Source organism: Furipterus horrens, unplaced genomic scaffold, assembly GCF_987537825.1.
Source record: "Furipterus horrens unplaced genomic scaffold, mFurHor1.1.pri manual_scaffold_12, whole genome shotgun sequence".
Taxonomy (NCBI): Eukaryota; Metazoa; Chordata; class Mammalia; order Chiroptera; family Furipteridae; genus Furipterus; species Furipterus horrens.
In genome coordinates this window covers 44,393,934-44,466,022 of record NW_028327182.1, presented here as the reverse complement: position 1 = coordinate 44,466,022, position 72,089 = coordinate 44,393,934, and the positions used below count along the sequence as shown (strand labels likewise).

Genomic DNA, 72,089 nt, shown 5'->3' with positions numbered 1-72,089 from the left:
TTTTTTTTTTCATTCATAAGTCTATCTTTTATTCAATAGATTTTTTTTTCAGATTTAATGTGTTTTATTGATTAAAATATTACATTTGTGCCAATTTCCCTTCCCTCTGCTCCCCTCCACCCGGTGGCCCCCCTCCCTCCAGTTGTCCCCCCCTTTTAGATTATGTCCATTAGTTGTGCATACAGTTCCTCCCAACCTCTCTCCGTCTATTCCATTCCCTCCTACCTTGATCCCCAATTCCTATATCATCTCCCTCCCTTTCCCCACTCCCCCTCCCTGTTGACCTCCCCCCAATATGCTTCCCGTACCCACAGTTCCTCTTCCACTCTCGTTGCCTATTTAGTTTGCCTTTGTTTCATCTCCCTAGCTTCTGTTTTTTTTTTTAAACCAATCCCTTTAACATCTCATATAACAGTGGTTTGGATCTAATGAACTCTTTCAGTTTTATTTTGTCCTGGAAACACTTTCTCTGTCCTTCTATTCTGAATGACAATTTCACTGGGTAGAGTATTCGTGGTTGTAGGTTTTGGATTTTCATTACTTTGAATATTTCTTGCCAGTCTCTTCTTGCCTGTAGGGTTTCCCTTGAGAAGTCAGCTGATAGTCTAATTGGGACCCCTTTGTACATAATTCTTTTCTTCTCTCTTGCTGCTTTTAAGATTCTCTCTTTATCTTTAACTTTTGACATTTTGATTATAATGTGTCTTGGAGTGGTTCTCCCTGGGTCCAGTCTCTTGGGAACTCTCCTTGCTTCCTGGACCTGCAAGTCTATTCCCTTCCCCAAGTCTGGGAAGTTCTCCTTTATTATATTTTCACTCAATTTTTCAAGTTCTAGTTCATCTTCCTCATTCTCTGGCAAACCAATGATTCTTATGTTGGGCCTTTTATAGCTGTCCCAGAGGTTTCTGATCCTTTCATTGTTGCTTCCCATTTCCTCTTGCTGCATTGGTTGACTGCTTGTTCCTTCTCCATATTCCAGTTTGTTGAAATGAACTCTGGATTTTATTTCCTTTCCTTCTGTCTCGTATGCGGTTTTGTTCCTTTCGTTATGAAAGTTTTTCGCTTCTTTCATATCTTTTTCCTGCTCCTTTGTGAATTCTGTAAGCCATCTGTTAACAATGGCCCAGAACTGAGCCTCTGACAGGTTTCTTATCTGTTCATCTGTCAGGTTCTCTATCTGCTGTCTGGTGAGTTGTGTCACCAGGATTTCTATAGTTGTCTGCCTCATTTTGACAGATGCATTTTGTTTTCTTGGGCCGGCTGTATGGGGGGCAGTGCCTGTGTACGCGTCACAAATCAGCGACCGGCCGGCGCCTGCCTGTCCGCGACCTATTTCGCAGCCCTGTGGTGCTTTCTTTGGGGGCGGGGGTCCAAGATGGATTCACACAGTTATTCAGCTAGGAGACCGGGATCCGTCCTCCCGCCCCACTGGGCCTCACTGTTCAAGGCGATGCAGCGGCCGCTCTCCCCAGCGCCGGAGTCGCGCACCGGCAGGGTCTTGGCCGCAGCCGGGATTCCTTGCCGGGGTCGCGCACCGCCAGGGGCTTGACGGATCCGGGATTCCTCGCCGCCCGCCGTTGTCCAGGTGCGACCGCAAACAGCACTGCCCTCTTTAACTCTTACCTGCCCAAATGGCAACGCTGGTTTATAACTTCATATGTTGGACTTCCGTGTAGTTTTATTTTCTGGAATTTCTAGTTATCCTTTGTTTTGAAGTAGTTGTATTCCTCTCTAGTTGTAGAGGGAGACCTAGCGTGTCCGTCTAAGCCTCCATCTTGGCCGGAAGTCTTTAGATGCTAAAATTTTCAACAAAATACTGGCAAACAGGATCCAGCAACACATTAAAAAGATTGTACACCATTATCAACTGGGATTCATCCCAGAGATGCAAGGATGGTTTAATATTCATTCGCAAATCAATAAACGTAATACACCACATAAACAAAATAGAAGACAAAAACCACATGATCATATCAATAGATGCAGAAAAAGCATTTGATAAAGTACAACACCCATTTATGATGAAAACTCTCAGCAAAATGGGAATAGAGGAAGCAAACCTCAACATAATAAAGGCCATACACCAGAAACCTGAAGCCAACATCATACTCAATGGACAAGAACTGAGAGCATTCCCTCTGAGGTCAGGAACAAGACGAGGATGTCTACTCTCTCCACTCCTATTCAACATAGTATTGGTAGTTCGAGCCACAGCAATCAGACAAGAAAGAGAAATAAAACGCATCCAAATTGGAAAAGAGGAAGTAAAACTGTCATTATTTGCAGATGACATGATAGTGTACATAGAAATCCCTATACACTCCACAAAAAAACTACTCGAACTAATAAGTGAATTGGGCAAAATAGCAGGGTACAAAGTCAATATTCAGAAAGCGGAGCCCTTTCTCTACACCAACAATAAAATTTCAGAGATAGAAACTAAAAGAAAAATCTCATTTACCATAGCAACAAGAAAATAAAGTACCTAGGAATAAACTTAACCAAGGAGGTAAAAGACCTGTACTCAGAAAACTACATAACACTGAAGAAAGAAAGTAAGGAAGATACAGATAAATGGAAGCATATACCATTTCATGGATGGGAAGAATCAGCATCATTAAAATGTCCATACTACCCAAAGTAATTTACAGATTAAATGCAATTCCTATTATAATACCAATGACATATTTCATAGACCTAGAACAAATATTTCAAAAATTTATATGGAACCGAAAAAGACTCTGAATAGCCACAGCAATCTGGAGGAAGAAGAACACAGTAGGAGGAATCACAATACCTGATATCAAACTATACTAAAAGGCCATGGTAATCAAAACAGTCTAGTGCTGGCATAAGAACAGACATATAAATCAATGGGACCAAATAGAGAGCCCAGAAATAAACCCAGGTCTATATGGTCAACTAATATTTGACAAAGGGGGAAGGAACATAAAATGGAGTGAAAAAAGCCTCTTCAACAAATGGTATTAGGAGAACTGGACAGGGACATGCAAAACAATGATACTAGACCACCAACTTACACCACACACAAGTATAAACTCAAGATGGATCAAAGACTTAAATGTAAGCTGTGACACCATAAAAGTCCTAGAGGGAAACATAGGCAGAAAAATTTCAGATACCTCACGTAGCAACATTTTCACTGATATATCTCCTAAGGCAAGGAAAATAAAGGAAGAATAAACAAATGGGACTACATCAAAGTAAAGAGTTTCTGCTTAGCAAAAGAAAACATCAGCAAATGAAAAGGGAATGAACCATATGCGAAAATATATTTGCCAATGATACCTCAGACAAGGGATTGATCCCCAAAATATATAAAGAACTTATATGACTCAACACCAAGAAGACCGACAACCCAAATAAAGAAGGGGCAAAGGACCTGAACAAACACTTCTCCAAAGAGGACATACAGAGGGTCCAAAGACATATGAAAGAATTCTCAAGATCGCTAGCCATCAGAGAGATGCAAATAAAAACCACAATGAGATACCACCTCACACCAGACAGAATGGCCATCATCAACAAATCAACAAACAACTTGTGCTGGCGAACATGCGGAGAAATGGGAACCCTGGTGGGAATGTAGACTGGTGCAGCCACTATGGAAAACAGTTTGGAATTTCCTCAAAAAACCAAAAATGGAACTGCCTTTTGAACCAGCAATTTCATTGGTAGGATTATATTAAAAAAATCCTGAAACACCAATTCAAAAGAATCTATGCACCCCTATGTTCATAGCAGCACTATTTGCAATAGCCAAGTGCTGAAAACAATCTAAGTGCCCATCTGTAGATGAGTGGATCAAAAAACTGTGGTACATTTACCCAATGGAGTACTATGTAGCAGAAAGAAAGAAGGAACTTCTACCATTTGCAACAACATGGATAGAACTAGAGACAATTATGGTTAGCAAAATAAGCCAGGCAACGAAAAATAAAAAAAACCTTATGCTATCACCTATTACAGGAAAATAATGAACATCACAAACAAATGAGCAAAATTGAACCAGAGGTATGTAAACAAGAAATAAACTAACAGTAACAAGGGGGGAGGGGGCAGGAAGAGAAAGGGGTAAGAAGGGAAAGGGTCTAGTCAAAGAACATGTATAAATGACCCATCGACATGGACAACTGGGTGGGGACTGAATGTGGAAGAAGGGTGGGCAGGGTGCGGGGAAGCAAGAGGGGGAAAGAAGTGGGACAACTGTAATGGAAAAACAAACAAAAAAATTTTTACTGGGGGAAAAAATGAAAATATAAAGAATGGAAATGCAAGTTCAGTGAATATTAGAAGAACAAGAATTTTTCTTCACACTGTATATTTTTCTCCCTATCTGATCCCTCCAGAATTTGCTATTCTGAAGAAGTAAGTAATGACATTGGGTTCTTTGCATAAAACTAATAAGACCAGTTGTTAATGGAGGGTTTTTTGACCAAGACTTTGACTGGACTGTCATGCCTAAAGGAGACATGCTTGGGTTCTGGTTGTTACCAAAAGCCCTGAGGAACAAGGATTGACTTTCAAAAGTAATGAAAGCCCACGAGATAAAAGGCCTGATACCTTGGTTGGTTGCACAGTCCATGGCAATCTTTCCAGGGAAGGAATGAAGGTTGTTTTCCTGAAAGTTGACTAGAAGGGACCTTAAGGCACAATGGAAAACCTGAAGGACTTGGAAAAGACAGGTGTTTACAGGCAAGGCTGAATGCCAGGTATACGGCTCAGCTTCTGTGCCCTGAAGGGCAGACTGAAGTCATCCTAAATATCCTTGCATAAGTTCCAGCAAAGCAGAACTAAAGATCATAAGTGATCATTTTCTGCTCTTGTTGTGTTTATGCAAATGAACAGGATAAATTAAAAATGGATTTAATGCAGTCCCTTTAATGACAAGGAGGGTAATATCAAGGGAAAAAATTGTGATTCAAGGAAAATCACAATACTCAGTGGTAGACTATAAAGTAGTGCAGCTAACCATCTTGAAGTTTATTTTCATTTCAAATTTGTTTTCATTTGAAAGTTAAACTATGTCTGTGGTATTATCAAAGATGTTTAATTTACAGGCAAGAAGAATGTCAAATGCCTTGCAAGTGGATGTCTTTCCAATAAGACAGGCTTACAGATTTAGGGACTTGTATGTGGATTATGTTACATAAATTAACATGTGTTTTTTGTTTTCAAAGGGCATAAGCCTATGATCTCATTACCTGAGTGATTGTCTGTACATATAGGCCTCACTTAATGCTGTCTGCATCGCTGCCTCCTGAGACTCAACGGTGTGTCTGAACTAAGTTGGCTGTGTTGGTGAAGTATGGAGTGGTCTGTGGGCTTCACTTTAAAACTGGTTTCTCTTTTCTATCCTAATAACAGAAAGGGCCCACAGGTCTGAGAGAGGGGAAACCTAAAATATTTCCCTCAGCCCAAACTAAATATAAGGGGCAAAAGGGTTTCGGACAGGTGAGATATGCCTGGCACACCTTCCTCCAAAGGGGCCCTTTTTTTCCTTAATGTAGAACATTGAAAAATTGATACCTGCCTTTTGTCATCTAGTGGTTATAAATTGAATGATGTGTTTTAACCCTGTTGCCAAATCTGTTGCCTCCAGAATACAACAAGGATGCCAGCCTGTTAAATCAAGCATGTTGTTGTTTGAGGACAGCCAACTGACCTGGAGTCTGCATGATCCTTCCCCATGTGGGAAGGCCACCCCTGCCTCCACACCCCCACTCTTATTAGGGATTTCTGGACCCAAGGGTAGGTAGGGCAACGACCATGTCCAGCTTGAGGCAGCTAGAGGAGCTCGCGACCTGCGCCCATTGTCCTTTATAGATTATAAAGGGTCTTAGATCTGAGAGGAAGGAATTGTTATTTTTTATTGTTAAAATAATTAATTATTTATTTTTTTATAAAAGAAGAAGAATATATGAAAGGGTGAAGCCAGATAACTTGTATGTATGATCCATGGGTATGGACTTGTTGGGGGTGGATTGCTAGGGGAGGGGGGTGCTGGACAGAGGGGAAAAAAGGGGGAAAATTGGAACTATTGTAACAATATAATTAATAAAATATACTTTAAAAAATTGTGTACTGAAAAATGGTTAAGAGTTCCAGCCAAGATAGAGGCCTAGAAAAACATGCTTGTGTCTCCCTCCACAACTAAGAAGGAATACAACTATCTCAAAACTAGAGACAACCAGAAGTTCCAGAAAATCAAACTACATGGAAGTCCAACAAACAAAGGTATAAAGAAGAAATACTCATCCAGACAGGTAGGAGGGGTGGACCCAGGATGGAGAGGATGCGGTGTGGTGGCTGTGGCGGTGGCAGTGGTAGGCCGGCAAAAAGTGCAGTCACACATTTTAAAAAGTGGGGAGGGACACCTGGGGAGCAGTGTCCCCACCACACAGTTCATGGTTCCAGCAGAGGGAAAAATAAAACCTCATTGCTTCTGACTGTGCAAACCAGTGGGGGGTTGCAACAGAGGCAGCAGAAACTGCTGTTCTCTCAGCAGAGTCTGCTTGTTTAAGGGAACCCCATGTTCCTAGGACATTCACAGACCCACCTACTCTGGGAACGACGGCCAGGGCAACAGCTAGATAGGCATCAGTCCCATACGGAAGTGGGAGAAGTGCCTGGAAAATGGGAGAGTGCTGAGCAAGCAGCATTGTTCCCTCTCAGACCCCTCCCCGACATACAGTGCAACAACGTGGTGAAACATACTGACGAATATCTAAGGCCCCTCCCCTTAAAACGTAACAGATACAACACCTCTACCTAAGACAAAGAGGGAAACAAACACAGGAGCCTGTGTAGATGAGGATACAGAGAAGTATGGCCCAAAAGAGGGAGCAGGTCAAGGTTCCAGTGGGAGAACTATGTGACGAGGAGGTAGCCAACCTAACAGATGCAGAGTTGAAAACACTGGTGATAAAGATGCTCACAGGCCTGACAGATATAGGTAAGTATGGCAAACACATAAGGGAAGAAGTGAAGGCTATGCTAAGTGAAACGAAGAAAAATCTACACAAAACCAATGGTGAAGTGAAGGAAACTTGGGTTCAAATCAATGATATGGAACATAAGGAAGAAAAAAAATAGTCAACCAGTACAGAATGAAGAAGCAATAATAGAAATAAATGAGGAGAGGCCTAGGAACCTCTGGGAAAACTTTAAACGTACCAACATCTGGATCACAGGGGTGCCAGAAGGAGAAGGAGAAGAGTAAGAAATTGAAAGTTTATGTGAAAAAATAGTGAAGGAAAACTTTATTATTTGGCAAAAGAAATAGACATACAAGTCCAGGGAGCACAGAAAGTCCCAAACAAGCTAGACCCAAGGAGGACCACACCAAGACACATCATAATTAAAATGCCAAAGGTGATAAAGAGAGCATCTTAAAAGCAGCAAGAGAGAAGTAGATAATTACCTACAAAGGAGTGTCTATAAGACTATCAGCTGATTTCTCAAAAGAAACTTTGCAGGCAAGAAGGGACTGGCAAGAAGTATTCAAATTGAAGAAAATCAAGGACCTACAACCAAGATTACTCTATCCAGCAAAGCTATCATTTAGAATGGAAGGGCAGATGAAGTGCTTCCCAGACAAGGTAAAGCCAAAGCAGTTCATCATCATCAAGCCATTATTATATGAAATGTCAAATGGACTTTCTTAAGAAAAAGATCAAAATTATGAACATTAAAATGACAATAAACTCACAACCATCAACAACTGAATCTAAAAAAACAAAACAAAACAAAACAAAATCCAACTACACAAACCAGAATAGAAACAGAATCATAGGTATGCGGATCATTTGGAGGGTTATTCAGCTGGGAGGGGGAAGGGAGAGAAATGGGAAAATGATGCAGAGATTAAGAAGCATAACTGGTTGATACAAAATAGGGGGAAATTAAGAACAGTATAGGAAAGGGTGTAGCCAAAGAGCTTATATGCATGACCCATGGACATGAACTAAGGGGGCTGGGATTGCTGGAGAGAAAGTGGGTACTGAGCAGAGGGAAGCTACAGGACAAAAATGGGGACAACTCTAACAAAATCATCAATAAAATATACTTTAAAAAATGGTTAAGATGGTAAAGTTTATGATGCATATTTTTTACCACAATGAAAAAAGATACTTACAATTCAGGTTTTCCACCACAACTACATAGCGCCACTAGTTTATCACCCCTGCCGCTAAACACATGGCCATTCATTATCATTTGGTTGGTGAGACCTGTGAAATGTAACAGGGTTAAGGCTATGTCCAACAATGGCCTCCCAAGCAGTAGAACCCAGTAGGGACCAGGGAGTGCCAGGTCACACCTCACACCCTTCACCTCCACTCCCACCAAGTTGAGTTCAGGCCACTATACCAGCTCATTCCATCAATGGGCAAATCCTCTTCTACAAATATCAGACAGAGGTAGATTCTGTTCCTGTCTTCATGGGGCTCAGAACAATTTATCTACAAGGTTCTATGTTGGCTCTGCAACTTTTTTTCCCCTAGTTTTTTAGAGCATCCTGCTGCAAACACCTCAAATTCTCCCAAAAATACATTCTCCACCACTCGGGACTTTTAAGTAATCTTGTATCTCTCTAGAGGATACCAATTCTCCTGGGAATTTTCTACAGAGAAGCTGTAAGTCTCTCAACAGTGGGCCCATAATAAATATTGTTTCTATGAGGAGTGAGTGAGTAAGTGAACAAACGAATGAATGATGACAGCCAGTCTAGCAGCATGGCTTCAAAATACTTTAATGAGCCCTGATAAGCTGTAACTCCTATCCTTCACATAAGCTAATTTAAGTCTTAATTACCCCTCCTACTTCTCTTCAACTTTTCTCTTTATCCTTCCCCTCTCTCTCTCTCTCTCTCTCTCTCTCTCTCTCGCCCCTTCTCTCTCCCACTGTTTCCGTTTGTTCCTCCCCTTTAGTATGTAAACACGTTGAAGTCTCTCACTTTAAAGATACCCTTCCTCTTTATCTTTATCTTTCACTTTCTGTCTTCTTTTTATATTGTTTCTTTAAAAGTGTGTCAGCACTAGATGTCTCTATTTTCACATTTCCCATTGTGTCATTTTGTAAATTTTTATTACAACAAAATTTATACAAAACACCCACATATACATAGTACACAATATTAATTCTAACATTTTATATTTGTTTCAAATTTATTTTTTAATTAAATATTATAACTGTGATTAAAGTTCCCATGTATATCTTTATAATTTATTTTTTCTTTTCTTCCCCCAAATAATCACTATTCTGATTTTCATATTTATATGAAAGTTATTATATTTTACATGTATTACAAATATGAGTTTTCATACATAATTTATAGTATATTTTAGGTTTTTGAACTTTTCATAAATTGCATTATTTCTCTCTGAATACAATTCATTTATTCATTTTTCAAAATATATTTATTGCATCCCTACTATATGAAACATACAACTCTAAGATCTTAAAATACATTAGAAATACACAACTAAAACCACTGTCCTTCTAGAGTTTATTGTTCTTGGGGGAAACAGGCAATAAACAATAATCAATAAAATAAATAAATTATAAAAACAGAAGGTATAAAATACTGTAGAAAAGAAAATGTGGAAATGAGAAGATTGGTAGAGTCAGTGGTGGAAGAGCTTAACTTTTTAGATAGAGTAGTTAGGGCAAGCCTTATTAAGATAATAACATTGGATCAAATACTTAAAGAAAGTGAGGAATGTGAGAGAAAAGTGCTTCAGGCAGAGGGAACAGCCAGTCCAAAGGCCCTGAGGTAGAAGCATGTCTCCTATATTTAAGGATAAGCAAGGCAGCCAGTTCAGCTGGAAAGAAGAAAATCCAAGGAAAAATGACAGGATTATATTGGGGGACAGGTTTCATACAGCATTGTAGGTTGTGATAAGAAATTTGACTTTAATTCTGAAATGAGGAGATACTGCAATTTTGAGCAGAATACTGCAATTTAGGCATACATATTCCTACTGATAAATATGTAAGCTATTTCCAATCTCTTACTATTACAAACAATACCCTAAAAACTTTTTGTACAGATCTTATTAAGTCATGTGCAAGTTTCTCTGGAGAATATACCTAAACAGTGAATAGCTGGATTATAGGTATGAGTATTTTCAACTTTACTAGAGGTTAGCAAATTGCTCCAAAAAGGGGTTTACCAATTTGTTTTCCTACTAAGCACTGTGTGAGAGTTATAGTTTCTTCATTCCCCCTTCCTACGCTCCATCAGTATTTGGTATTTACAGATATTTTGTTAACAGTACATGATATCCCTTTGTTGTTTTAGGCTTTATTTCAGTGTTTATTGGTGAAGTTAAGCATCTTTTTTATGTTTATCAACCATATGTATTTCTTTTTTGTTAATTCCTGTACTTATCCTTTTCTCATTTTGTATTGTTTTAAAAATATTTTTTTATTGATTTAAAGGACTTAGTCATATGAGTACCAATATTTTATCAACTAAATGTATGCAGTAGTTTTCTTTTGCTGCTATAACAATTGCCACAAATTTAGTGACATAAAACAACACAACTTCATTTTCTTACATTCATGTAGGTTAGAAGTCTGACACAGGTCTCAGGGGGCTAAAATGCAAGCATTGGCTGGACTGCTTTTCTTCATGGACACTGAAAGAGAAAAATCATTTTCTTGCTTCTAGAGACTACCGCATTCCTTGTTGTGGCTCCTTCTTCTGTCTTCAAAACCAGCATTATTACACCTCTGACCATTCTTCTGCAGTCATGTCTACCTCTAACCACAGGTAGGAAATGTTCTCTGCTTTTGAGGACTCTTAGGATTAGATTGGGTCCACCTGGATGATCCAGGATTATCTACCCATCTCAAAATCCCTAACCTTAATCATACCTGCATTTGCCTTTTTGCCCTGTAAAGTAACACATTCACAAGTTCTTCAAATTAAGATGAGGACATCTTTGGGGGACATTATTCTACCTACCACAATGCATAAAAGTATTTTCTCACAATTGTTCACTTGTCTTTTTAAAAAATTAATTTTATAATGGCTTTTGTCATTCAGAAGTTTATAACATTGACAGTATCAAATGTATTCATCTTCTCCTTTATAGTTTACACATGTGTCATAGTTAACAAATATTTCCCTATCTCAAGGTAATAAATATTTTGAAGTTTTGCTTTTCATATTTAGGTCTTTATTGTGTAATGGAGGTATCCAACTTTATGTTGTTCTACCATCATTTAGTGAGTAGTTATTCTCTCCCCACTTTGCCACTAATTTGTAATTCCCATCCCCTTCTGCTAAATATCAAATTTCTGTATATTGGGATCTGTTTCTGGATTCTCTGTTCTCTTCCACTGGTCTATTTATATATTTCTACATTAATACTACAATTCCTAATTATTATAGTTTCATAGTAAGTCTGCATATCAAGCTTCACCTTATTTCTCATTCAGCGTGGTCTTTGTTCAAATTTTTCTTCTAATAAATTCTAGTCTAAGCTTTTGAGTTATATGAAAAACCCTGTTGGAACTTTCACTTAAATTTCATATGTTGTTTAGATTACTCTGAGGGAATAATGACATCTCAATATATGGAGTCTTTCCATCTGTAACATGGTATATCCCTCCACTTCTTCAAAATGTTTGTGTCCTCAATAGTATTTATAATTTACTCTATAAGTTCATAAGTTCATAAAGGCTTATGTATCTTTAGTACTATTATTTGAAGTATATTACACATTTAATTTGTATTACAAATGTGACATTTTTACTATGTTTTTTATTTTATTTTAACTGCTTTCAAAGATATAAAAATAAAATTGCATAATAAACCCCTATAAACCAATTCTCCAGGTTCAACAACCACCCAATTTCACCACATCTCTATTGTCTCTCATTTTTATCATTTTTACTTCTTAAAATACTCAATTTTTGCTGAGGTATAACTTACATACAATAAAATGTACAGATTTTAAAAGCAAGATAGAATATTTGTATATTAGTCAGCTCAGGTTGCCATAACAAATACCACAGACTGGGTGGCTTAAACAGCAGAAATGTCTTTTCTCAGAGTTCTGGAGGCTGAAAGTTCATGGTCAGGTTCTGGCACAAGCACTCTTTCTGTCTAGCAGATGAAAGCCATATCCCTGTGTCTTCACATAAGGCCATCAATCTTATTAGATTAGATTCCTACACTTTTGCTCTCATTTAACCTTAATTACCTCCTAAAAGGAGTCTCCTCTGACGGTGGGAGAGGTCATCGCACCTCACTGGACAGCTACCGCCCGCCTCAAGCTGGGCAGCCCCAGCCAATTAGGTGCCGTCTCGCCATGGCTCGCCTGCCCCACTGGGTGCGTGGGGATCAGAGAGGCGCCTCTCGAAAAGTGGGCCACAAAACACCCGCACCAGTTAATTCCAAGCAAACAACAAGAAAGAAGCCTCCAGCTCTTCGCCTCGCTAGCTGGAACATCAGGACCATGTGCCCTGGACTTACTGCAGACCTTCCGTGGATCAATGGTGCCAGGAAAACCGCTGTCATCGATAGGGAACTGGCACGACTAAACATCGACATTGCGGCTCTACAGGAGACCCTGTTGGCCGACAACGGAACTATCAGAGAAACCAACTACACCTTCTACTGGCAAGGGAAGTCTCCGGACCAACCAAGACAGCACGGTGTTGGGTTCGCTGTGAAGAACACGCTTGTTAACTCCATAGAGCCACCCACAGGAGGCACAGAGAGATTACTTACCCTCTGATTGTCAACAACTTTCAGCCCAGTCAGCATTCTTAGCGCGTACGCCCCAACCCTCTGCGCCACCATCGAAGAGAAAGAAGAGTTCTACCATGCACTGGACGAAGCGTTATCCAAGATCCCCAGAAGTAACGCTCTCTATCTCCTTGGAGACTTCAACGCAAGAGTAGGAGCCGACCACATGGCCTGGCCCACCTGCCTTGGAAACTTTGGGAGAGGAAAGATCAATGAGAATGGTCAGCGACTACTTGAGCTTTCGTGTCACCACGGCCTGTGCGTGACAAACACATTCTTCAAGTGCAAAGAGATACACCAGGTGTCATGGAGGCACCCCCGCTCCCGCCATTGGCACCAGCTTGACCTCGTCATCACCAGAAGAACGGATATTGGCAGCACCCTCCTCACCCGCAGCTACCACAGTGCAGACTGCGACACGGACCATGCCCTCGTGGTAAGCAAGGTGCGCATAATGCCGAAGAGGTTGCACCATTCCAAGATGAAGGGTCGCCCACGCATCAACACCAGTTGTGCCAGCAACCCAGTTAAGACCCAGCAATTCATCAACAAGATGGAAGATGCACTCGGCGAGGGAGTGGCGGCAGATGACATTATCGAATCCAATTGGCCACGTCTCCGCGACGCCATATACAACTCCGCCATTATTGCTTACGGGAAGAAAGAGCGGAAGAACGCTGACTGGTACGAGGCTCACTGGGAAGAAATGGAACCCGTGATCGAGGCTAAGAGGAAGGCCCTACTGGCTTACAAGGCCATGCCCACTCCCAGTACACTTCAAGCTCTACGGGCTGCCAGGAACAAAGTCCAGAAGACCGCCCGCCACTGTGCCAACACCTATTGGCTAAACCTGTGCAGAAGCATCCAGGAAGCCGCCGATATAGGCAACGCACGAGGAATGTATGAGGGTATCAAGAAGGCAACAGGCCCAATCCCCTCCAAGATCGCCCCCCTTAAGTCCAAGACAGGTGAGGTCATCACTGACCAGGAACAGCAAATGCTGCGGTGGACCGAGCACTACCTCGAGCTGTACGCAACGAAAAACACCGTAACAGACACTGCTCTTAACGCCATCCCAGACCTACCAGTCATGGAGGAGCTAGACACCCCACCTACTGCGGCAGAGCTCAGCAAAGCCATCGACCGCCTCACTTGCGGGAAAGCACCAGGAAGCGACGGAATCCCTCCAGAAATCCTAAAGAGTGGGAAACCAGTCCTGCTACAGCCGCTCCACCATCTACTCTGTCTCTGCTGGAAGGAGGGTTACATCCCCCAGGATATGAGAGACGCCAACATTATCACCATGTACAAGAACAAAGGAGACCGCAGCGACTGCAACAACTACCGTGGCATCTCTCTCCTCAGCGTCGTCGGCAAAGTATTCGCCCGGGTCGCTCTTGCCCGCCTGCAGACCCTTGCTTCCCGCGTCTACCCAGAGTCCCAGTGTGGCTTCAGAGCTGGCCGATCAACAGTGGACATGATCTTCTCCCTACGCCAGCTGCAGGAGAAGTGTCACGAGCAGCATAAACCACTCTACCTCGCCTTTATCGACCTCACGAAGGCGTTTGATCTGGTCAGTCGAAGCGTACTCTTCAGCTTGCTACAGAAGATTGGCTGTCCACCACATCTGCTTGCTGTGGTCATGTCCTTTCACGACAACATGCACAGCACGGTGTCCTACAACGGCGCAACCTCTGAGGCCTTCCCAGTCAGCAGCGGAGTAAAGCAGGGCTGCGTCCTCGCGCCTACGCTGTTCGGAATCTTCTTCTCCATGCTCCTCCAATACGCCTTTAAGGACTGCAGCGAGGGTGTCTTCATTCACACCAGATCCGATGGCAAGCTCTACAACCTGGCCCGTCTACGAGCCAAGAACAAAGTCAAAGAGGTGCTCATCCGTGAGATGCTCTTCGCCGACGACGCAGCTTTGACATCACACTCTGAAGAGGGACTCCAGCAGCTAGTCACTTGCCTTTCCCACGCATGCAAGGAGTTTGGACTAGCCATCAGCCTGACGAAGACAAATGTTATGGCTCAAGGCACGGGGACTCCCCCATGCATTACCATCGACGGATACACCCTGGAGGTTGTCAACGACTTCACTTACCTCGGGTCCACCATCTCGAGCTCTCTGTCAGTCGACTTGGAGGTCAACCGGAGAATCGCCAGGGCAGCCACAGTTATGGCCAGACTGAACCGGCGAGCGTGGAACAATTCCAGCCTCACTGAGAAAACCAGACTGCGCATCTACCAAGCCTGCGTGCTCAGCACTCTCCTCTATGGCAGCGAGACGTGGACCACCTACGCAAGGCACGAAAGGAAACTCAACAGCTTCCACATGAGGTGCCTGCGACGCGTCCTGCATGTCGCCTGGCAGGATAAGGTCCCCAACACCGAGGTGCTGAAGCAAGCCAATATGAGCAGTTTGCATGCAGTTCTTAGCGAGAGACGCCTCAGGTGGCTCGGCCATGTCAAAAGAATGGATGCAGGCCGTATCCCCAAAGACCTCCTCTACGGCGAGCTAGCAGAAGGCAAGAGGATGAGAGGGCGCCCAAAACTGCGGTTCAAAGACATCTGCAAAAAGGACATGACACAATGCTCCATCAATCTCAACACATGGGAAGTTCAAGCAGACGACCGCCTAGCCTGGAGGCTCGCGGTCAGACAAGGTACGTCACGTGCAGAGGCTGCGCGCAACGAGGAGGCGGTCCAGAAAAGATCGAGGCGGAAGCAGCGTCAACAGCAGCAACAACAGCCATCTGCCTTCACCTGTAACAAGTGTGGCAGGGATTGTCACTCCCGAGTCGGACTGCACAGCCATTCTCGGCGGTGCAGATAGACTCTCAAGAAGCTAGGCCATCGTCTCTTGAGACGGACGGCTGCCGACGACGACGACGACGACGACGACCTCCTAAAACTCCTGTCTCTAAATACTATCTGATTGAGGGTTAGGATTCTGACATACGATTTGATGGGGGTGCGGGGTGGCACAATTTAGTCCATAGCAATTTCTATCCCCAGAAAGTTTTCTCATGTCCCTTTGCCCTCAGTTCTTTCTCTCCTTTCCCTTCATCCTCAACCCCACAGGAAACAACTTCTTATATCTGTCTTAAATGGAATAATAGAGTTTGCACCTTGCTTTTTTCACTCAACATAATAACTTAGGTATTTGTTCATGTTGAGTAATTCATTCCTCTTGATTGCTGAGTAGTATTCTAATGATAAATATGCCACAATTTGCTTATTTATTCTGCTTGTTGTGGGACAATTGGGCAGTTTCAAGTTTATATTCTTATAAAAGTCTTTTTTCTAAAAAACGTCTTTTTTCTGAACATATATGTTGATTTCTCTTGGGTAAATATTGAGAAATCACAGGAAAGGCTTATATTAACTTCATAAGAAAGTTAATAAGAAACTGCCAGTTTTTCCAAGTACCTGTGCAGTTTCACTTCCCCAGAAAACATGTGAGAATTAGGCTCCACATGCTTGCTTCCATTTGGCATTGTCAGTCATCTTAATTTTTGTTATTCTACTTGGTATGAAGTGGTATTTTCTTATAAAGTAATATTTTTATATTTCCCTAATACCTAATTATGTTGAGCTTTATATGGGTTTACTGGCCTTCATAAAACATTTTTATTGTATTGTGAATAAGTTTATTTTTTAGTTGTAAGAGTATTTTATATATTCCAGGTATAAGTCCTTTGTTGGATATAAATATTTTTAGAAAATAATAAATATTGCATGTATTTTTCTGCAAGCTATAGGTTATTGATTTATTGTTTTTCAGCTTTATTGAAGTATAATTGACAAATAAAATTAAAATATATTCAAAGTACACATCATGGTGATTTAATATATGTATGATGTGACAGAATTCCTCAGAGCTAGTTAACAGTTACATCATCTCATATATTTATCTTATTTTGATGAAAACATTTAAGTTTTACTCTCAGCAAATTTCAACTATACAGCACAGTGTTTTCAACTATTACTTACCATTAGCTCCTCTGACCTTATTCATCTTATAGGCAAAAGTGTATATCTTTTTACCAACCTCTCTATTTCCCCCACCCCTATCACCTGCCAACCATTTTCCTACTCTCTGTTTCAATGAGTTTGAATTTTTTAGATTCTACATATCGTGAGATCACACAGTATTTTTCTTGCTCTAAATGTCCATCCATGTTGTTGCAAACAGCTGATTTCCTTTTTTCTTGTGGCTGAATAATATTCCACTGTGTGTTTGTGTATCTCTGTATCTGTGTCATAGTTTCTTTACCCATTCATCTGTTGACACTTAGGTTGCTTCCATATTTTGACTCTTGTGAACAATGCTGCAATGAACATGGAAGTGCAGATATCTCTTTGATATCCTGATTTCATTCCCTTTGGATTTGTATCCAAAAGTGGGACTGCTGGTTCACATGGTAGTTTTATTTTTAATTTTTTGAGGAACTGCCATACTGCTTTCCATAGTGACTATACCAATTTATAATCCTATCAGTAGTGCACAAAGTTTCACTTTTCTCCACATCCTTGCCAACATTTATATCTTGTCCTTTTGATGAAACCCATTCTAATAGGTATGAGGTGATCTCATTGTGGTTTTGATTTGAATTTTCTAGATGATTAGTGATGTCGAGCACCTTTTCATACAATTATCAGCCATTTGTATGTCTTCTCTGGAGAATTGTCTATTCAGTTCCTCTGTCCATTTTTTAATTGAATCATTTTTTGTTTTGTTTTGTTATTGAGTTGTGTGGGTTTTTTGGATATTAACCCTTTCTAAGATATATGATTTGCAAATATTTTTTTCTATTTCATAGATTATCTGTTTATTTTCTTGATGGTTTTCTTTGGTGTACACAAATTTTTTAGTTTGATGTAGTCCCATTTTTTGTTGTATTTTATATATCTTTTTATGAGCAGAAATTAATGTTTTGCCTATTATTTGAGATAACATTGATATTTAAAAACTGCACATAATAAAAAATACAATTTGATGACTTTTGACACAGGCATACACCTATAAAACCACTACTACATTTAAGATAATGAACATTTTAATCACACCCCAAAGCTTCCTTGTGACCTTTTATAATCTATTCTCCGGTCCTCCCTCCCCTCTCCCAACTCTCCCAACACACCTACTCTTACTAATCTGCTTTATGTCACTAAACATTAGTTTGAATTTTCTAGAACTTTATATAAAAGGAACCATATTGTATATATTCTATTTTTGTCTGGCCACTTTTACTTAGTGTAATAATTTTGAGATCAATTCTTATCAATAGTTTGTTCTTATTGATGAAGTATTATATTCATCAATATAATAACAATGCTATCTCTTCTCCTTCCTCCTCCACTTCCTCCTCCTCCTACTCCTTCTTCTCCTTTCCCAAATTCTTTTAACTTCAAGGAAATAAAAAACAGCTTGCCAGAGACTTTCTATGGAAAAAAATTGTTTTTTAGATTCTATCATTAGGTTGGATATGATAATAGGCTGCTTCACAATTTTAAGGTAATGGACAAAGCTGCAATATTTTATGAAAAGACTGGCTTTAGGTATTTGAGGAGCATCATACAGAAATTTTAAAAAGTGATTTTGTAACATCTACACTATGGTCTTTTTTTACCAAGTGTTTGTGATTTGTTCTTTGTACTGCAGCAAGTAAAAAAATAAGAAAAATATCTCACATAAATATTAAATTTCATTTCAATGTTGGGTAAATTTTGTTTATTGATGACAAAAAACTTTAAAAAAAAAATTCTTCCTTATCCTCCTCCTTCTCTTTCTTTCTTCCTTGTAGGTTTCTCTTACCCTGGCTCTCTCTTCAAATCTTGGTTGATGTCATATAATTCTATCATTCTAAAGGCAAAAATGAGTTACCAAATGTTTTTGAAAAGAATAATAGAATATTTCAGACATCTATGTACAATTAATTTTTAAAAACCTATATAGAAGAAGCTCTTCACTATATTTGTATATGCATATATATATGAAAAAAAGATAAACACAGGAAAATTGCTCTCCCCAGAGCACTAATCACTCTTATTCACTGTAGATCATCACAAGAAATTATCTTGTACCAACATAGATTCTTTCTCCAGAACAACTGTAATTCACTTTTGAGATATGACATGATGAAATGCAAGTACTGTGTCACATTGGCAATTGGAAGAAATGAAACATAGGGCTATTCTGAAAAGTAGGTGCTTTTCTTGGCAATGCATGGTTTTGAAGCATGCCGCATGCCCTAGTTTAGAAAGCAGTCTGGTACCCACTACTGTTATCAAATAATAGTCACATCTGTAACTCCCTTGGAAAAGGAAGTACCCAGTTCCCTCCTTTTCTGCCTTTTCAAATCATGGAAGTAAAGTTAATTTCAGAGACCATGATGCACCCCATTGTCTTGGAATAATACTAACAGTCTTAATAACAATAATAATAATAACTAACATGGACTGAGTTTTTACATGCCAGGTATTGTTCTGAATATATTACATATATTAATTAATTTAATCCTCATTACCTTCTTATAAGGTAGATAGTAGTATTATTATCTCAATTTTGCATATGATAAAATCAGGAACAGAAAAAGTAAGTTTATCATGTATATAAATATATCTTAGAGATCCCCAAACTGTTCTGCCTCTTTTCTCTCCAAGAACTATTTTCTATTCATCCAATCACCCAAAGGAAGTGTTGACAGATAATATATAGGACACCCAGTTACATATGAAGTTCAGATAAACACCAAATAACTTCTGTACCAGTACATCTCATATAATATTTGGAACATAGTTACACTTAAATTTATCCTATGTTTTGATTTGCTAAATCTGGCAACCCTACCCAAGGGCTTAGTGTTCTCTCTAGTTCATCAAAATTTCTTGTCAAGAAAATTATAACTCCCTCACTTATTCTTTGAAAACTGAAGTCAATCTGTTTTCTTTACCAGGTATGTTACAGCATAAGCTACTTTTCAAATTGTGGAAAGGAATCTGATGAAATAATTTTTGGCCTCAGTGAACAAGTAAGGGAGATTTTAGGGGAAGGGCTAAAGAAAGTGTGCTTCCACAGCCCTTAGAACCCGCTAGAGGCCTCTATGCACTTATACTTATCTAGAGACATTCTGGATGGATATCAAGATAAACATCAGGAGAATCCTTGTTCAGACTATCCCTGTCAGGCCAAGAGCATTAATTCCAGAGTTTCTCAACTCTGGTACTATTGACATTTTGCCAGATGATTCTCTGTTGTGAGGGGATGTCCTGTGCATTGAAGGATGTTCATCAGCACCCTTGACCTCAACCCACTAATGCCAATACCACCTACCCTCCAAATGTGGAAATTAAAAATGTCTCTAGACATGCCTAAATGTTCTCTGGGAGGCAGAATCCTCCTTGGTTGGGAACCATTGGTTTAGAACAATCCCAAAACAGAAACCTCCTGGAAGGTAAATCCAATAATCTTAGAATTAAATAAAAATGTCTCTATCCTAGCTGGAAAAAATAAGGTGAGTCTGTAATCAGTGTTTATACTGTATAATCTAAGAAGTAGGTTCCAGGGGTGCTTTTTTGCTGCATTTGTCTAGTTTGCCTTCAGTGGACTAGTATAGGGCCCACAGTTTTCAAGCAATAATCCCATCCATATAAATAGATAAGGGTGGGTTATGAGAACTGCCTTACCTAATGAATTTATATACAAAACCTGATATGGCAAATCAAGCTTAATGGAGTCTATTCTTGGTTCTGTCTTGTTTGCCAGAAATTTCAGTTTAACAATAAAATCCAAAGCAGTTTACTTAGGCCTAAAACAGTTTGGGCAAGGAGAGCATTACAAAGAAGTATATAAAGCTATCCTTTGAAACATAACTATTTTCCTAATACTCAATTTATGTATTAAATTTTTTAAAAGTCAGAGCAGGAACTTCCAGCCAAGATGGAGGCCTAGACTGACATGCTCCATCTCCCTCCACAACTAAGAAGGAATACAACTACCACGAATCAGAAATAACCAGAAGTTCCAGAAAATATAGCTCCAAAGTATGAAGTTATAAAGTACTGGTTCTTGTCCAGATGGGTAGGAGGGGCAAAGCTGGAACAGAGAGGTCAAGCTGTGCTGGCAGGAGCAGTTGCGGTAACAGCTGCAGTGACAGCGGTGGGACAGCGGTAAGCACAGACACCTGTATTTAAGGGGAGGACAGAAGCACCTGGGAAGCACCCCAGGCTGCAGACCAGACCCCTCAGCTTGTGATTCCAATGCCGGGGAAGGTAGACCCCCATTGCCTTGGACTGTGAGGCCCAGAGGGGGTGGGGATGGAGGAGGATGCTCTCGGTCTCTCAGCAGAGAGTGAATGGCAGGAATTCATCTTGGGCCCCCGCCCCCACACACAAAATGCCACAACATGGTGAGAAGAGTCACCCGGTAGTGATCAGTGTATGAGGCTCTGCCCCCTATAGTGCAAGAGGTGTGACAGCCCTGCCCAGGAAGCAAAGGTAAACACAAAACTGTCGGGATGGCACAGATTATGATAGAGATCCCAGCCATGCAGCTGACCAGACAGCAAATATCTAATTTAATGGCTCAGCAGATAGGAAATCTTTCTGAGGCTCAGTTCAGAGCTTTGCTTATAAAAATACTTACAGACCTAACAGCAGATCTTAAACAAGATGGGGAAGAAATGAAGGCTAGTCCTGATGAAATAAACAAAAACACATACGAAACTAATGGTGAGGGAAAGAAAACTAGGGATCAAATCAACAAATTGGAACATAGGGAAGGAACAAACAGTCAACCAGTGCAGAAAGCGGAAACAAAAAGTGAGGAAAATGAGGAGAGACTCAGAAACCTATGGGACAGCTATAAGTGGGCCAACATTTGAATCATAGGGCTGCCAGAAGGTGTAAAAGAAGAACTAGGAATTGAAAAATTATGTGAAAACATAATGAAGCAGAACTTCCCTAACTTGGGGAAGGAAATAGACTTACAAGTCCAGGAAGCACAGAGAATTTAAAAAAAAAACTGGATCCAGGGAGAACCACACCAAGACACATTATAATCAAAATGTCAAAAATTAAGGATAAAGAGAGAATCTTAAAATCAGGAAGAGGGAAGAAGAGAATTAGATACAAAGGGGTCCCAATAAGACTCTCAGCTGATTTCTCAAAAGAAACTCTGCAGGCTAGAAGGACTGGCAAGAACTATTCAAAGTAATGAAAATCAAAAATCTACAACCATGATTACTTTATCTAGTGAAGCTGTCATTCAGAATAGAAGGGAAGAGAAACTGCTTCCAGGAAAAAATGAGACTGAAAGAGTTCATCAGATCCAAACCATTGTTATATGAAATGTGAAAGGAACTTGTTGAGGAGAAAGAGAATCAAAACTATGAACATTAAAATGAAAACTGGAGGAAGTGCAGATCATTCTAAGAAGTACCAACAAACAATAAGAGTCACAAAAATGGGGAGACAGAGAAACAACCCCCCATCGAAAGGAAAGGTAGAATCCCCAGAAAGAGTGCTAAATGAAATAGAGTGGAGCAAACTATCAGATATGGAATTCAAAACATGGATTATGGAGAAGCTCAATAAGTTCAGTGGAAACTACAAGGAACTTACTGAGAATTACACCAGCATGGAAAAGGACATAGAAGCTATCAATAAGAGCCAAGAGGAAATGAAGAATATGATCTCTGAATTGAAGAACACAGTAGAAGGAATTAAAAGCAGGCTAGAGGAAGCAGAAGATCGGATCAGTGAGCTGGAGGACAATGTAGACAAAAACTCACAGACAGTGCAACAAAATGAAAAAAGGCTGAACAAGACTGAAGAGGCTCTAAGACAGCTGCAGGACAACATGAAACGTAATAATATCCGTATCATAGGAATTCCGGATGGAGAAGAAGAAGAGCAAGGGATAGAAAACCTCTTTGAAAAACTAATGACAGAAAACTTCCCTAACATGAAGAGAGAAAGAATCATGCAAGTCCAGGAAGCACAGAGGGTCCCAATGAAGATGAACCCCAACAGGCCCACTTCAAGACACATCATAATTAAAATGCCAACATTCAAAGACAAAGAGAGAATCCTAAAAGCAGCAAGAGAGAAACAACTAATAACATACAAGGGAGCTCCAATAAGGCTATCATCAGATTTCTCAGCAGAAACACTACAAGCCAGAAGTGAATGACAAAAAATATTCCAAGCAATGAAAAACAGAGACCTATGACCAAGAATATTCTACCCAGCAAGGCTCTCGTTCAAAATGAAAGGTGAAATAAGGAGTTTCCAAGACAAAAGAAGGCTAAAAGAACACATTTTCACCAAACCAGCATTGCAAGAGATGCTAACGGGTCTGCTTTAAGATGAGGAAACAAGAGAGAGAGAGGAACACCAGTACAAAGGGGTAAAATGACAATGAATAAGTACTACAAGAAAGAATAAACTTCTATCATTTGCAACAACATGAATAGAACTAGAGAGAATTATGCTTAGCAAGATAAGCCAGGCAACGAAAGAAAAATACCTTATGCTATCACCTATTACAGGAAACTAATGAACAACACAAACAAATGAGCAAAATTGAACCAGAGGTATGTAAACACGGAATAAACTAACAGTAACAAAGGGGGAGATGGGAGGGAGAGAAGGGCGTAAGAAGAGGAAGGGTCTAGTCAAAGGACACGTATAAATGACCCATGGACATGGACAACTGGGTGGGGATTGAATGTGGGAGAAGGGGGGCAGGATGCAGGGAAGCAAGAGGGGGGAAAAAGTGGGACAACTGTAATGGAAAAACAAACAAAAATTTTAGTGGGTAAAAAAATAAAAATATAAAGAATGGAAATGCAAGTTCAGTGAATATTAAAAGGACAAGGATTTCCCTTCACACTGTACATTTTTCTCCCTATCTGATCCCTCCAGAGTTTGGCATTCTAAACAAGTAAGTAATAACATTAGTTTCTTTGCATAAAACTAATAAGACCAGCTGTTAATAGAGGTGTATTTTTTTTTTTTTGACTAAGACTTTGACTGGAATGTCATGCCTAAAGGAGACATGCTTGGGCTCTGGTTGTTACCAAAAAGCATTGAGGAACTGGGATTGACTTTCAAAGGTAATAAAAGCCCACGAGATAAAAGGCCTGGTACCTTGGTTGGATGTGCAGCCCATGGCAATCTTTCCAGAGAAGGAATGAAGGTTGTTTTCCTGAAAGATGGCTAGAAGGGACCTTAAGGCACAATGGAAAACCTGAAGGACTTGGAAAAGACAGGTGTTTACAGGCAAGGCTGAATGCCAGGTATACGGCTCAGCTTCTGTGCCCTGAAGGGCAGACTGAAGTCACCCTAAATGTTCCTTGCATAAGTTCCAGCAAAGCAGAACTAAAGATCATAAGTGATCATTTTCTGCTCTTGTTGTGTTTATGCAAATGAACAGGATAAATTAAAAATGGATTTAATGCAGTCCCTTTAATGACAAGGAGGGTAATCTTAGGGAGAAAAATCCTGATTCAAGGAAAATCACAATACTCAGTGGTAGACTATAAAGTAGTGCAGTTAATCGTCTTAAAAGTTTCTTTTCATTTAAAATTTGTTTTCATTTGAAAGTTAAACTATGTCTGTGGTATTATCAAAGATGTTTAATTTACAGGCAAGAAGAATGTCAAATGCCTTGCAACTGGATGTCTTTCCGATAAGATAGTCCTACAGATTTAGAGACTTGTATGTGGGTTATGTTACATAAATTAACATGTGTTTTCTGTTTTCAAAGGGCATAAGCCTATGACCACAATACCTGAGTGATTGTCTGTATATATAGGCCTCACTTAATCCTGTCTGCAGCGCTGCTCCTGAGACTCAATGGTTTGGCTGAACTAAGTGGCTGGGTTGGTGAAGCATGGGGTGGTCTGTGGGCTTCACTTTAAAACTGATTCCTCTTTTCTATCCTAATGGCTTGGACCGAAAGGGCCCAGAGGTCTGAGAGGGGGGAAACCTAAAATATTTCCCTCAGCCCAAACTAAGTATAATGGGCAAAAGGGTTTTGGACCGGTGAGATGTGCCTGGCACACCTTCCTCCAAAGAAGCCCTTCTTTTTCCTAAAGTGGGACATTAAAAAATTAATCCCTGTTTTGTCATCTAGTGGTTATAGATTGAATGATGTCTTTTAACCCTGTTGCCAAATCTGTTGCCTCCAGAATACAACAAGGATGCCAGCCTGTTAAACCAAGCATGCCATTGTCCAGGGATAGCCAACTGACCTGGCATATGCAAGATCCTTCCTCATGTGGGAAGGCCACCCTCCGCTCCACACCCCCACTCTTATTAGGGATTTCTGGACCCAAGGGTAGGTAGGACGATGACCATGTCCAGCTTGAAGCAGCTAGAGGAGCTTGAGACCTTCGCCCATTGTCCTTTATAAGATTATAAAGGGTCTTAAGTCTGACAGGGAGGAATTGTTATTTTTTATTGTTAAAATAATTAATTAATTTTTTTTTTAAAAAGAAGAGGAAGAATATATGAAAGGGTGAGGCAGGAGAGCTTGTATGTACGACCCATGGGCATGGACTTGGGGGTGGTATTTCTGGGGGCATGGTGCTGGGTGGAGGGAAGCAAAGGAAAAAAATTGGAACTATTGTAACAATATAATCAATAAAATATACTTTAAAAAAAAGATAATAGGATGGATAATGCCAAAAAAAAATAATGAAATGAAAACTATCACAAAAACCAACAACAGAAGCTAGGGAATCAAAACAGGCAAACTAAGTAGGCAACAAGAGTGGGAAAGGAATTATAGGTATGGGGAACATTATGAGGGGAGGCCAGCAGGAAGGGGCAAGGGAGGAATGGAAGAGAGATGGTACAGGAATTAAGAAGCATAATAGGAGGAAGTGGAGTAGACAGAAAGATGTTGAGAAGAACTATATGCACAACCAATGGGCATGGACTAAGGGTGGGGACAACTGGAGGGAAAGGGGTCACTGGGTGGAGGGGAACAAAGGGAAAAGAAATTGGGACAACTGTAACAGCATAATCAATAAAGCATATTTTAACAATATATATGAGGGTGAAGGGATTGATGGATTTAACTTGGAATATATTAGATTTTCCAAAATGATTTTCTACACACAGGCTTGTACTACAGACTATACTTTTAGATGCTCCATTAAATGGTGCAAGGTTGATCTAAGGGTTGACTAATAAATGGGCATGTAGCATCTTAAGGCAGGTGGTAGTAAAGGTGCATGAAGCTTCATGACAGAAAACTACTTGTTTGAAAACAAAACAAAAACTGTGAGCCTAGTGGAGCACTGAGAGCCAAATCCCAGATAGGCATGAGGTGAGGGAAGAATCAATGACTCAAATATGAACTGATCCTTCACTTTCAAAAGCCCACAGATGGTCCAGGCACCAAGCTTGGTGAAAACAAAGTCCCTTGAATAAACTTGAGAAAAAGAGGTAATGATGTTCTTGTTCCATAAGGGGATCAGAAGGATAGGAGGAGAAGTGGGAAGAAATGCACATGGAAATAACTTTTGTTATATGTGGACACTTCATAGGCATAAAGGGGATTTCCACAAAAAAAGCATATGGATTCTAAGGCAAGGGTTGGACAATCAGCTAAGCCTCCATCACCCTTTCTATCTACTGTTAAATTCCAGAAGGATTCAAGTTGCCAGAAAACATCCACTAGAAGTGACCTCCTTTGTATTAAAACTGCCTCCTAATGGACTGAAAGTTTAGACATCAAGTCAGGGAGAAAGGGAAAAATTTTGAAATTTTAGTATACAGAGATATTAATCAATCAACACACTCTAAATTTGTGTAAATGATACTTAGAAAATATTGCAACATTTATTGGGTAATCATTAAATATTGTGGTAAAGCTCCAAACTAAGTTCATTTCATTCATTAACCCATTTTATTTTCACAATGAGGTAGGCACTGCTAATGCCACTACAAGTAAGGAAATTAAAGCAGAGATGAGTCAGGCAACTTGTTCCATAACACAGTTAAGAAGAGCCAGATTTGAACCCCGGTGTGTCTGACTCCAAACCTCAAATGCATGACCACAGTGCTGTTGACATGACTTTGCAGCTCACAAGAGACATGAGAGCTCATGAGAGACAGCACTTGGCCTGTCCATACCACCATTCTGAAGAAATAGGTGTAGAGCTGCTTTGTGCAAGGCTAGGTTGAGAGAAGGCTATTTGCTGCCACAAGAATGAGCCTCCTCTTATTCTTGCTGCATAAAATAGCTTTCTTCTCTCTTCTAGCAGTGCAAGGAGCTGCCAGGGAAAATTGGGCTCATTAAGTTTATCACACCCCTACTGCCTTACAATTTGAGAATGTGGTTAGGAATGGAGATATTTTATAATGAATATAGCAAAAAAGTCAGGCCCTGTTATTGAGTCCTTTTAAAAAAGATTTATGCAAGGGAGAAATATAGATCTTCAAAGAAAGAATTTGAAAAGACTCAAAGTAGTGGGCTCCTTCAAATCTGGTCTAGACAGTTATTTCTTATTCACGGACTCCAAGAATCATTGGAATAAAATCTACACATTCTTAATAGATTCCACTTAGACTGAAATTAAACTTATAGAACTTATCTAGGTTAATTCCACTTTGACAAAACAAGTCAAATTCTGCAGTTAATGGAATGAGCAGGCTTCTGGAGGCCAAAGGAAAGTATGGAAAAGAGGGAGAGCTCTGCCCTCTTGTGTCAGAGAGACCCGGGGTGACTTTACTCCAATGGTTCCATTATGTAGAGAGGAGGCTGGCTCTTGGCTTTGCTTGACATTCACTTGGTAGCAAAGGGGCCAGGGCACTGGACTTTACACAGCCATGCTGGTGTTTTCCTCTTTTGTCTTCAGGACAGGTAAGAACAGCTGAAACATGAACTTACCTGTATATTGTGGGAAGTTACCAGTGTGCTTTTTTGAGGGATCCAATCTTTCCTACATTTTGCCATTAAAAAGTCCTACTTTTATGAAGTGATGAACATATAGATGCTAGTATTAGTTTCCTATTGTTGCTATAACAAATTACCACAAACAGCGTGGATTTAAAAAGCCACAAATTTATTATTTTACAGCTCTGGAGTTCTGAAATCCAAAAATGGGTAAGTATAACAGCATTCCTTCAGGAGGCTCTAGGGACAATCTATTCCCTTGACTTTTCTAGCTCATATAAGTCGCCATATTCCTTAGCTTGTGGCCCCTTCCTCCATGTTCAAAGTCGGCAGCTTAGCATCTTCCATTCTCTCTTTGACTGTCACCATCTTGCTTCCCTCTTACAAAGATTCTTGTGATTACATTGGGCCCACCTGAATATTCCAGAATAATGTTCCAGTTTTGAGATTCTTAACTTAATCATGTAAGGGTAAAATATTCAAAGGTTCCAGGGATTAGGACATAGACATCTTTGGCAGCAGGGGGGGGGCAGGGGGATGAAGGAGGGAAGCACATTATTCAGCCTACCACACTGCTGGCTATATTTATTGGACTTTCTTGTTGGAATAGTAAACTGGAAATGCCATGTTACTCCCCAATGTATTTTTTGTTTTGTTTTAACTTTTACTATCCATGAAACCCAAAAGTCAGGTTACTGCTGTTGGAACCTCCAGCCAGCTTGGTGCTGAACATGAGCTTGATAAGAAAGAGAACACCAGAGTAGAAGGAATCTGTCTTGTCATCTCCCAAAGAGGAAAGAGGTACAAAAAGATTATTGGGTTTTTTTTTATGCATTCAACAAACATTTCATTATCAAAGCACAATCATAGGATTTTATCAGGTACTTTGCAGGTGCTCAGCACTATGCAGATGCAAAGAAAGATGAAATATGATTCCCAAAGGATTTACAGTATAACTAAAGCAGTGAGGTATCTAGAAATCAGAGAATGACCTAAATAAAGCAAGATGATTTCTTCATGTTTGTTTTTGAATACAGAGTCCAGTTTTTATCATTCCTTATTTTGGCTGCAGCCAAATAGAAGAGCTATATCATACTGAAAAAATTCAAACATCCTTACCAGCATGTTGGTGGTGGACACTCAAGAGCTGAACATCAGAGGAAACAGAACATATACATTACATTCACCTTGGAACTTCAGTGATGTTTTGACTACCAGAACAGCTAACACAGATAAAAGTTATTGACCAAAGATTTTTACAAATACGAGTTTAAGAAGGGACTAAGCATGCTTCTACATGGTTATAATCCACAGAGGGCATAGCTATAAAAAGATATACCAAAATGAATATAAAAGTGACATTTTATAAATTCATGATTTTTTAAATGATGAATCTATAAAATAGCTCCAAAAAACCTAGTTAAGTATTTATTTATTCCCAAGCTGTTGTTAGCATGGAATCTGCAGAAATAGCCAGAAGTCCAAGTTCTCCTAATCAATGCTGTACCTCTGCAGGAGATTCTGTGACTCAGCAATTGGAGAGGGCTTCATCCTGGCTCAGAACAGTGTCAGGGTGGCCCCATCCAGCTCATTCTGCAGGTGCCTGAAGAAGCCAATAGGACAAGAAGGGCACACTGACCTCATGACCTTGTATTTGTGTGTGAAAAATAATCTTCTCACTGCCACTTCCACTTCTACTGCTTTGAGGAACATAGGATAAAAATGGGGTAGATAACACAATGATAATAACAAGCAACATTTATTGTTAATCTACTGCATACCGAGCAGTGTTCTAAATGCTTAACGTATATTAGGTCATTTAATCTTCTAGTGATTTTATGAGGTAGATAGCATTATTATCATCTCCCCATTTTCCTGTTGCAAAACTAAATCACAGAAAACTTATGTGATTTGTCCAGTTAATAAGTTGCAGAGTTGGGATTTGAGACTATTATGAGAGTCATACTCTCAACAATGACACTAACCTGCTTTGTTTTGCAAAGAGGATCCTGTAGCCAGGAGCATGGCTTCAGTTTGGGGAGCTGAGTGGCTCCTTACAGAAGCCATGCAAATTGCTGGAAAAGAGCCAAGGAGTTGGAGCCATAGCAGCCTCTGGATGGAGCTCCAAAATCTTCTCTGCAATGGAAAAATCCAGCTAACATCCATGAAGAGGCCTACTTTCTTTAATACTCATCAAAGAGCTAGAGTCCTGCTTCTGATCCTTAAAAATAAACTCAAAGCAAGTTACTGAAATTCTGAAACAAGAAAAGACTTCTTCAATGATCATAGAATGGGTAAGTTTCCAGTTTGCTGACCATGCTCCAGAAGTACCAGGCTATCACAAACGGCTCACAGTCCCCCAAGGGTATTTATTATGACTTTTAGTATCCAATGACATGCAGAAGGAAAGGCTTTCTTAAAGTTTTCCAGATATCTGTTCTATGAAGAACAACAACAAAAAATCTTTGTTCATCTGTTAAAATTGTTGGTTAATTCCCCATACTACCACACCATCAATATGTTAATGTGTTCTTCCCTGTAAGATGGTTGCTTAATTAAATGGTTTTCAAAAACACAAGTACATGTCATGTATATTTTAGAGATGAGAAATAAAGACTGCCTTCCCACTGCATCTCTTTAGAGAGACTTTTGCTATTCCACTCCTCTTAGTTATCATTCATCTGTGACCTCACATATGCTTTTCTTTCCTTTTTCTTTTTTTAAATTACATTTTATAGATTATGCTAACACAGTTGTCCCAATTTCCCCCTTTGACTCCTCCACTCAGCACCCTCCACTCCCTCAGTCAATTCTCACACCAATTTTCATGTCCATGAGTCATGCGTATAAGTTCTTTGGCTACTCCATTTTCTATACTGGCTAATCTGTAACTACCTATTTGTACTTCTTAATCCCCTAACCTCTTCACCCATTCCCCCACAACCTTCTTTCATCTGGCAACCATCAAAACACTTTCCACAGCCATGATTATGTTTCTGTTCTTCTTGTTTGCTTAGTTTGTCTTTTAGATTCAATTGTTGATAGATTTCTATTTTTTGCTATTTTATTGTTCTTATTTTTTATCTTTTTCTTAAATGTCCCTTTAACATTTTATATAATAATGGTTTGGTGATGATGAACTCCTTCAGGTTTTCTTGTCTGGGAAGCTCTTTATCTGCACTTCGATTCTAAATGATAGCTTTGCTGGGTAGAGCAATCTTGGCTGTAAGTCCCCGCTTTTCAGGACTTTGAATATTTCTTGCCATTGCCTTCTAGTTTGAAAATTTCTTTTGAGAAATCAGCCAACAGTCTTATGGGAACTCCCGTGTAGGCAACAAACTGTTTTTCTCTTGCTGCTTTTAGATTCTTTCTTTATCTTTAACCTTTGGCATTTTAATTATAAAGTGTCTTGAAGTGGGCCTTTTGAATCCATCTTGTTTGGGATTCTCTTTGCTTTCTGGACTTGCATGTCTGTTTCCCTCACCAATTAGGGAAATTTTCTTTCATGATTTTTTCAAATAGATTTCCAATTTCTTGCTCTTTCTCTTCTCCTTCTGGCACCCCATGATGTAAATGTTGGAACACCTGAAGTTGTCCCAGAATCTGCTTACACTATCCCCAGTTTTTTGTTTGTTTGTTTGTTGGATTCTCTTTTCTTCTTGTTGCTCTGATTGGTAGTTTTTTGCTTCCTTATGTTCCATTTTTTTTTTCAAATGTATTTTATTGATTATATTGTTACAATAGTTCCAATTTTCTCCCCTTTACTCCCCTCAACCCAGCATCTCCCTCTCCCAGCAATACCCCCCCAAGTCCATACCCCTGGTTCGTAAAAGATAACTATCCCTCCCTATCAGATATTAAGACCCTTTGTAATCTTGTAAAGGACAATGGGCGAAGGTCTCAAGCTCCTCTAGCTGCTTCAAGCTGGACATGGTCGTCATCCTACCTACCCTTGGGTCCAGAAAACCCTAATAATAGTGGGGGTGTGGAGGGGAGGGTGGCCTTCCCACATGGGGAAGGATCGTGCAGAATCCAGGTCAGTTGGCTGTCTCCGGTCAACGGCGTGCTTGGTTTAACAGGCTGGCATCCTTGTGTGTTCCATATTATTGATATGATTCTCGGCTTCATCCACTCTACTGTTGTTTCCCTGTAAATTGTTCTTTATTTAAGTTAGTGTATCCTTTGTTCTTGACTGGATCTTTTTCATACCGTTGAGGTCCTCACTAAGTTTCTTGAGCATTCTTATAACCAGTGTTTTGAACTCTGCATCTGAAAGATTGCTTATCTCCATTTTGTTTAGTTCTTTTTCTAGAGTTTTGATCTGTTCTTTCATTTGGGCCATGATTTTTTGTCTCCTCATTTTGGCAGCCTCCCTGTGTTTGTTTCTATGTACTAGGTAGAGCTGCTATGACTCCCTGTCTTGGTAGTGTGACCTAATGTAGTAGGTGTCCTGTAGGTCCAGTGGCACAGCCTCCCCTATTACCTATGCTGGGTACTCAGGGTGCACCCTTCGTGTGGACTGGGTATAACCTCCTCTTGTACTTGAGCCTTGATTGCTATTGGCAAGTCAATGGGAGGTATTTACCTAGGCCAGTCAGCTGCAAGGATTGGCTGTGACCACTGACCACCAACCTCCATCCTCCATGGAGAATCAGTCGTGCAGGGGCAGGATAGTGCTCTTATGTGGTCTGTAGCCGTCTGCTGGATGTGCAGGCTCTAGGACTTTGTGAGTGGTGCACATCAAAGTCAGACCTGACCTGTGTTCTGCCTAAGACCACTCTGTATGAGCTATAAAGCAGTCTGTTATGGCTGTTACTTGTGCTAGGTTTGTAGGTTCCCAGGTGAAGCCAAGCTGTGAATCTAAGGACACTGATGCTAGTGCAGGGACTGAGGTCACTTAGCAAGAAGTATAAGGGCTGGGAATTCACTGAAACCAGCCATTGTTTTTTTAGTGGATTTAGGAAGTTGTGAAGCATGAGCCAAGACCAAGCCATTCATATGGAAAAGTCACTGATAACAGCTTGGGTAGGCCTGTAAGTTGGGTGGGACAGAGTATCAGGGGATCTCCAGAGTGGGGCAAATAGTGTTAGCTAGCTTGATGGAGTCTCAGATGTGGCACCATCTGCCGGCCTGTGACTTGAGGGGAGGGTTCAGAAAAATAGACCAAGGCCTCTGTCTGTCTTTCTATCTGGGAGAAAGCTATTCCCCCAGCTCTTGCCTTGACACCAGACAATTTAGTCCCTCCCATATGCCACTGGCACCTTTCAAGCTTCTACCCAGGTGCTGGAGCTCAGCGGAAGTGAGTCTGAGTAAGTTCATGTGTGGGTTCTTTAAGAGGAACTACCTGGGACTCCAGAAGTTTCTTCCATCAACTCAGTCCCCACTGGTTTTTGCAGCCAGAAGTTATGGGGTCTTATCTTCCTGGCACTGGAGCCCTGAGCTAGGGGGCCTGACGTGGGGCTGGGACTCCTCACTCTCAAGATATCCCTCCTGAATTTTTATCCTCTACACATGGATGTGGGACTAGCTTGTTCCACATCTACACCCCTCCTACCCATCTGGATGGTCGTGGTTTCTTTAATTTTGTGGTTGTCAGAGTTCCACTCAACTCATTTTCTGATGGTTCTAAGTGATGGTTGTTCTATAGTTTAATTTTAATTTTGACGTCGTTGTGCGAGGAGGAGAGCCATATTTACCTATGCCATCATCTTGTCCCACTAATGCTTTTGAAGCATAAAAAAGTGTCATGAAAATTGGACACAATTATAGCATAGAACGATTATGACTAAGAAGTCACTGATATTTTTTTCCTCAACTACCACCATGAACTCCTGAGAACTGCATAGAACACCTTCATGAAAGATCTATGGAGCTGAGATTGAGAGTCACACATCACCATTAAGCCCACCTAATGATGTTTGTTTCCATGTACAAAATAAGTTGGCTTTTTGGTTTTTTTTTTTTTGGTTTTTTAGCAAATGAATGAGGTAGGTCCAAGAATGAATTCTAAATTTTTTTCTCATTGATGTTTAGTGAAAATATTGATTCAATAGGGAGTTTCTAGTTCAGAAATGCATCTTTTATTATTATTAAAAGAATTCCATCATGCTCATGTGTGTGTGCACTCATTTTGTGAAATATTTAGGATACCTGACATCATTCTTCTCTCAACCTCAGATGGTTACATATTTGAAGAAAATAAACTAAAACCTCATGTAAATGGCTACAACAATAGGAAGGTGAAGACCTGAATTTAAATGTTAATATATTATTATTGCTTTTATTTTCATGGAGAGGCAAGAGACCACAATATGCCATGTAATGCAGGGTGTAGGGTGTGCATGTATATGAATATGAAAGTTTGTGCATGTGATTCAAGGACATTTGATGGATTTCACTAATATGAAAATCAATGGAGAGTAGGAGAGAAAATTATGCCAGTGAGATTTGATCACAATTCTACAGGGAGGGTATGTAACACACATTTGTGCTTTTCTCTTGGAAAGAATAGGAACATGGGGAGGAAGAGTTAGAGCAGTGCCAACTGTCCTGAAAAACTCTGTCTTCCAGGCTGTATTCATGGCAACCAGCCCTCAATGCTATGTGACTTTTGTATTCTGACAAACACATTTGAAAACTAAATACTCAAAGTGCAAGAATGTAGCTGGCCATCTCCTAGGAGTCACATTGAAGCACCTCAAAGGATCAGACATTCGGCTCCCTGAGAACAATTGTGGCCCTGGCAGAAAAAAAGGGATGAGAGAAGCCTCTGCTCCTTCTAGGTATTTCCTTCCTTCTCTTTCCCTTCATGAACACATTCTTGTTCTTCCCATGTTTTACTTCCTGGGCCTCCTTCAGCTGCATGTAGCCCAAGGCCATGCAGGCAGGTAGCAAGTCCTTCTCAAAGGTAACCCTTGCTTTAGAGAGCTCAGGTGAGTCTGCTGAGCTTTTCTGGGACCAGGAGCAACCAGGTTACATTCCTCTTTCTTTCCATTTGAAGGGACACAGAGAATCACTAAGTGTTCATATGAAAGAGTTATAAACCTTTCACCACTTAATGGAACACTTTATTCCAACTTCATCAGTGCCTACCAGAAACAGAGAAGTGTGCTGGTTACACTGAATAGTACACAAATGATGAGACTATACATAGTCATAAGATGTTTGCAACCTTGCTGGAGATCAAACATTTACTCTGAAACTCCAACTAAGCTATGAGTCAACTCCAAGGGTGTATATTGGGAACCATCAATATATAGTTGGCAACTGAAGTCACACAGGGCATGGCTGATGTCAGCTGAGAAGACCTTTGTGCTCCAGCCTTTCAGTCCTTTTGTTCTTCACACTGCCACCCTCTCTAGACCTTTGCAGATACTCTTCCCTGAATTCTGGCTAATGGCTTGACCTTATTTCTTCTGAAAAGCCTCTTCTTTCCCTTCTAATATGTTCCTAAAACCCTTGCATTTCCCCTATCATAGCATTTGTTAAATGGCACTATAATTGCTCATTAAACTCTCCCTGGTTAGACTCACATAGCATAAGGTTAGCTCACTTTCATCCTGGCTCTACAGCTTCTACAACATACTAGCTGTGTAATATTGGATGAGGTTCTCAACCTAGAATTTCTAAGCTTTCACTTCCTCAGGAATAATAATTGTACTTAATTTTACGTAGCTGTGTCAATGTAAAGTCTATGATAAAATGCATAGAAATACAAGCACAAGCCTGGAAAGGATTCTGGAAATGCTGCAGATGGAGACTCATAATAATTGTATTCTAACTTTCCACAATTTTATTCTAGTGTCTATAAAGGCATTTATTCATTCATTATTGTGGAACTCATTCCTTGTTGTATTTCAGTGAATCAGAATAAGGTTTGCATACATTATACACTCCAATATTCATTGAATGAATAAATGAAAGAATGAAAGTTCTATTCATGAGACTTGAGCAGACCAGGGAACACTGCCTATTCACAACTCCACTACTTCTGTATTTCTGAAGCTGTTCCATATTAGGAATCAGTGTGTGTGTGTGTGTGTGCGCGTGTGTGTGTGTGTGGTGTGAACCTACATGGACAACATATAAAATTGGTCAAGTTTCTACTCAGGAAATAGTCCATGACTCAAATAGTTCAACAAAGTAGCAAGTGCCCCTACAAAACACAGCCTAAATCCTTATCTGATTTCTAACTTAGATCCATTTGTTAAAGCCCACAAGTCTTGCAAAGCCATCATATAATGTAGGCCATAATCCATAATTTTTCTGTCTACAGCATGTCTTAAACTCCCCTTCTTGTCTTCCCTCTCTGCCTATGCTTTTACTTCCCACGGTTTTTATCTTGTTATATTTATGAGCCCTAACTATAAATACATTGAAATAGGGAGAATTTTGTTGGTTTGGTACAACTTAAATTGCTTTTCAGTACCATATATATATATATATATTTACAACATCTTATAAATATTTAACGTTATCATAATAATGGCTCCACTGACTCATAATAAATTTTGTATTTTGTGTAGGGATGATCGCCAAATTGATAAACTAGAAAATCGGAAAACCCCGTCAACTTTGTGACTGGCCAGTCCCAAGAGAATATCTTTCTGATTACTGGAAGAGCCTGAGCATTGAGTTTAGCTCAATTATAACTTAATCTTAATAGATAAACATCCTGAAATTTACCTCCTTGGAAAAAATGAGTAAACGAAATATTTTCAGCTGAAGAATTTGTTCATTGAACTGTATCTTAAAAGACTCCAAATACTTTTTAGAAGTCTTCAGCAGTGTGTAACAAAAAAAATAATCACAGAATCATGCAGTGCCTGCCATGCTCAGGAATGGAGAGCTCTAGGCAGGAGAATGTGAGAGTATGAATACCAGCTAAGGATGCTGTGGATGAGCAATGGCAGCCCTTGGGAAAGAGTCTTGAATGCCATAAAAAGTTTGGACTTTATGCCAGAAGACAATGGTTCTTCAAGTGTGGCCCCAGACCCACTGAATCATAAACTCAAGGGCTGGGCACAGTGATCTGTGTTTTAAGAAGCCTTCCAGGTGACTCTAATGCACCCTGAGTTTGATAACCTCTTCCATAAGGGATGTTTCTAAATAATAGAATGATATGACAAGATCTGGACATGTTGCTGGCGATGTGAAAAGTGGACCAGAGGAGAAGAAACTGAGGGACTGGAGTCCTGAAAATAGTAATGAAAGTATTGGTTCACTAGGAAGTTTTATTTTTTATCTGTATTTTAGCAAGTATAAGATATAATTAATTATTAGTCACACCATTATTTTATTTGCCTCTGGAAAGAAAAATTTTGTCAATTAAATGACAACACAGTGTTCCTTACCACTTGGAATTTTTATTTTATACTTATTGAAAGGGTTCTTTTAAACTTATACTGATAGATTTTTATCATAATCACCCCTGCACATATGTAAAAAGGAAAATACAAAACAAAATAATTTGGGTAAGGTGTTCTTAGCAAACACCATTTCACTCAAGGGCCATCTGAATGTTAATGATGTATGCATCATTTCTTTTAAAAATGCTCTGCTATTGTCACTGAGGTGTCCGAGTAACTGAAGCCCCATTCTGCAAGTTCAGACATCCATGTGCAGGCTGTGGTATCTATTTCACAATTGCCCCCTGGCCAAAGAAACTTGAAGATGCATCCAGATCTGGGAAATGTTAAAATGTGGGAGGTGGTGTGCATCTTAAAATTGATGAAAGTCCAATGAGGGCTAATCTAGGCCTCAATGAGGGCAGTAACAGAAATAATTGAAAGGAAGAGGCAGAGACTGACAGCACTTCAGAAGTGGATTCTAAAGGCTATGCACAATTAGATGGGGGAGGGGAGAGGCAGATGAATCTGAAGTTTCTAGTCTGAGTAACTAAATAAATGGTACACTCTTAACTAAGATAAGAGACTCAAGAGAAGGTGTGGATTTTCAGAGCAGAATGGAGGAAGTGGATGAATAAAATGAGCTTAGTTTTAAACTTTTGAGTTTGAGAATCCTGAGGGATATCCAGGCAGAGATGACCAGGATATGCATGGAGGGTCATGATTAAAGATAAATAATTTTAATCAACAGCATTTAAATAATAGCTGAAACTAGGAGGATGAGTATAAAAAAAGTACTCAGGAGGGTACACAGAAACTATGAAGAGAGTTGGTGATAGAGCAAATCAAAATTGAAAAGGTGAATAGAGATAAGAGGGAGTGTTTGGAGAGAGAAGAAAAATGTTATATTATGTTTACACATCTTGTGAACTCCTCAAAGGGAAAGGCTGTGTTGTTCACACTCTGAGTCCTTAGGGCAATGCTTAGCTCAGTAAGGTTGGTTAATAATAGGGAAATAGTAGCCCAAAAACAAAAAAAGAAGTGAACATTTTAAGAAGGAAGTGGTCAGTAATACCAAGTGTTACCATTGATTCTTTTAGATCAAAGAGCCACTGGATTTAGTAAATTTAGTTTAATCAATACCACTATCACCTCGTTTTACAGCAAAAGAAAGGGAAGCCCAAAGACATGAAAGACATGCCCAAGGCTGACAGCTGGCTGATATGTGAGCCAGAGGCAGGACCCAATCTGCTGACTCTTGTCCTGGGACTACTTCTTCTATACTGACCTTCTCTTCTCAGAAGAGAGTTATGCCCACTGCTGATAAACCTCTGGATCCAAGCAACCTCAGATAGGCTCAAATCCATCCAAAAATGAACTCCATTAACACAGTCACATCACCCATCACCCCATGGAGCAGGAAAAGAGAGCTCTAAAGAACAGAGCAAGGGTTCTGGTGACAGATGGGACCCAGGTCTTGCTTATACCTGGACATTGTCTATAAAGCTCCTCCATGAAAGAAAAGGTGAATATGACTTGAATCTTTGGGTCATATCTTGAGCCAGAAATTTCTCTAATTCTTATTACATATAACAAGACAGGAAGAGATGCTATGAACAGGTGGAAGAAAAATAGGGCAAATGGTGATATGGAGTCATTAAACAGCAAGTTGATACCAAATTCCATATGGAGGTGAGAAAAATCTGACATAATTCTCTTTAATGATAATTAAATTGTATTACTGTTCATGCAGCTGGTGACACCCTGAGAAAACAAGTGATTTCTCAAGAGCATTGAATCTCAAACATTTGAGTGCTCAAGAATTACCAGGCAAACTCCCTTCTTCAAAGATTCTGGGGTAGACTAGGTGGGCTCAGCTGTTGAAGTTCAAAATTCTCTAGATATTTATTCCAGGAGAAAGAGTGAACATGACATTTCTCATGTTTCAAAACTCAAAACTTTTAAAGATCAGGCTCCATGACCCATTACCCTCTTTGTGACCCCTGCAGGGCCAGAGGGTCTGTAAGATGAGACATTTGCAGTCACAACCCGGGTGACTTCAGTGTTTTCATCAACAGAGACACATACAGCCACACAGAGATTTCCAGAAACCCCATCTGGCAGAGAAGATTAATGGGACTTTCCCACTGACATCCTAGCAAAGGTCCCAGAAGCATATTTGTTCCAGATCACAGACCTAATAGGGCAGTTCCTCTTGGGACATTACTCTGACAGATGATCTGTCTTCTTTTACAGCCTATGTACCACTCACCAGTGTTACCTTCCTCTCCATGGTGGTGTGTACAGAAGTGCATATCTGACCTGCACCTCTGAACTGCAGCCTTCACAGCAAATGTTGACCTTGTAATAAACTGGTGAGAGTGCAGTTTTTCTTCCATTAAGTAGGGGTTATGATTTTCACTGTCTTTTATATCATGGCTAAAAAAGTGAAAAGCAGATATGTTCTAGCTAGAATTCTAATTCAAGAAGTACAAAGTAGGTAGAAAAGCAGATACAAACTCATACCAATATTATTGGCTGGCTGATGAAAACCATCACAGAATCTTTTATGAAATGGAGTGAAGGAATTGAGTGATGGCGATTTATTCATTAATAGGCCCTCTCCAGTCAGAGCTTATAAAAACATCTTGGGGTAAAAAAATACAGAATAAATTTATTCAGAGCTCATTCTCACAAAGATAGTCAAAATCTCAAACCAGAAATATAACCCATATATCTATTAATATAATCCTAGTCCATTAATAATTGCCTTTTCCCCCTTCAGTTTGTGAAGAGAAGATGAATCAACAACCTTAATAAGAAGTAGGTGCCAGAAGCATGAACTGTATTTTTAACTGAGTGACCTTGGGAAAGTCATATAACTTTTCTGGGCTTCAGTTTAATCATAAGCTAAATAAGGAGATCGATTTACATAATATCTAAGGTCTCTTCCATCTCTGAAGTTCTATGTCTTTAACAGGGAACATTGGCAATTAACAGAGATATGAAACATAGTGAGTAATGTCTCAGAATATCAAAATAAGTAATCTTTCAGCAAAAGCAGCAACTCAGAATAGTATGTAGCAATAGGAAGACTATTTGAAGAATTGTCAGGATACAGCAGCTGCTGAGCAGGTCCTGGAACACCATATCCAGACAGGGGACCCACCTCTCCAAGGATGTCAAATTATATTTCCTAAACAGTGTCCTATAGAAGGGAAACTTTGCTGAATATAAGAAGTTTGATAAGTGAGCAAAATCAAATAAGTTCTTTTAATACAGAAAAAGCCTCAGACCCTGTCCTGCACTTTCTGCAATGATGGAAATATGCTATATATGCATTTTTCAACATGGTAGCCAGTAGCCACATGTGACTGTGAGCATTTAAAATGTAGCTACTACAACTGAGGAACTGAATTTTATAATTTTATTAAATCTTAATTAATTTCTAGTTAATAGCCACATGGGACTAGTACATATGGATTAGACAGTACAGCTTATACTGTACACATATATAATATTAGCCCTAAGGGGGAGGTAATGCATGCAGCATTTTACAAACTTGTCGGAACTGTGTTTCCAAAGAACTTAAATTCCTTATAAAACCTTTTGGGAAGAATCATACTAGTCTATAAACCATCTTGCTGAGTGGGTGAAACCCCAGGAGGCCACTCTAGCTTTGATATTCTAACTGGGTATCAATGATGTTAGTCACCACCCAGAGATGTCTTCTGTTCTCTACATGTTGTAATGTCACATCACCATTCAATCATATAAAGTTTTCCTAAGCTCTAACATAATACCCTTTGCCCTCCAGTGCAGGTCCAGTCAGCAGAATCCTACCAATTTTTCTTTTCCACCAAAACATCAAACAATGATAATATGGGCTTCACAACTGACCAAACACTCTTGCATACACCGAGATACATTATCTCAACAACCCAGTAAGATAAGCAGCATTTTATTTTATAGGTGAGAAAACAGGCTCAGACAGATGAAAGGACTTAGTTGCTCAATGTTATACACTTACCTCATGGGATTTGGCCTCCATCTTTGAATGATGTCTCATTAAGTATTCTAACGACACCATTGTGATTTTATTCTCCTTAAAATGCCTAGGACCCATTAAAAAATTAAATTAACACATTCTCAAAATACCAAAATATACATACCTGAAAAGATCAGGTTGTTTACTCATATATAGCTTGAGAATTATACTAAATGAAAGAAATGTTTAATGATCATGGACTAAGAGAAAGTAACATGATTATTCACAAACACATGTAATTCCTACCCTCCAAAAAAGCCTCCACTGGACCTGAAATAAACATGTGCCTCTCAACTGAAAATCCACATTGGTGTGTAAATAAGCAGCTACAAATTTCATTCACCCAATTACTTCTCCTCTCCTGAGTATGCAATCAATTTGGTGTTTCTAAGTGCCATTTATTCAGACCACAATAGCACACACAACTTCTCATTTCTACATCTAATTCAGGCTTAGCTCCTCAAGTAGTAGCATGTGGGCCAAAATCCTTGAAACAATTTGTCCTCACATCAGATATGAGTGCATTTGACTTTGACCTACACAGTTGCAGAATTAAGGTTTTTTTTTTCTTTTTTCAGTGAAATATTGTTTCTTGAACCATCATTTGGCCTTAAAGGAAATTGCCTGGAATCAGAAGTTACACTTTGACCCAGAGTTCCAAATCCAGGCATTTTCCAAAGAAGATGATGCCTTCCCAAATTATAGACATGGCCGGTTATTAACAGCACCCACTGGACTCACTTAGGCTCTCTAGATTATAATATAATCACTTTCAATCAAGTACTTAGCAGTCATTATTTTATCTGTAATAAAGCTATATACATTTGACATAAATAATATTGGACTATATCATGAACTACTCTGAAAAAAACCATACCTAAAGGAAAGGGAAAGTGGGGGATAAAAAGCAATGAACAAAGAACAGAGAGTCAGTTGGGAGAAGGTGAAGGGGATTCAAAATTCTGGGTTCTTCAGGAAGAAACCTTGAACAAAGTGACCAGGCACACCAAGGCCCTGGGAAATCTCAAAAAGAGGATGATTTAAGTAACCAGTACTATCAAGGCACAGTTGAGGACACAGGGAGGGTTGTGAGGAAGAAAAGTGTTGATAAGGGGGAGGTTGAGTGAGAAAAAGGGAACAAAACAGCTCAGTGCACATATCCATTCATCCAGCTGTAAAAGCTCAGGGGGACCATGGGAGAAGGGGGGATACTTCTTAGTATCACAGATTCCTGGTCCCTGCTCCAAAGGCCTGGGGATCTGTGTTTTTAATCTGTGTCTTTAACAAGCATGGCCTCCCAGATGATTCTCTCGATAGTTTGGGAAGCACTACTAGTGGGAAAGGGCACAAATTGGAGATTAGCCAGCTAAGGTTTGCATTCTGACACATCCACTCGCTAGCCCTGTGAACTCAAGCCCTGATTTTCTCATCTGTAAAAATAACAATACATTTTTGCCCTGTAGCAATCAATCATTGTCATCATGCACATTTTATAATTCAGGAAGCCAAGGCACAGAGTAGTCAGTTAAGTACCTTGCCCAAAGTCAATCTGCTGGTAAATGGCAGAATTGACTTCAAACTGGAAGCTACCTGGCTACAGGTGCCATATTCGTAGCCCCAATGATGTTCAGACTCTCGTCCCAGAAAGGAGCATTACACTGAAGAGACAGGGAGAAAAGCTTTCCAGAGAAGAAATTTATGTTCACTCTTATTCACATTAGATGATAATTTGATGTTCTACTTAATGTAAGTTGGTAAACTAGCAAACTTCACTCAAGTTAATTTATGAATCAGGTTTTTCTTCACAAAGATTAATAATTTATAGGGATAAAATCATGACTCCACCTAGCAGATGGCTAGGCATATTAATGTTTCAACAGACTTCATAGCATATAACAATATCACAAGTGGTAGAAATGAATTTTTAATAAGGTACTGAGTCCTGGCTTGCCCCACACCCGTAGTCTACAACATGGGTTTAGATTTGGGTCTAGGCTAATAGAATTCACCAGCGTGAGCCCACCTGCCCTAAGTGGGTTCACCTCTACTTAGTTGTACTTTACACAAGCTTATATAGTCTCCTCAATATATTCCTGAGCTGGAAATTTGCATTCTCTTTCAAAACAGTTCTTGCTAGTTCATTTCTGAAGACATTGCATTATATGTCAAAATGCAGATATAATCACTGCCTGTTCTGACAAAGAATATTTATTTTACTAGGATGAGTGAAATGATTTTTTTCTCATTTCTCATTATGCTCTGCACTCTGGGTTGAAAGGAAGACACATCCTGAAAGATAAGACATGACACCAGAAACTAATTCTGAATTTTCTGTTTAAAAAAAACTGTATGTATATAGTTTTGCAGAAGACAGTCCATTGGAGGCATTTTTTTAAAAGTACTATTCCAAGTTCTGAAAATAAATAAGTATAGTAAAAAGAAAGACAACAGCCAAATTTTGTGGACAAAAGAAATACAGATTCATTCAAGCAAAGCAAAGTGGGGGTGAGTAAAATCAGATGAGAAAAGGTGAGGGTTCTGTGTGACTATAAAGAAGAGAATGGTTGTAGAGCATAACAAAGAAAAGCAGGTAGGGACCTCTGAGGTAACATTTGAAGGATGCTTGCCTTTATTAAGGGCTAAAACCCCGCAACCATATTATTTCTTTCTTTGGCTTAAGGTTATGTGCCTATAGAAGGCATTCTAGTCCTTGCCTTTCCTTATATACTTCTTAGAGAATCTGTCTCCACCTATTCATGTGACTTTGTGGCCCTAATCTGTAGCTGACTATACCTGTGACCCAAGAAGAGCCAATCCAAAGGCTAGGTTGAGCCAAGATGATTCTCTTGATTTAGAACTAGGAGGCACAGGGAAGGTAGAGAAGATAATTCTTTAGTAAGGAATTGAGTGGTAAATTCAAGTAGAGCCCAAAATAGAGATGGTGATGTGGCCAGCCAAAAGTTATTGGGGAGAAGTTATGTGTAAGGGAGAAAAGCAGTCTGAACAAAGGGTACAGCAACAAAGACAGGTAGAGGAAAGACCATGTGTCTTAATAATCCTGGTTCTGAAATTTCCAGATTTAGTTTCAGGCGATCTGCCTATATTTTATTTCTGGTTGTTTAGTTTCAATGAGATAAGACAGACCAGTATATTCTTACTCCATATATTCTTTCTACTTGAACTTGTCTCATGGTAAAAAGAGCAGGTATTGACAATGGTGGGGAACTCACACCTAGCACCAAAGCCAGCTCCTACATCCTCACATTTGTCATGAAGATTATCTGGCCATATTGGACCAAAAGAAAGCCTTTCTCTCATTCCTCCCCACTGTCTTCTGAAGGTTTCATACAATTCTGCCTGAACTATTTAAAGGAGAATGCCATGGTCTGGAGTTCTGGGTAGTGAGTCTTCTGTCATTCGAGATATTGAGGCCAAGGTTAATTGATAATCTGGCAGAGATAATGGAAGATATACTCAGATATCAGAGAGGTGTTCTAAACTAGATCATCATTACCTCCTTCAGATTCTAGAATCATCTTTTCCTGGCCTCTGGTCAGACTTCAAATGCTCAAACCCTCTGTAATTCTTTCTACAAAACTGTCCTCATTTTTTTCTTACCCTTATCTGGATATGCCCCCATTTAACAATGTCCTTCTTAAAGGGTAATCCTCAAAACTGAACAAATGGGATCTGACAAATGCGGAGCACCCTAGAAATCCCACCTTCTTAATTTGCATTTATGTCTGTAAATGCTGCCTAGAAGAGTACTTCCTATTGCTGAAGCTGTACTTCAACAGTGGCTCCAACTGAATTTAGGGTCAACTCAACTGTTTAAAGTGGTACAACTTGGACACAGATTCTGATAGAAGGCTGGTGAAAAAAGCCATCTGTGCAATGGGTTTACACATCATTGCAAACCCATTACTTTTTGGAAAGACACCATTACCTTGTGACAGAGCAACCAGTAGACAGGAAGGGAAGTGAAAAACTCCCAGAGGTAAATTTCAATTTTTCAGCTTTGCCTCTGTTTGGCCCTGGGAACTCAGAACTATGGAGACAGCCAATCCAAAATCTTCAGAATAAAGTTTTCATCTGTATTTATTCTAAATTATACCAAGAAACATCCCCCCCAATTCTCATACATATGCACAGCTCAAGATTTACTGTCTGAACTTCCACTGTGAAAGCATTTTATGGTTAAAAATACAGAATCAGATAAAAAGGTACATCAATACACAAGAAAGTATCTCAGGATGTAACATGGTGAAATGATGGAGTGATGGAAACTTCTTTCAGTCAGCTGTGTACTGCTTCAATGCAATGCAATGACAGAATCCAATTTAGCCCCTCGTCCAACATAAACACACACACACACAGACACACACAAATACTCATACTTATTTCATATTGTCTCTTTGAGCATTAGGTCACACAAGGAACTTCTGTAGACTCATGATTCTTGTGTTAAACTCAACCTACCAACTAGGAATGACTGGCCAAGTAATATTCTTGAAAACTGTCTTCAAGGATGCTACAGGGAATCCTTCCGCAAGTTGACCCCCAATCACACTTCCACCTCATGTGTGTGCGCAGGGACAATCACAGGTGTGCACTAAAGAAATTCCAAATAATGCAAAATTTATTTCTTTGTTCATTCATTCAAAACTACTCAGCATCTACTAAGTGCTTTCCCTCTGAGAACTCATAAGATGCCTCTGTGCTAAATTATTCAGTAGAACACAATTCTTGGCAAATGAGTTGCAAAAACATGATGTACCCTGGGAGTTTAAGAGAGGGGAAGGCTAAGGGCTGGCCAGCTCCAGCCTCCTGAAAACAAGGGAATCTGAGGGGACTGTGAGGGTTCAAGTTAAGAAACAGGTCACAGGGAAAGGATGAGCCACTTCCACCAAGAGTCTGGACGGTTGCAGGGAATCACGACCATCATGAGCTTGAAGAATTGTCTTGAGCCTTCCTGGCAACTCAATTACAGCATGCAAATTTTCCGCGGAGCTGACTTCTCGGCTTCAGGAGCCAGGCACACGCTCCTTTGGGCTTTTAGCACGACAAAAACATTGTTGGGAAAGGAGCCTGAGGACCAACCACTGGAAAGTGCATTCAATAGCACTTTGGTTGAGATAATTGCTGCGTTTTTTTAAATTGTAGGCTTTGGAGGTGACCACAAGCAAAATTTGTGACAGACATTTGACACTGAGAAACTGCCGTGTATGGGTGAAATTTTTTACATCCCTCCCACTCCCGAAGACTGGTTTATTGACTAACAAAGGAAAATTATCTAAAACCGCTGGAGTACGTCAGCCAAGTCTTCTCATTTGTTGTCATGCTCTTTCGCTGGGTACCAGGTTTCTCATTGTTACAGTCTTGCAGATTCCCATACAGGTAAGCCCGTGCGCTGTGTCAGGGCGTTGCTGCAGCCAGTGCACAGTGCTATGGGTGCTGCCTTGGGAAAGCAAAATGCAGATTTGCAGCGAGACCCCTCTCCCACCATGGGCTCAAAGGACTTCAAAGCCCTACTCAGTCCCTGCAGATCTGTCTCCTTATCCTCTGGGCCAGATAGGCTCTTTTGTACTTTTTGCCTGTGGCAAGCTCTCTCTGAAAGAAAACTCGCAACTTGACCATGCCACACGAGGACACAAGTCCATCAGACCGAAACAATCACCAGCCAGAGAAAATAAAAAAGCATGCAGAGGCATTCTCCCAGTCCACTGCCATCAGGACCTTGGGATGTCAGTTAACATAACTAGGCTACAATCAGAGGAACTAAGCTGAGAGCCTAGAGAGACACTTGAGTGGCACGTGTTCAGCCCCACCAGGGCTGGGTCCAGGCCAGCTGGTGGGAGTTGCCAGCAGCTTGCACAGTTATTCCTTATAGGGACCTCCAGCAGGTTCCAGGTCTCCTCAGCTGACTTGCTGACTTCCTGAGCAGGCTTCCTCCCAGGACAAGGAGCAGCTCTGCCTCTTGGTCTTGATAATCCCACTTCTCATGGTAAAGATGGCATGGCAGGAAAAGAATTTAATGGGGAAATGGGTTGATTTTGGCTCTGCCATTTCCTGACTTGGGTGACCTCAGGGGAGCTCTTTGTGTCTTAGCTCAACCACCTGAAGACTTATAACAATGGTTCTCTCCTAGGGTTCTTGAGAAGATCAGTAAGACAGTGGAGGTAAAAAGGCCTACCATGTTTATCATATGGTTTGCCCTAAATGAGAGTTAATGAACACACAAACTAACTCAACAACCCAATCAGAAAGGATTTTCGCGGTGCACACTGTGTATCAGTCAATGAGGATGACAAAAATGAACAAAGTATTTTTTTTCCCTCAAAGAACTTAGAGACTAGTTGAAGCAGTGGTATAAACTTGGGCAACTATAACAAATTGAAAGCACTGAACAAGCCTCCAGGCTGTGCACTGTAAATGCCACAGGAAGCTTGATGAAGGAAGGATGTGGACAAGCAGGAGTCAAGGAAGGAAGGATTTAGCAGAACCATGAAAACTAAGGAAGACTTGGATGAGTTGAGAAGACATCCCAGATTGAGGAAGACTTTCAGGAAAACATTGATCTCCCATGAATGGACCCAAAGTTGGTCTTCTAAGGGCACTTTAATGACTTAAAACTGAAGACCAATTGTAGTGTATAAAAAAAGAAGCACATCTGTTTACTGGCTCCTTCATGAGGAGAAAGTATATCTATGGTTTTCCAGCCCTAGAAAGAGAACAGAAGGCAAGAAAAAGACAAGAGAAAATAAAACTTGCAGGGATAACCATCTGTGTTTGCTGGGTTAGTTTTCCTTCCAATGTGCAATTTTGAGTCTAAGGGCTGAGTTGGCCATTTGGAGAGATGATGGTCCAGGTCATGCAAATAACCTACAAAGGAGGAGATAAACCTATATGCAAGAGAACATATGTGCATGCTTTTACTCTTTAAAAAGATTTTTGTTTTCTAGCTGAAAACAAGATGCTTCCTCAAAACATTTCAATTTGGTAGGAAGCATCAAATTCACAAGTCTTCAGCAAAGGCTAAAGTGGTGCCAACCACCTCATCCCTAGAAGAAAACATAAGACTGTATTATTTTCATTTTGTATGAAACATTCAAAGTGCAGGGCTGGAAAATTGTGTGTGGGCTGATGCCTGATAGTGCAGCCAGTTATTATGTAGTGACTCATGATAAATTTCCAGAGCTACCACACCTTAAAGTTAAACTCACTCAAGCCAGACAGTAAACTATTAGCAGAGATATTTTTGTAACCATAATTTCTAGTCTTTTAAATAATTTTTTTTAAAACTTGCAGCATGGCCAGTTTTATAAAAGTCATAGAGCTCTCTTTTTTGGCATCAGGGTTTTGGAATATTTATCCTTTCAAAAACAATACAAATAAATACATGCCCATGGGGTATTTTAAGGAATTTTTCAGCTGACCAACTTGGTCAACCAGCATAATCCTGGAGCACTGGCCTCATCATGGCAGCCAGCCCCAGCTCCTTCACCGCACAGAAGACAGCACAGGACTCCTGTGGTTGTGGCCATGTCTGCCCCAGGTACCCAAAAGGAAGCCTCTCTGCGGTGAGGCCAAGCAGGAGATGGCACCACAAGGGAAGAGCCGCTGACAAGACACAGAGGCTTCAATGCAGAATAGGAGCTGTCAAGCTTTCCTCTGATACAAAAGAAAGCAACTGGTAAAACACTCATACCTCATCTCTGGGCCTGAGTCCAGTTTCAGTCACCTGCATTATCACACTTCAGACCCATCCAGAACCCAAAACAAAGCCACATCTGCCTGGGCCCAAGAGCCTGGCATTGCAAGCTCTTGTTTAACATCAACATATGTTCAAAGGACTTCCAAAGAGTTCCTTTAACTATATTCCCTCACTTAGGGTTTCATATGATATAACCACTGTTAAATTGAAATGCACGGAATAGAAATAATATTTAACCCATGTTGTCATCCATTTAGTCTCACATCTGACATCATCATGAGGACCTTTAAATGTGTTACAAAACTTTCCTAGAGCAGTATCTCCCACTCCTTTTACACATTAATGGCATGAACAATTGGTTTTTGGCCTGCAAGCACTCTCTCTATTCAGAAGTAGGGCTGGCAGAGGGGAGGAAAGACCTTGATGGTGTGGAGGCAAGCTGAGGCTTCCTGCCCATGGTCGATGAGGGGAGCAGCATTGGGCAAGGGCAGAGGTTGGGACAAGAGATGGGGAGGATGTTGATGCACCGCAGACAGAGTTTGGAGTTTTTTCTTGGTTAGAAGCACAAACTGTGCACACATATCAGCCCTTACAAAGGGGAATCTGAAGGAAGGGCTTAAAGGGCATGAAGAAGTCAGAAGAGCTTCTGTCCCTGCAATGTTGTGTCCTGACACTGAACTGGCACAAATCATGTAGGTGCCAATGATACACAGTTGTTCATGGATTAAAGACAAGGCCATGGTTGAGGGAATGGACTGTATACTATAGGGAGACAGACAGAGGGTACCAGCCTCCCAGAGAAAAGGTGTCTAGACAGAGGAGGTCACCCTTGTTTCACTGTTCTCTGTGTGCTCTTTCTTATTTAAATGTCAATTGTGGCTAGGATTGGTCCCCTTGATAGTAGGAAACTCCACATATTCTCAGTAGGTTTCTTCTGATCCCAGACCTCTGCGCTCTACTTGGGTGAGGACCAAGGTCTGGGGTCTCCCTGAAAGCCCAGCATTCCATGCCTTCCTTATATACCTGAGAGCAGCTTTTGACTAAGAATCAGTCTTCACCCAGCTCTTTCATCCTCCTACAAAACCACTTCCTTCCTTGTCCCATCCTCCTGACAACCTTCCACCCATGTTTTGCCCCTTAATGACATTTCAGTGTTTCTGTTCTCATTCATATTAAGATTTAGGGGTCCCTTCATAACATGACACACAGAAGGAAAGAAACAGATTCTAATCGTGAATCAGTCCTCCTCCTCACATCTGCTTTGCCTTATACACTCATTTTGTGTCTCTTCCCCTGTCAGTCTTCCCACCCTACGCTGCCTCATGACAGTTGTGTGCTCTGAGTCAGAAGCTCCACAACTTTTGCCAGGAAGTGGAAAGCTTAGAAATCACCTGCCCTGTTCTCCTTTTCCTGAACCTTCTAGAAAGCCCACCTGTTTTACAGAGGCTCCCAGACCACACACACTGTGTCATTTATCTACAGAACACTTACCCTGCTGTTTGTAGAATCCTGTGCTCACTTGTGCTTTCTAACTGATGCTTATTCTTTCCCAAGGTAGGAAGTGTGTTCTGATAAATGAAAAAGTTGCCTGGAAATTAGGAGGCTGTGTGGCCTGGGGAAAATTGCTGTGACTCTCTGGGTGAGCTGGTATTTCAGCAGTCTTGGGTGAGCAAGCAGAAAGCAGTTCAAGTGTCCAGAGAGAGGAATCTTTGGTTGCTTACCCTCCTAGTTAGGTACACAGTAACACCAGTCCCTAATAGCTCCTAGGATGAACAGAGGCCTTGCTTCGTGGTTCTACTTCTCCCCTCCCTTTCCCCAACTTTGACTCTTTGGATCCTCCAGCTCCAGTTGATCAAAGAAGCTCAAAGCTTGAACACCCCAAAACTCGATGCTTCCCCAATAAGCTTCAGGAACAGCTAGGGGTACCTGAGGACCAGGCATGCATCCTAAGCAGCTTGAGCCTGTAGTGAGTGAATCTGCACATAGAGCTTTTCAATGAATGTCTCCCCATTCCAGACTCTTATGCATAAGGGTCAGGATACTTTCAATCTCAAGTGACAGGACTTGAACTCAAATTAGCTAAAGCCTAGGAAGAAATCCATGGGCTTACATACCCGGGTGCATTTTATGTCAGACAAGGCTAGATATCATCAGAGGCTATTATCAAAGAAATAAAAGAGAACAAGTGTTGGTGAAGGTGTAGATAAAAAGAAATACTGATCTTTCAGGTAGTAATTTGCCAAAATGACTAACACAAAGGGAAAGAGGAGAGGTACCCACTATATGTTCTCTAGGCCTTTTAGATAACATAGAGTTGTTCCTTTGGCTACATACATGCAAATCCACATGAAAGGTAATATTGTAGAAATCAAGGGAATGGGCACTGTTCAAAAAGGAATTCCCCACAAATGTTACCATGGCAAAACTGGAAGAGTCTACAATGTCACCCAGCATGCAGGGGCATAGTTGTAAACAAGCAAGTTAAGGGCAAGATTCTTGCCAAGAGAATTAATGTACATATTGAGCATATTAAGCACTCAAAGAGTCGAGATAGCTTCCTGAAACGTGTGAAGGAAAATGATCAGAAAGAGAAGGAAGCCAAAGAGAAAGGTACTGGGTTCAACTGAAGCATCAGTCTGCTCCACCCAGAGAAGCACACTTTGTGAGAACTAATGGAAAGGAGCCTGAGCTTCTGGAACCTATTCCCTATGAATTCATGGCATGATAACTGTGAAAAAATAATAAAAGACTTCTGTACTAATAAAAAAAAAAAGGAAACACTTGTACACTGTTAGTGGGAATGCAGATTGATACAGCCACCATGGAAAATAGTATAGAGGTTCCCAAAACAACTAAAAATAGAACTACCATATGATTCAGCAATTCCTCTTCTGAGTATATATACTTTAAAAATTACATCAGTACCTCAAAGAGATAGATATCTGTACCTCATATTCATTGCAGCATTATTCACAATAGTCAAGATATGGAAACAACCTAAGTGTTTATTGACAAGTGAAGAAAGAAAGAAAGAGAGAGAGAGAGAAAGAAAGAAAAAAATTTTCAACCTTTAAAAAGGAGATTCTGCTATATGTGACAGCATTGATGAAGCTAGATGACATTATGGTAAATGAAATGAAATAAGCCAGACATTATATATATATATATATATATATATATATATATATATATATATATACATACACACATGTATACATATATATATATACACACACACACACATATGTGTGTGTATATATATGTATGTATATATATGTATGTATATATATTGCATGGTCTCACTCACATGTGGAATCTAAAAAGTCAAATACACAGAAGCAGGGAGTAGAATAGCGGTTACCAAGGTATATGGGGAGCTTTTGGTCAAAGGATCCAAAGTTGCAATTATGAAAGATGAATAATTCTAAAGATATAATATATAGCAGGATGATTATAATTAACAGTACTGTATTGAATACTGGAAATTTGCTAAGAAAGTAGATTTCAGGTGTTCTTACCACCACCACCAAAAAATAAATAAATAAATAAATATATGAAGAGATGGATATGTGAATTAGCTTGACTGTAATCATTTCACCATGTTTATCAAATAATCACATTGTACACCCTAATTACATGCAATTTTATTATAAATAAGTTAAAACTAATTTTTAAAATATTTCCAGAACTCTGCCTTTGTCTCCACCTGCTGGACAGGTGCTGTCCCAAAGGGCAGAAGACCATTACCAGTTTAGAACTCAGTGGAATAAAAGTATTTTCTGACAGTAGTAGCAGAAATGTCCTGGTAAGACTCTGCTTTGGTCATGTGCCCACTCCTAACTCCTTGGTCATGTGGCCTCCTCTGTGGCAGGATGGACCTGGTCCAGCTTGTAAAATATATTCTCCACAGGGAGAAGCATTCAGTTCCTAGAAGGATGGAAATGAAGGCTGAACAGACAAAAACACCCAATGTCTCCCACACTTCCCTTAACCAGATAGAAGCCAAAACTGCAGAAAATTGTAACAAACTGAGATATCCAATGGACCCAGGGCCCAGTCTTCTAAATCTTACACATTTCTAAGCAAAGGTTAAGAAAACTCTGAGGCCATGTGCTAAATATACAGATCAGAGCAATGTGGCACTCTGGTTCTTTGTTCTTTTCTATAGTTGGATAAGATCCTTCCAGCTTGGTGAAGTTAAATACATATAGCCATAGACTTTACTGCAATCATCAAAATATTTCTATGACTCATGAGATAAATGAGAAAAATACACAGAAGAGTCAAAGTTACACTGAAGTTAGATCGTAATCACATCCTTGCGTCTGACAACAGTTTCCTGCTGAGAGCACATTACTGACTTCTTTTTCTTCACAGAGGGTACTTGATTAACCTAAAGCAGATTACCTGATCTATGAATTATCTGAGATAAGCTTTTCACACTGGCTGGTACCCCATCAGTGTTCAGAGCAGCTCCTTTCTCTACCAGGGAGTCAGTCAGTGAAGACAAACACTGACCTACTGGCCCAAGAACCCAAATTTGAGACTAACTAATCATCTGATGAGCCACAAATCAGCTGAAAGGCTATTACTCTTTTTTTTTTTTTTAACACTGACACTGAAGGCTATTAAGTGCATGAGCATGCTTTTCTAAAATAAGAGGATCAGTACTGTCCCTAGTAATAAGAACATTTTAACACCCTGATGAATCTGCCAGGAAATAGAGATTTCTGAAGTAGGCTGTATCATCAGAGACAAAAGGCCTCAAGACACCCAGTGGAGTTTATAAAGCCCAATTCAACATGCAGAACTTTCCCTGACTTTGAAATTAAATTTTATTCCCTTCAAGCCTCTGCATCACCAACAGGGCCAAGTCTCAGTAGCACCTGCTATGTGACAAACAGGGGAGCACAAAGATAAACTAGAAGAGGCACTTCTAGGGCAGATGCCATTGTGAGTGAAAGTTTTGAGCTCTCCAATTCTACTCCAAGTAAAATATTGATACATGAAATCTTTTTGTACATGTTCAAAATAAAAGCATACTAAAATATCAAATGAACATTGCCATGGAAGATAAACAGACACTAGTAAACAAGCCAAAGCCATAAGCTTCTTGGTCTCCTGGTCAAGAGGGCAGAAATAGCCACAGTTCAACTTCTCTAGGGTAACAGGGAATAAAATCTTCTAAGCATAGCAGAGAACCTGAGTCAGGATCCCTGTCTGAAGCCTCAGGTGATGCTGATCTCCCTCATTCATAAAAATAAGCAGAAAATGTGTAGCCACTGGCCTTTTATAAAAGTCAAAAACTTGTAGTGCTGAGCAAAAGTAGGCATAGCCATGGAGCTTCATTCTGAGTGAAGCTGCCCACCAGTTTAATGGCTACAGGTATGTATCCCCCATATGCAGGGGGAGGAGCTCAGCCCAAATATTCAACCTGGTTCTAGAACAGGGTTCCTGGCAGTCAGGTGGAGGCAATGTCAATACCACTAAACAGCGAAGAAAAGAAAATGACTCACAGCTTGGAAAGGGACAAGCCACTCAGGGAAAGCATACAAACCTAAAGTTTAAATGAAATCTGACTCTAAAGAGTCAGACAATAATCACAAAACCCAGAAAATTGTATTCCTTTAAAAATGGAAATACCACTTCTGACCAAGATGGAGGCATAGACAGACATGCAGCGTCTCCCTCCACAACTAAGAAGGAATACAACTACCTCAAAACTAGAAACAACCAGAAGTTCCAGAAAATCAAACTGCATGGAAGTTCAGCAAACAAGATATAAAAAAGAAATACTCATCCAGACAGGTAGGAGGGATGGAGCCAGGGCAGAGAGGATGCGATGTGGTGGTGGCAGCAGCAGCAGCAGCAGTGGCAGGCCAGCAGAAAGCGCAGTCACACGTTTTAAAAAGTCGGGAGGGACACCTGAGGAGCATCCCCAGCTCCTCACCGGATCTCGCAGCTCACAGTCCCAGCACTGGGAAAAATCAAGCCTTATTGCTTCTGACTATGCAGACCAGTGGGGGATGGGGTGGAGGCAGAAACTGCAGGTCTCAGCAGGGTCCGCTTGTTTAAAGGGCCCCCATGGTCCTAGAATCTCAGCAGACCCACCCACTCTGGGAACAACAGCCAAGGCAACAGCTAAAGAGGCGCCAGTCCCATACGGAAGTGGGAGAAGTGCCTGGAAAGGGGGTGAGTGCTGGGCAGGCAGCATTGTTCCCTCTCATACCCTCCCCCCACATACAGCTCCACAATGTGGTGAAACAAGTCGCCCTGTACTGATGAATTCCTAAGGCTCCGCCCCTTACAATGTAACAAGAGCGACAGTTCTATCCGGGACATGAAGGTAAACAAACACGGGAGCCTGTCAGAATGAGGAGACAGAGAAGTATGGCCCAAAAAGGGAAATGAATCAAGGTTCCAGTGGGAGAACAAAGCAACGAGGAGATAGCCCACCTAACAGACATAGAATTCAAAACCGTGGTGATAAAGATGCTCACAGGCTTGACAGATATGCTCGAGTATGGCAAATGCATAAGAGAAGAAGTAAAGGCTACACTAAGTGAAATGAAGAAAAATTCACACAAAACCAGTGGTGACGGGAAGAAAATCAGGGTTCAAATCAATTATTTGGAATATAAGGTGAAAAAAAAAACAATCAACCAGTGCAGAATGAGGAAGGAAGAATTGAAAAAAATGAGGAAAACTTCCTAAATTTTGCAAAGGAGATGGACATACAGGTCCGGGAAGCATGGAGGATCCCAGGTGAGCTAGACCCAGATGGGACCACACCAGGATGCATCGTGATTGAGATGCCAAAGGTGAAAGATAAAGACAGAGTCCTGAGGGCAGCAAGAGAGAAGTGGAAAGTTGCCTACAGGGGGCTGCCTATAGGACTATCAGCTGAGTTCTCAGAGGACACTTTGCATTCAGGAAGAGGCTGGCAAGCAGTATTCAATGCGCTGAAAGGCAACCTGTAACCAGGATTACTCTATCCAACAAAGCTATCATTTGGAATGGAAGGGCAGATGAAGTGTTTTCCAGGCAAGGTAAAGCTAAAGGAGTTCATCATCACCAAGCCATTATTATATGAAATGTCAAAGGGACTTACTTACGAAAAAGAAGATCAAAACTATGAACACTAAAATGACAACAAACTCACAACTATCAACAACTGAGTCTAAAAAATAAAAACAAAATCCAACTAAGCAAACCAGAATAGGAACTGAATCATAGGTATGGGGATCATTTGCAGGATTATCAGCTGGGAGGGGGGAGGGGGAGAAATGGGGATATGGTGTAAGGATTAAGAAGCATGATTGGTTGGTACAAAATAGACAGAGGGAAATTAAGAATAATATAGGAAAGGGTGAAGCCAAAAAACTTATATGCATGACCCGTGGACATGAATTAAGGGGGGTGGGATTGCCAGAGGGAAGGGGGGGTACTGGGTGGAGGGGAGCAAAGGGGGAAAAAAATGGAACTACTGTAACAACATAATCAATAAAATATACTTTTTAAAAAATGGAATAGCTGAGTAATCTCAAAAAATTACTTAGGCTCTCTGACCAGTGGCCTACCCATGTCCCTCTCCTGTGTCCCCAGCTCTAACCTGTCTCTTCCTTTTCCTCCACCTCAGGTGGAATCACCACCAAGATGCAGATTTTCATGAAAACCCTTATGGGGAAGACTGTCACTCTCAAGTTTGAATCCTCAGATACGATAGAAAATGTCAGGGCCAAGATCCAGGATAAGGAAGGAATTCCTCCTGATCAGCAAAGACTGATCTTTGTTGTCAAGCAACTGGAATATGGGCGTACTTTGTCTGACTACAACATTCAAAAGGAGTCCACTCTTCATCTTGTATTGAGACTTCGTGGTAGTGCTAAGAAAAGGAAGAAGTCTTACACCACTCCCAAGAAGAATAAGCATAAGAGAAAGAAGGTTAAGTTGTCTGTATTGAAATACTACAAAGTGGATGAGAATGGTAAACTCAGTTGCCTTCATCAGGAGTGCCCTTCAGATGAATGTGGTGCTGGAATTTTTATGGCCAGCCACTTTGACAGACATTATTGTGGCAAATGTTGTCTGACCTACTGCTTCAACAAACCAGAATTGTTTATAAAAGACATGAACTAACATTTTTCAAAAAGTACTTAAAATAAGAATGTTTAAAACCCTAAAAGATATGAAGTAATTACATGCGCGAGAAACAAAAATAAATAAATAAAAGAAGCAGATACAAAGAGCATATGGTTCTGAAAAATAACCTATTACAAATCCTGGAAATTAAAAATATCAATACTGAAATGAAAAGCTCAGAGACTGGATAAATATTGAACAGAATTAATGAGAGAATTAGAAATTGAAAGAGAGTACTAAGAAATTTACCAAGAATACAGCACAAAAAAATGGAAGACTAGAAAAGGAAGATGAGGGACATGGAGAATAAAATAAAAGTCTGTAACAGAAGACCTATAGCAACTCCCAAATTAAACAATAGAGGGATTGGTGGAGAACAAAAATGTAAATGAAACTAATGATTATTAAGTTTTCAGTATTGAAGAAAAACAAAACTGCAGATTTATAGTGAGCACAGATGATAAATTTTAGATAGATTGATAGACAGATAGATAGATAGATATAGACCTAGACCCATTGTACTAAAATTGGAGAACACAAAAAAAACTTAAATCTACCAGAGAGATAAGATAATTAAGTCACAATGGAATAACAATAAGAACAACAGCAGACTTCCCATCATCAACAACAAAAGTCAGAACATAAATAAATGATGTTTTAAGTCTAAGGGAAAATAATTGTCCGTTATGAATTCTTTACCTCATTGAACTACCATTCAGAGGATCAGAGGAGGTAAAATATATAACCTAAGTGTCCATCAATGGATGAATGGATAAACTAAATGTGATACACACACAGACACACACACACACACACACACACACACACAGAGTCTGTCCCAAAAAAGTCCAACCATTGTTAGTATAATGAGAACGGTTTTTGCAACATCAATGTAACCTGGCAGCCAAGGAGAGTAGATTGGAATGAGCATGCATGAACAGTGACGACTTCACTGTACAAGTCAGTGGGGACAGTAGATACTGTTGAGTGAGCATGTGTACTCTGTGGCCATTGCATTCAAAATGACCGAGCAAGTAGAACAATGAATCTGCAACAAATTTTATGTTAAGTCCTCCATGGAAACTATTTGGATGATTCAGAGGGCAGTTTTGGGCAACTGGTGATTGGCAGCTTCATCACAACAATGTGTGAATAAGCTGCAATCACATCTTGTGCAGAGTTTTTAGTGAAACATCAAATCACTCAGGTGACTCGGCCCCTTTACAGTTCAGCTATGGTGCCCAGCAACCTCTGACTTTTCCCAAAACTAAAATCGCCTTTTAAAGGGAAGAGATTTCAGACCATCAATGAAATTCAGGAAAATACAATAGGGCAGCTGATGATGACTGGGTGAACTGTGTGAGGCCCCAAGAGGCCCACTTTGAATGAGGACCGAGGTATCATTGTCCTATATACAATGTTTCTTGTATCTTGTATCTTATTCAATAAACATCTCTATTTTTTATATTACATGGCTGGATATCTTCTGAACTAACTATACACAAACACACACACACACACACACACACACACACACACACACACACAGCCATCCCTCAGAATCCAAAGGGGCATGGTTTTAGGAGCTGACACAGAAACCAACATTCACAGAAGCTCAAGACTCTTATGTAAAATGTCATAGAACATTGCATACAGTCATCCCTCCACATCCAAGGATTCCCAAACTTGGATCAAAAATACTGTTTTTGATCCAAGGTTGGTTGAATCCTCATATGCAAAACCCACGAATATGAAGGGATTACTGTATTATTCAGCCATAAAAAATAAACAAAATCTTGCCATTTTAACAGCTTGGATGGACTTTGAGGGCATCACGTTAGGTGAAATAAGTCAGACAGAGAAAGACAAATACCATATGATCTCACTTATATATGGAATCTAAAAAAACAAAAACAAAAACCAAGCTCAGAGAACAGATTAGTGATTTCCAGAGGTGAGGTGGGGGGAGGGTCAAAAGGTATAAATTTCAAGTTATAAAATAAGTCTTGGGGATGTAATATACAACATGGTACCTATAGCTGTAGGGGACCATTCTATGTTGTTTCGAGAATTGTAGCCTAAGCTATGAGCCAGGATCCTAAGAGCCTTGTAAGATGAGATCAGAATACCAGGAAGGCCAGAGGCAGGCATGACTAAAAGGCCACTCAGAAAGTTCCCATGGGAATTGGATTTAAAGAATGCATATTATGCTTTAGAGCTTGCTCTGCTTTTATTATTTCTTTTTTTTTATATTCTTCTTTTTTTAATTAATAAATGATTAATTATTTTAACAATAAAAAATATCAATCCCTCCCTCTCAGACTTAAGACCCTTTATAATCTTATAAAGGACAACAGGCAAAGGCCTTGAGCTCCTCTAGCTGCTTCAAGCTGGACATGGTCGTCGTCCTACCTACCCTTGGGTCCAGAAATCCCTAATAAGAGTGGGGATGTGGAGGGGAGTGTGGCCTTCCCACATGGGGAAGGACCATGCAGACTCCAGGTCAGTTGGCTGTCCCCAGGTAATGGCATGCTTGCTTTAACAAGCTGACATCCTTGTTGTATTTATTTCTTAGTTAACTACAAACAGTGTGTAGCAAAGAATGTGTGAAGCCTTGCACCTAATGTCAGTATGGCACCAGGATGTTTAACAGACCCTGACACAGAGTGGTTAATGTGTTCTTTACATTATCTGTAATCAGTAATTGGCAACTACAACCAAAGCATCTAAACCTAACTGATGATTCATTAGTCTTCACCTTGTATCTCCTAAAACCCCTCCTCAATAAAAGGGAGTAGGAGGAACATTCAATGTTCTTCTCCACTAGAGAGATTTGCCATCTCTAAATTTGAGATGACAAAAATAAGGAAGATAGAAGAAGGAGAATACAGGAAGATTAAAGCATGCTAAAGTCCTTGTCTAGGAGCAGGAGATGTACATTCTGACAACATCTAAAATTAGCTAACATGTATGCTAAAAGTTTATGGATGACTTACCAAAAAATGAAATAGTTTCCAAAGCAACAGAGAGAAAGGGGAAGTTGGGAGGAAATAAAAATGTATTCTTTTAAGATGTTAGCAATAAGTGCAAATATGATGATAATCACAACAATAAATACCAACATACTAAATTTATGTATTAAGAGACAATCTATCAGGTTGTTTTTTTTTAAGTTCATATATTTTAGAAAGTGCATTTTCTTGGCAAAAAGACTAGAGAGAAGGAAATTGATGGTAGGGCATCAGGTAAAGATCCATCGTTCTTTCAGAGAGAGTGTGGGGCTAAACTAAGAAAGGCTACAAAGAAGAGGCAGTGCAAAGACATGCAAGACAAAAACCTTATGGACATGCTGGTCAATTAGAGAAAGCAAAGCTAGAATGACCATTAGCAGAGTTTTATGTTGGGCATCATCTTCATATTGGTACTGATTAGAAGGGAGAATACTAATCAAATTGCCTAAAAGGGTAAGATAAAGTTAAGCATAAAATCTTTGGAAACACCTATTTTTTTAAATTCATTAATTAATTTTTATAGCAATAAAAAATAACAATTTCCCCCTTTCAGGCTTAAGACCCTTTATAATCTTATAAAGGACAATGGGCTAGGGTCTCGTGCTCCTCTAGCTGCTTCAAGATGGACATGGTCATCGTCCTACCTACCCTTGGGTCCAGAAATCCCTAATAAGAGTTAGGGTGTAGAGGGGAGGGTGGCCTTTCCACATGGGGAAGGATCTTGCAGACTCTAGGTCAATTGGCTGTCCCTGGACAATAGCATGCTTGGTTTAACAGGCTGGTGTCCTTGTTGTGTTCTGGGGGCAACAGATTTGGCAACAGGGTTAAAAGGCATCATTCAATCCATAACCACTAGATGACAAAAGGCAGGGATTAATTTTTCAATGTCCCACATTAGGAAAAAAAAGGTTTCTTTGTAGGAATGTGGGCAAAAAACATCATACCTGTCCAAAACCCTTTTGCCCATTATACTTAGTTTGGGCTGAGGGGAATATTTTAGGTTTCCCCCTCTCTCAAACCTCTGGTCCCTTTTTGTTCAAGCCATTAGGATAGAAAAGAGAGCGGGGGACTTCCAGCCAAGATGGAGGCTTAGACTGACATGTTCGGTCTTCCTCTACAACTAAGAAGGAATAAAACCATGTCAAAACCAAAGGTAACTAGAAATTCCAGAAAATAAAACTATATTGAAGCCCAACATATGAAGTTATAAACCAGCGGTGCTCGTCTGGACGGGTAGGAGGGGTGAGATCAGAATCGAGACAAAAGGGTTGGGCTGAGCTGTCCACAGTAGCAGTGGGAATAGTGGTGGAATGGCGAGAAATGTCAGGGGAGCAATCCCGGCTGCAGTCAAGACCCAGCAGCTCAATTCCAACGCTAAGGAAGGCAGACACCCCCCCCCCCCCATTGCCTTGAACTGTTAGGCTGTGGGGAAGGAGACTCCTGGTCTCTCAGCGGAGAGTAACGGCAGGAATCCATCTTGGACCACCGCCCCCACACAAAGCGCCACAGACTGGTGAAAGAGGCCGCCAATAGCTGCTGGTTGCCGATCGATGGCAGTCACCAGTCAGTGATGAGCGCACACAGGTTCTTCCCCCTATAACCTGCCTGGGAAGAAAGTTAAACACAAATCTGTTAGAATGAAGCAGACAATGATTGAAATCCCGGTGACGCAGCTCACCAGGCAGCAGCAGATGAGAGACCTGACAGAAGAACAAATAAAAAACCTTTCAGAGGCTCACTTCAGAGCTATAGTTATAAGGTGTTTACAGAATTAACAAAAGATTTGGAATAAGACAGGGAAGGAATGAAAGCCACTCATACTGAAATGAATGAAAACACATATGAGACAAGTGGTGAGGAAATAAAATCCAGAGATCAAATCAACAAATCAGAACATAGGGAAGGAACAAATAGTCAACCAGTGCAGAAAGAGGAAACAAAAAGGAAGAAACACGAGGAGAGACTCAGAAACCTCTGTGACAGCTATAAGTGAATGAACATTCGAATTATAGGATTGCCAGATGGCAAAGAAGAAGAACTATAAATAGAAAAATTATGTGAAAAGATAATGAAGCAGAACTTTCTGAACTTGGGGAAGGAAATAGATTTACAGGTCCAGGAAGCACAGAGAGTTCCAGAAAAACTGAACCCAGGGAGAACCACTCTAAGACACATTATAATCAAATTGTCAAAAATTAAAGATAAAAAGAGAATCTTAAAAGCAGCAAGAGAAAAGAAAAAATTTATGTACAAAGTGGTCCCAATTAGACTATCAGCTGCTTTCTCAACGAAGACTCTGCAGGCAAGAAGGGACTGGCAAGAAATATTCAAAGTAATGAAAATTAAAAACCTACAGCCACGAATACTCTATCCAGTGAAGCTGTCATTCAGAATAGAAAGGCAGAGAAAGTGCTTCCAAGATGAAGTAAAACTGAAGGACTTCATTAGATCCAAACCACTATCATATGAGATGTTAAAGGGAGTGGTTTAGAAGAAGGAAGATCAAACTATGAACATTAAAATGAAAACTGCATCAGAACAACCAACAACAGAAGCTAGGGAATCGAAACGAAGGCAAACTAAGTAGGCAATGAGAGAGGAGAAACAACTATAGGTATGGGGTACATATTGGGGGGAGATCAGCAGGGAGCGGGAAGGGGGAAAGGGAGGGAAATGGTACAGGAATTAAGAAGCATAGTAGGACAGAATGGAGTAGACAGGAAGAGGTTGAGAAGAACTATATGCACAACCAATGGACATGGACTAAAAGGGGGGAACAACTGGATGGAGGGGGGCCACTGGGTGGAGGGGAGCAGAGGGAAAAAATTTTGGGACAACTGTAACAGCATAATCAATAAAACATATTTTTTAAAAAGGATAGGAAAGGGAAACTACTTTTAAAGTGAAACCCACAGACCACCCCATGCTTTAGCAACCCAGCCATTTAATTCAGCCAAACTGTTGAGTCTCAGGAGGCAGCGATGCAGACAGGATTAAGTGAGGCCTATATACACAGACAATCACTCAGGTAATGAGATCATAGGCTTATGCCTTATGAAAACAGAACACACATGTTAATTTATGCAACATAATCCACAAACCAGTCTCTAAATCTGTAAGACTGTCTTATTGGAAAGACATCCACTTGCAAGGCATTTGACATTCTTCTTGCCTGTAAATTAAGCATCTTTGATGATGTCACAGACCTAGTTTAACTTTCAAATGAAAAGAAACTTTAAATGAAAATAAACTTTAAAGACAGTTAGCTGCACTACTTTATAGTCTACCACTGAACATTGTGATTTTCCTTGAATAATGATTTTTCTCCCTAAGATTACCCTCCTTGTCATTAAAGGGACTACATTAAGTCGGTTTTTAATTTATCCTGTTCTTTTCCATAAACACAACAAGAGCAGCAAATGATCACATACGATCTTTATGTCTGCTTTACTGGAACTTAAACAAAGAACCTTTAGGGTGACTTTCAGTCTGCCCTTCAGGAGGACACAGGAGCTGAGCCACATACCTGGCATTCAGCATTGCCTGTAAACACCTGTCTTTTACAAGTCCTTCAGGTTTTCCATTGTGTCTTAAAGTCTCTTCTAGCCATCTTTCAGGAAAGCAACCTTCATTTCCTTCCCCAGAATGATTACCATGGACCGCACAACCAACCAAGGTATCAGGCCTTTTTTCTTGTGTGCTTTTATTACCTTCGAAAGTCAATCCCAGTTCTTCAGGGCTTTTTGGTAATAATCAGAGCCCAAGCATGTCTCCTTTAGGCATGACATTCCATGACAAAGTCTTGGTCAACAAAACCTCTACTAACAACTGGTCTTATTAGTTTCATGCAAAGAACATTATATCATTGCTTATTTCTTCAGAATGTCAAGTTCTGGAGGGATCAGGTAGGGAGAAAAATGTGCAGTGTGAAGAAAAGTCTTTGTCCTTCTAATATTCACTAAAACTGCATTTCCATACTTTACATTTTCTTTTGTTCACTTTCCTACATGTGAGGTTTTTTGTTTGTTTTTCTATTACTGTTGTCCCACTTTTTTCCCTATTGCTTTCCCACACCCTGCCCACCCCTTCTCCCACAGTTTCTACCCAGTTGTCCATGTCCATGGGTCATTTATACATGTTCTTTGACTAGACCCTTCCTCTTCTTACCCTCTTCTCTCCCTCCCCACACCCTCCTTGTCACCATTAGTCTACTCCTTGGGAAACATCAACTCTTGAAAGGCACAAAAAGGAAGAGGGTACAACAAAGGACCTTGAGATAGATAAGATGAGTTTCATCACATAGCCATTAAAAAAGACTTTGGAAAGAGGTGATCATCATCAGATACTCTCCAGCAGTCAGGTAAAGCAAGAACCAAAAAAGCACATCTTGGATTTGACCACATGGTAGTCACTGGGGAGCTTTGGCCTCGTTAATTTTATGGTTCTTCATTGATATGCCAGATTGGATACAAACACTGACCCCTGAAGATTCACACAAAGGATTTCCCCAGGTGACCTAGGGTGCTGACTAGTTTAGTGCCCATAATGAAATGCCACCATGCAGTACCTAGAATTATACTTGGCTTCTCTCAAGGCTTCTTCAAAATCCAAGAGTTTCCCAGTACCAAATTTCATCAACTTCAAAACAGCTAGCTCAGAGGACAGATCTTCAAGTTCCATTCTCTGACTTCTCTGCTGCTTTTTCAGGATTTTCTCACTTTTTTTCTTTCAAGGAAGGGATGAGTTCTTTGTTTGGGAGGTTGGAAGGAGTCATTCTATTTTGCAGAAGAAGAAATTCTCCAGCAAAAGTTTACATATGCTGCTTCTCAGTTAAGGGTAAATAGGAACACTCATTCCTGGGTCAAAGAAGTTCTACTATGGCCACGTTGAACAAAAAATAGCATCCTGTAGATCAACTATGTTAAGTCAAATTTTGGAATTATGAATAGTTTTTTAAAACATTTTGAGTATGGCATGTTGAGTGGACCTGCTCAAGGAAGTAGCCTTGGGAAAGGAAATATATTAATCTGTTCAGGCTACTGTAGGTAACAAAGTACCATAGACTGGTGGCTTAAAAAATAAAAACATTTATTTTTCACAGTTCTGGAGACTGGAAGTTTAAGATTAGGGTGCCAGCGTAGTCAGGTTCTAGTGAGAACCCACTGCCTGACTTGTAAACAGCCACCTTCTCATGATATCTTTACATGGCCAAGAGGGAGCTCTGGACTCTTCATCCCTTTGAGCACTGATGCCATAACCTCATGCAAATCAAATTACTCTCAAAGACCTTCCTCACACCCCTCCAACCACCAACACCTGGGTATTAGGGCCTCAACATAGGAATTTGGGAGGAAACACAAACATTAATTCCATAGCAGGAAGGAAAGAGTAAGAGGAAAGAAAGAGGAGGAGTAATGGAGAAAAAGCTAGAGATTGTGGGAGCAGAGGGGACGTGGGCTAGAAAATGCACAACCACCACAGGAAATTCTCCTCAGGGCCCAGCTGCCCAGTCAGGAAGAGGAGACAGCTCACACCTGGCTTCAATAAAGAGCCTCTCCTGCAAACTCTGCCTCGGTCTTACAACAGTCACGAAATACTGGGTCTTTTAAAACCCAAAAGGCAACTTGTCTGTCACTCTGCCATTTGAACTACAATCTTTGTATTTTTTGGAAGCTCTCATTAAAACTCTGTTTGAGAAAAAACTGTCTGCTATTTAAGATAACCAAATTGAAATATCCTTTTCCAAAGAAGAGACTGCAAATAGAAAAGCCCATTGATAATGTTTCTCCTTGCTACCTAATACATCAATTTTTCAGTGGCCTTTCAAGTTAGACAAACCAAATGCCCCTTCCCACGATCTGGTGTTCTGCTAACACAGGCACTTGGAGACAGCTTTGACAGCATTTTTGCATCTTCCCTCCCAGCAGCTCTTTCATCAATACCATTGGAGTAGTCTCCATTTTATTGCCTGTACTTGGGCAAAAGCTGCTTTTAGTCTGGTTATTTATGGTTTTCTTATCTTTGTAATTAAGTTATCATCAATATCATTTAAATATTCTTCATTTTATTGTCTATTTTATTTTTATGAACTTGAGCAACAGTCATTTTCATATTGGTCACTTACGGGTTTTTTAACTTTATGATTAAGCCAGAAAAATTCTGTTTGAAACTGCATCTAATTTAAGGCTTCAAGATCCAACTATGTATTTCCACTTGCCTGTGGTCCCAAATGATTTCAGTATTTCTACTTGCCTTAGAGGCTCCCAGCATCAGCAGATGTGACCTCCACCCGCTCCACTAAGCAGCAGCCTGAGGAAACTTGTGAAGGACTTTTTCCACTTAAGACCACAATTTCTGAAACCACTTCCTCTCCTCACTTTCCTTGACCTCTCTTCAGCATTGAGCCCTATTAACCACACCAGCCTTGAAACCCTCAGAGAGAGTAAGAGAGAGAGAGAGAGAGTTAAAAGGAAAGACTTTGACATCAACAGACCCGGTTATAAATCGCAGTATGACACTTTTTAATGGTAAGACATTGGGGAAATTGCCTAAAAACTCTAAGCCTCTGTTTCCACATCTATAGAAGAGAAATGATAATCCCTACTTTATAAGACTTGTGGTGAAGACTAAATTAGCTGCTTGTAGAGTATTCACAGTCTCCATGAAATGACAATAGACTGATCCTCTCCACTTCACATTTCTGTCTCCTTTACTGGCTCCTGAAAATTAACATGACCCAAGCTGCTTGTCTTTAGCTGCCTGCTCCTTCTCTCCCTACTTTAGTATTCCCCCACTTTCTCCCAGACCTCACCTGAGAGTCAGCACACTAACCCAGCAGGCCACCCATGAAATGACCCTTGGAGAAATGGCTTCACCTCTGGGTCTCAGTTTCCACATTTATAAAATGAGATGCTGAGCTGGTGAATAAGGCAGGATGCCCCTATCACCCCTTCCTAAATAAGTGAAGTAATTTCTCCTGTCTCCTCCCCATTCCTTATCTTGTCATCAGTAGAATTTAAATAGTTTACCAGATGACAAGTGTCTAGATTAGAAAGTGCTCATATAAGATTCTATCTTTTAGTGGATTAAAAAAACTGGTACATTTACACAATGGAATACTATAAAGCAGAAAGAAAGAAGGAACTCCTGCCATTTGCGACAACGTGGATGGAATGAGAGAGAATTATGTTTAGTGAAATAAGCCAGGTGATGAAAGAAAAATACCATATGATATCACTCGATACAGGAGACTAATGAACAACATGAACAAAACTGAACAGAGAACAGAATAAGTTATCAGGGGGGAGGGGGGAGGGAGAGAAGGGGGATAAGTAAGGGAAGGGTCTAGTTAAAGATCATCTATAAATGACATATGGTCATGGACAAGGGAGTGGGGAATGACTGTGGGAGAAGGGGTGGGCTGGGTGAGGGGGAGCAATGGGGGAAAAAATGGGACAACTGTAATAGAAAAAAAAAATGATTATGTCTCTTAGCAGCCATCACCTAGCACAGCTATGGCTTTCGAGATTTAGAATAACTTGGATACTTCAGATAGAAATGCCTTTGATAAATTTCTTAAGAAATGTAATTCATGGAGAGGGGATTGTTGGGGAAGGGGGGTGCTGGGCGGAGGGGAGCAAAGGGGAAAAAAAATTGGAACTATTGTAACAATATAATCAATAAAATATACTTAAAAAAAAAAAAGAAATGTAATTCAGCTTAGTGAATGGCATAAAATTCATGAGGATATTAAGATGTTTTCTCCCTCATTAAGTAAGGTACATGTTAAGTTAGTTCCATGAAAGAGTAGCTGGAAAGCAGTTTGGCATTACTTAAACAAACTGACTGCTTAATTACACTCTGCTATCAAGCAGTTCCATTCTGGATACAAAGGTCTTAAGGGAACTGTTATGAGAATGGTCACCATAGCAGAGATTTGGGGGTAGTCTCAGTGTCTACTGGGTGAACATACAGGTAAAAGGAGTGATATATAACCGTGGAATACTATTCAATAAGTAGAAGCTATGAATTAGATATACATACAGTGGTACAATAGACCTTTAAAACAGTACTGAATTTCTGAAAAAGGAATAAACAGAATGCTATAGTCAGCCCAATATTATTTTCATAATCAAAAATACATGCCCACATAATTGCCCACCATTAGAGAATGAAAGGGAATCAACTTACTAGTTTTGAAAACTGGTAAATAAAAAGAAAGAATCAAGCATTTATTCTAACTTTCCTCTATGAATTATACTATGGATAAATAATATATTAGAAGTAGTTTCATGTTATAAAAGTGTTCCAGCCAATAAACAAAGAAGGAATGCTAGAATTAGCATATTACCATTTTGTAACACCTAATTGTGGCAGACCCTAAGAGAGCCTTCAATTATCCCTGGTGTTCATACCTTTGTGTAATCTCTGCCCCTTGAGTATGCATGGGACATGTGACTTGCTTCTTCTAACCAATGGAAGATTGTAAAGGTAACGGGATGACTCCTCCATGATTACATTACATTAAAATTGGACTTCCATCTTGCCAGCAGATTCTCTCTATTGACTGTCTCTCTTGTTGGCTTTGATGAAGTATGCTGCTTTTTGGAAAGGCCCAGATGGCAAGGAATTAAGAGTAGCTTCCTTCAACAGCCAGAAAGGAACTGAGACCCTCCGTCAGACAACCCAACAGACCTGAATCCTGCCAACAGCCACATAAGCTTAGAAACTTCCCCAGTCAAGTCCCAGATGACATCCCAGCCCTGGCCAGCAACTAGTCTGTAGATATCTGAGAGATACTGATGCTGAGGCCTAGCTAACTTGTGCCTGGATTTCTGATTGTGAAATAATTAATGCATTTTGTTGCAAATCATTAAGTTTGTGGCAATTGTGTTACATACCAATAAATAACTAATACAAACATATCTTGTTTTATTGCACTTTATTGCAATAGAACAGATGTCATGTTTTTTAACAAATTGAAGGCAAACCCTCCATCAGCAGAAAGATTACAACTTTCCCTGGCTGGCATGGCTCAGCTGGTTGGGTGTCATCCCACAAAGTGAAAAGTTGCTAATTCAATTCCAGGTCAGGGCACATGTCTGGGTTGTGGGACAGGTCCCCAGCTGGGAACCTGTGAGAGGCAACCAATCAATGTTTCTCTTGCACATGGATTTCCTCTCCCTCTCTTTATCCCTCCCTTTCCTTCCCTCTAAAAATAAATAAATAAAATATTTTTTAAAAATGTAAAATAGATTACAACTTACTTTTTTATAAGTATATTTTATTGATTATATTGTTACAATAGTTCCAATTTTTCTGCTTAGCCCCCCCTCCGCCCACACCCCTCCTCCTCCAACAATCCAACCTCCCCAAGTCCATGCCCATGGGTCATACATACAAGCTCTCCTGTCTCACCCTTTCATATATTCTTCTTCTTCTTTTTTTTAATAACTAATTAATTATTTATTTTAACAATAAAAAATAACAATCCTTCCCTCTCAGACTTAAGACCCTTTATAATCCTATAAAAGACAATGGGCAAAAGTCTCGATCTCCTCTAGCTGCTTCAAGCTGGACATGGTCATCGTTCTACCTACCCTTGGGTCCAGAAATCCCTAATAAGAGTGGGGGTGTGGAGGCGGGGGTGACCTTCCCACATGGGGAAGGATTGTGCAGACTCCAGGTCATTTGGCTGTCCCCGGACAACGACATGCTTGATTTAACAGGCTGGCATCCTTGTTGTATTCTGGAGGCAACAGATTTGGCAACAGGGTTAAAAGACATCATTCAATCTATAACCACTAGATGACAAAAGACAGGTATTAATTTTTCAATGTCCCACATTAGGGAAAAAAGGGGCTTCTTTGGAGGAAGGTGTGCCAGGTACATCTCACCTGTCCAAAACCCTTTTGCCCTTTATACTTAGTTTGGGCTGAGAGAAATATTTTAGGTTTCCCCCCTCTCAGACCTCTGGGCTCTTTCTGTCCAAGCCATTAGGACAGAAGAGAGAAACCAGTTTTAAGGTGAAGCCCACAGACCACCCCATGCTTCACCAACCCAGCCACTTAGTTCAGCCAAACCATTGAGTCTCAGGAGGCAGCAATGCAGATGGGATTAAGTGAGGCCTATATATACAGACAATCATTCAGGTAATGCGGTCATAAGCTTATGCCCTTTGAAAACAGAAAACACATGTTAATTTATGTAACATAACCCACATACAAGTCTCTAAATCTGTAGGACTGTCTTATTGGAAAGACACCCAGTTGCAAGGCATTTGACATTCTTCTTGCCTGTAAATTAAATATCTTTGATAATACCACAGACAGAGTTTAATTTTCAAATCAAAACAAACTTTAAATGAAGATAAACTTTAAAGACAGTTAGCTGCACTACTTTATAGTCTACCACTGAGCATTGTGATTTTCCTTGAATCACAATTTTTCTCCCTAAGATTACCCTCCTTGTCATTAAAGGGACTGCATTAAGTTCATTTTTAATTTATCCTGTTCATTTGCATAACCACAACAAGAGCAGCAAATGATCACTTATGATCTTTAGTTCTGCTTTGCTGGAACTTACGCAAGGAACATTCAGGGTGACCTTCAGTCTGCCCTTCAGGGCACAGAAGCAGAGCCACATACCTGGCATTCAGCCTTGCCTGTACACACCTGTGTTTTCCAAATCCTTCAGGTTTTCCATTGTGCCTTAAGGTCCCTTCTAGCCATCTTTCAGGAAAACAACCTTCATTCCTTTCCTGGAAAGATTGCCATGGACTGCACATCCAACCAAGGTACCAGGCCTTTTATCTCATGGGCTTTTATTACCTTTGAAAGTCAGTCCCAGTTCCTCAGTGCTTTTTGGTAACAACCAGAGCCCAAGCATGTCTCCTTTAGGCATGACATTCCAGTCAAAGTCTTAGTCAAAAAAACCTCTATTAACAACTGGTCTTATTACTTTTATGCAAATAAATTTATGTCATTACTTACTTGTTTAGAATGCCAAACTCTGGAGGGATCAGATAGGGAGAAAAATATACAGTGTGAAGGAAAATCCTTGTCCTTCTAATATTCACTGAACTTGCATTTCCATTCTTTATATTTTTATTTTTTCACCTACTAAAATTTTTTTTGTTTGTTTTTCCATTACAGTTGTCCCACTATTTTTCCCCTCTTGCTTCCCTGCACCCTGCCCCCCCTTATTTCACATTTAGTTCCCCCCCCCCAGATTACAACTTACTTTATTGCAATACTCACTTTATTGTGGTGGTCTGAATCCAAACCTGCAATATCTCCAAGGTATGCCTGGACACTAACAAACTAACAGCATCTTAGGCTTTGGTCATCAATGGCTGCTAATATCACACACATACACACACAGCAAATATTATGTGCCCCTTGATGGAAGAATACAAGACAAACCATAAAACAGTCTTGTCAAAAAAAATCTAAACATGAATCTGAGCAAGTTCTTAGATCCAGCTACCAACTCATAGGAAATGCAGAGGACAGAGTAACTTTTTTTTAAACACATCACAGGGAGGTAATCAGCAAAATCACACTGTGGTAAATTCTATGGGACAAACAACCTGGGTTCCTCAACAAATAAATTGCAAGGGGAAAGAAAACAGATTCAGTGGGAATCCTCTTTATTAAAAGATACTTTAAAAAATATCAGCCACTCATTTATGAATGGGTCTTATTTAAATCCTGATTCATATAAACAAACTGTAAAAAGAAATAACATTTATGAGAGAACTGAAAACTTGAGCACTGGCTATTCAATGACATTAAGGAAATATTGTCCTTTTTAAGCTATTGTTAAGGATATCATGCTTCTGTTATCTTGTAGAGATACACATGGAAGTGGGTGGGATGTGTATGGCATAGGATTGGCCATGGGCTGATGGGAGTTGAAGCTGGGTACAGAAAGTTCATTATATTTTTCCATCTCTTTTTGGGCATGTTTAAAATTCCCCATAATGAAGATATATTTTTATTAGTTACAGATAAGAAAACAAGAAATATTTTGTAATAACACAGACAAAAAGATACAAATATTATAGTGGTTGTATATGGAGAAAGAAAGATTGGAGAATAGGGATAAAAACAAATGAATAAAGCA

The 72,089-nt window shown here is 40.1% G+C and overlaps 2 pseudogenes; both read left to right on the top strand.

The window, feature by feature from the left end:
- The first annotated feature begins 51,054 nt into the window (after window positions 1-51,054).
- LOC149996095 (large ribosomal subunit protein eL21 pseudogene) lies at window positions 51,055-51,550 on the top strand (annotated as a pseudogene).
- Window positions 51,551-56,466: 4,916 nt separating this feature from the next.
- Window positions 56,467-56,902, top strand: LOC149996094 (ubiquitin-ribosomal protein eS31 fusion protein pseudogene; annotated as a pseudogene).
- Window positions 56,903-72,089: the final 15,187 nt, after the last annotated feature.